Source organism: Hesperophylax consimilis, chromosome 3, assembly GCF_061612785.1.
Source record: "Hesperophylax consimilis isolate HC1 chromosome 3, BYU_Hcon_1.0, whole genome shotgun sequence".
Lineage (NCBI taxonomy): Eukaryota > Metazoa > Arthropoda > Insecta > Trichoptera > Limnephilidae > Hesperophylax > Hesperophylax consimilis.
Window position 1 is genome coordinate 33856644 of NC_142838.1, and position 72089 is coordinate 33928732.

The following is a 72089-nucleotide window of genomic DNA, read 5'->3' on the forward strand; positions in this document are numbered from 1 at the left end:
AAGCTCAGTCATGGTGGAATGGGGGTTTAACTTCCAACAAAAGAATAGGAGAAAAAATTTTCTTAAATTTTTGTGAGAGGAATAAAAAACGAAATTTTAAAAGTTCTTACCAGAATATATTTACAAAATAAATGGTGTTTAGAATATACGTAACCGATTTTTATTTATAAGGATAAGTTTTGAAATATCTCGAGTCGAGAATATTCAAATCTGGAATCCATCATTTGGAAGATGGCTACAAATAAAAAATATGGAAATATAATTTATTTATTTTAATATCAACCGTATAAAATATACCATATACAGTAAATTATAAACAGTGACATCAGAAAATATACAATTAACAGAAACTCTAGATGGATATAAAAAGTTAGAGATACAAGTAGGGGAGGGCGGGGCTGGTACTAACAAATTTTGTAATATGGTTTATATTTTCAATGATAATGAACTTTTTAGTTTTTTTTTTTTATTCATAGCATGCTTTGGTTATTCAGCTATGGTATTAGTAACAAAAATCATCAGTTAGGTAAGTCCTTTCAGAGACAGAGTCATCAAAACCAATAAAATCATTTGTTAATACATACCCCGTATCTGGGGTAAATATTAACGGAGCTGGGGTAAGTATTAACGCAAGGGGCAATTATTAACAGAAGCTAAAATTCTATGAAATAATTATATAAAAGTCATTCATATTAAAGATATATTTATTTGAAATGAAAGAGTAATTTTCATTATAAAAACTATGATAGGAACTATGTTAGGAACTTTGATAGTATATTTTTATGATAGGCAATAGTTATTCGGAATACGATCCCTCATCATCCGAGAAACAATTGAGGCATATGTATTTTCTGGTGTCACCTCTAACACAGGTGATATGAGCCCATCTTTTGCATAAAATACATTGTATCCAGTCAAGTCCAGATGTGTCTTCGTTAGAAGACTCAGCGCAAACTAAGCAGAAGCAGGCTTCTTCGTAACTGTCTTCCCGCAGAATATGTTTCTTTACCCTTTTCACTTCTGCTCTCCGGGTTTCTTTGCCTTTACCTTTCCCCTTTCCTTTGCCTTTGACATTGTTTTTTCGCTTCCGTCTGACTATTTTTTATCTTTTTGGTTAACTTTAATTTGGCATCATCCTCTAAGGCCAATTTTTCTGGAGTATCGGTGAGGATCGTTGATTTTCTTGAACGTTTGCGTTTGGAGTCAAGACGTGGTGATGCTTTTGGAAGCGGTCGTATGCTTTCAATATTAAACTTTTCTGTAGGCTTTTTATTTGATGGTCCTGGCAAATTTGAAGGTCCTGGCTCATTTGATGGTCCGGGCTTGTTATTAGTAGATGGTCTTGATTCGTTTGAAAATTCCGGCTCATTTGATGGTACGCGTGATATTTGATCAATAACCTCCGAAATACTTATGTAAATATCAGGCATGTTACTAATAATTTCATGAACGGGGTAAGTATTAACACGTTAATACTTACCCCACTCAATTTGTTAATTTTAGCCCCAAGGTCACTTTTTTTACTTCATCATTTACAGAAAACAAACTAGTTAAAATAATTACAAACAAATAATATAGTGTTACTGTCAATAAAATAGAGCTCGATCCATGATAAAACTATACTTTGATTCAGCGAATGAATAAATCTTAAATCAATTTATTGTGAAGAACAAAAAGTTCGCTTACCTGTCAATCTGAGGTCACTGCGCACAACCACTACAAGCGAAGGCTGGTTGGCATCTGACAAGTCAGGGCACGTTCGGCTGTGTATATACTGTTTCTAAACCGAGTATCATATTTTTGACACTTCACGTTTGGCGGGAATCAGCTTGTTAATTCTTACCTCCGTTAAAACCAACCCCGCCCTCCCCTACATGCAAAACTTATAGGTAGACTAGGTTAGATTAGTATTGATTGAAATATAATGTGATAGTATAGATACATGATATAATATATTACAATAGCTAAAATGTATGCATTTATTTTCAGGTTTTTGTTGAAAGTAGGTAAGTGCCAATCAAGCTGTTGGTTCACCGAATTGAATATTATTATAGACCCAAGTTTCCTCAGTTGCCCCATGCAGTTCATTTTAAATACATATTTATTTGACTTTTTACGTAAGTATGAGTATACTTACATTTTATTGGTCATGATTTAAAAGATATGATATTAAAACATTTTTGTACCTAGCTTCTGTGCAATTTAGGCAGTAATAAAAATTCTCAATTGCAATATAAGTTCGATAAAAATAATCGATTTTGATTAGGTATCGTAAGCTCAATAGGTAGAGTTCCGGTCCCGATCAGACTAAAGGATCTTTTTTTAAATTAATTTTTTTATGAAACCGCACAATAGTCCCAATTGTTTGAATCAAGTAAGACTATAGCGTCCCCAAAAGGGATATATTGTGAGGTTGAAGTTACCTGGCAATTCAGATCTGGTCACCAAACACGGCCAAAGCAATTTCAAGCAACGTTTCAATTCTGAATGGAGGTCTTACACCAGGGCGATACTGAGAGTATCTTCCACTCTTGAACGTGTTGCAAATATGCCATATATTATTTTAAATGAGTAAATTGTGTTATAAAACAAATTGATCAAATGAAACTTGTGCGCGCCGGGATTAGAACCCGCGACGTCCGGCTTGCTAGTGGAGAGCCTTACCCCTCGATCACAGAGGATCTAGGTTCGAGTCACCGTTACCTTTCTGTTTTTGATGTCTTATTTTATTTAATTTTGAATTAGCTTTTTATTATGAGTTCAATAATTTAAAATTACCCCAAAATGTTATGTTAAATTATTGAAGACAATATTAGAACGAATTATACGATAAGAAGAAAAATATGATGCAAAGCGAGGGTCCTGGGTTCAAGTCCCAGATGCGACCGTATCTTTGACCGTATTTCTCATTTTTCTTTGTTTCAAATTTTCGACGCACTACCAATTGGAATATATGACGAGCGATATGCTGAAATAGGCCAATACACTCAAATATTGCGCGCTTATAGCGTGGTTTGTCACTTTGTATTCCATAATTAAATTCTTATTATATTTTTATAGAGAGTAGTTTATTTTATTTTCAATCCTAAAATATTACAATGAGGTTACATAAATCACGTTTTTTCTCATAAAAATTGACCTCACTAGGACTAAGCCTTTATCGAGGTTAACAATTTACATTTGAGTGAAGAAAACAAAATCGCAAACACAAAGTTATACTAAATTCAAACACAAAATATTTAAAAAAGAAATAAAAAATGTATTTCATGAGTTAGTAGGTGGGTAATTTTATTTATTCCTTTAGATTTACACACAGTACAATATGATACAAGATACAATTAAAATATATTAAGTGATTATAGATTATTGTACCTTATCAGGTCGAAATTATTGGTTCCTAACTAGGCAAATTGCCCGTTCCAAGGAACCAAAAAATATGTGAAAGTAAGTGTGTGATTTGTCTATGTCTATAATATATCTCATTAATGTATTAATTTGTGATGTTTAATCGTTACAATCTTATGATAGAGTCGAACTTGAGCTGTAGTGTATGTTTCAATTGTGTATGAGCAATAATTAGAATAATGGAAGATATATAGGTATATAGTGTGTGATTAGTCTATGTCTGTACTATGTATATTTATTATGTGACGTTTTTTAACATTTTTTGACAGTATATTGAAACAATATTTGAATCATAACTACTTATAAATCATTATTTCCAAGAATAAACAAAAAGATAATAAAATCAGCTAGGGTGACATTCAGTTTTTAGCAAATGGAACTTATATAATAGTTATTTCCAATTATTTTATGTGTTCTTAGAATGTTTTGAAAATAATGTAATCCTCATTATATTTTCGCAAATAAATAAGATTAACCGGTAAAATTATTTATTGTTCCCTTTGAATATTTTGTGAGGCATTTATCAAAGCTTAGAGAGACGTATGTTGAAAGGAGGAAAATCCCATTAATGGAAACAGCAATCAGCTGTCAAATTAATATTGGATTTCTTTCGGATTGGATTTGGATTCTTGTATTATTGTAAATGACGAGCGATTTATGAATATCAGTTAACTTTATTGCTACAATCATAATTATTATTGCGAAATCGACCGATTAAATAATGCTAAAATTGAGGTTTTTGTAATTGTTCGTATAACACCATTTATTTTTATTTTGAGGAAAAAGAAATTTAATAATAAAAAATTAGATACGTTGATGAATGTGGTAATAATAAGATTCCCGAGGCGTACAGACTTAAGTACAAAGAGAAAACCTATTTTTATGAAACACTGTTAATTTATTGAAAATCTGTTTAAGTTAATCGTTTTCTTGTTACAAACGAGACTTCAGATCTTCAACAAATGAATTGACCAATTTCTTAGTAAAGTATCAGTTAAAAGCGAATGTTTTATGAGGGCGGCGGAACACGTGTTCATACAAATACTGATATTGTCGCACTCCGTCATGATATTCATTAGGAAAAGAACAAGTGTTCTAGATACATTCTGAAAGACTAATATTATATGAGGAGATTGGCATGCTATCACTTTTTTAACAGGATAATTTACTCTCGTAGATGTTGACTTTAAAGAAACATACAATGTTGTAATATTAGACAAAATGTAGTCAAAATGAGATCCCTAAGGAGTACAGACTTAAAACGGAGAAAGAAGGAGAATAATTACATTAAGTTTAAAGTCATCCGGGAACATCACGGATGACTTCAAACCAAAATAATTAACCGGATTCTGAGTCAGGGCATGAAAATAATTACTCGGATTCTGAGTCAGGGCTTGTAAATAATTTGAATAATTAATTTATCAATTGACGCCTTGCAGGCTTTTACGTGTATTCATTGTTAAAGGTAAGTTGCTAAAGAGTACATTTATTAGTGTTAATACATAACATAATAAACTGAGTATGAACGATACAAACAAGTACAATACAAATTATCATATAGAGTTTCAAAGCAAAGTAATTGAAAAGTTAGAACGCGAAATTTTGAGATGAAAGGTTACAGAATAAAGTTAAGTAAAAACATAGACATGTATATTAGTGAGACATGCATATTATTGTGTAAAGTGATAAAATAAAAAAAATATAAAGTTAAATTACAAAGTGATCATTTTCAAAGTCAAGTTTTAAAGTGAAAGGTTATTACTGTGTAACGTTATAGAATGAAAAATATTCGAGTGAAATCATGAAGTGATAATTTTCAGAGCGATGTTTAAAGTTAAAAGAGTTCTATAACTGTACATACTCGTATTAACAAGAGCATGAAATAAGTACTTATGGTTCAATGAAAATAGTTACAGAGTAATGTGAAGTAACTTTGTTGATGTTTATTACGCCAGATTGGTGTTTTACAGAACATAGCTAAGTAACTAAGATGAAAGGTGCACATGAAAAGTATGAAAGACATAAAGATACATCAAAAGTTGTACGAAGGAGTGTGTCAAGGGTTTTATAGTAATATAAAAATGAAGTTAAAGTATGTTAACATAATTATAAAAATAAACATAAATAGTTTGTTGAAAAGCACGTTTATAGTAAAAGGAGTATCAATAATCATTGTGATGTAGATGAAGTAAAGAGTGTCCTGCTCTCTAATGTGTAATCTGTCCACACAACTTAGAGATTTGAAAATTCATTTTCTACATCATTAAATTTGCAAATAAATAGTTTTGGGAAGGTTTGACCTTGGAAAAATATTGGTTTTCTATGGTAAAGGACATCGGAGGGCATAATATTCAAATCAGAAATTATTAAATGGCTAAATCCGTTTTCTCGTTTGAAGGTTGTTTAGATTCCTGAACGTTCCCGGTGATAAATCTCTTTTTTGTGTGACCTTCACCTGCTAGTCCAGCCCCTTCTCACGCCACTTTCAGGAAGTCCCTAAACACGACATCTGGGCCTAACAACGCATTACCGTAATGATCGGGGGAGCTAACCTTCGTTTTAGCTTAAAGCCAAAGACTCTATTGAGATACGGGGACAAGATACGCGATTGAGGACACAGGTGAGAGAATATCCTAACCCAGAAAGGCGACTTTTGAGATAATTGCTGTTCGGAACACATTATATATTTTGAGGCGGATAAAGAAACCATAAACCATAAACAAATCTTCTATTTATATAATGAGATCTTGAATAAACAAGACAAAAAAAGTAAAGAAAAATTTCTGTGGCAGACGACGTGAATTTGATTTGTATACAAATCTATAGTTTTATTCCGCGATTGATGAAATTTTGCATGCTTGTCCTTCAAGACGAGAGCGGTCACTATCCACATGAAATTTTAAAAAACACCCCTTTTCCCACCCTTAAAGCAGAATTTTGATGTTTCTTGATAAAATTTTGGACACTAGACGTTTAAAATTACTGTCGATTTCTAAAAACTCTGCGTGAAGCCCGGGCGACTCCGGGCACTTCATATAGCATTGAAATCGAACAAATGCCCGGATTGCGGGCATTGAAAAGAAAAAAAAAAGATTTTACAAAAATAGTTACATATTTTTTTTCATTATATAGGTATTAATTTTTGTATTAATTGCTTTTCAGTTATTACATAAAGAAATTATTTTTTTAGTTGTTTCCATATTATGGTCTTATTAATACCGCCTTTTGAATGAGTCAATGTCTTAAGTCGTTCTTCAATCCGAAGAGTAAAAATGAGTAAGGGTATGAAATTTCTTTAGCAAAACCAATGGGTTATAAAAAATTAAACCATTAATCTTCTTTTTTACTATACAACTGAATCGAAATAGTCAATTATGAGCTGTTCCCGAAATACTGATCTGACAGATGAAAGTGAGGTAAGAATAGCGATAATAGCGACAACTGTAGGAATTGTTTATAGCTGTAGCTTGAGAGGTGTTTTGATATAATACTATTCTTGCATGTTTTTACATTTTTGGGAAAAAAACTGTTTGGAACACTTGAATATACCCTTTATGGTAAAGATCATAATTATACATTATTCTTATGATCTGAATAATTTACTTATTAACTCAAAGCACTTTTTGTGAATGCATCAGAAACAGCTGAAATTTCAGTAGACGACTCATTTATGTTGACAACGTGACTATTATTTGTGTGGTTATAGCTAAGGCATGCAGTAAACTAAATGTGCATTGGCTGAAATGACATAACCTTCTTTAATTCGTTCTTCCACACTTGTAGTCAATTAATCTATTTTGTTGCTTATGACAATGATCATTCTTTAAAAGCTTTTAGAGTTTTATGGAAAACGTAATATTTTGTTGTTGTGAATACCGCACAAAAGTCTTTGCTGTTCTCGTCCGGAGTAGGTGGGATTTTGGCATTATTAATGGGGTGTGTTGTCAGGCCAAAGAAAGTGAGGATAGATAAGAAGATGGAGAAGATGATTGAGACGTACTTTGCTCTTCAGATCTCGTCATTTCAATAAACATAAAATAATAAATCTATGGTACAAATGTATTGTACTAGGTCGGTTCAAAATCAAAACTTGCGCATGAAATAGCATTAGCCGTATATGGTGACAACTCCTGAATATTCAGGTACTTCCTCATCTTCCTATTTCCATCTCCTTTCTCTCCCCACTACCATCAGCCTCACATTATAAATTATAACCCAATGGGGGTACCTTTAGTCCCACCGACTTCAGACGCAGACGGTTGGGAGCACTTGAGACTTTCATGCGGTATTCATGTAAAAAACCCACTTATAATGCAATCCTAAGCAACGTTTCGTTTTGGAATGGTGATCTTTCACTAGGCCGATGTATCAGATATCTTAATGTAAATATTATTTTTGATCGCACCTCCAGAAGTGTTCATTTCAATACTTAAAAATTTAAATATATTTCCAGAATATTTTCTTCATGCCATAGTATTTTTTTCCATGTCAATAATGTTTTGGCATTTCAGACTGACAGTAAATGGTTACAAAAAGCGATATACCTAACCAACCATAAAAATAAAGGAAAATGTTTTTTTGGAAAGTGTCTGCAAATACATTTATACTCACGAGCCCATTGAAACATACACACGACTACCCACCTACAGAAATAACGCAAGAATTAAGTCTTTACCTTTTCCATGAAAAATATTTATTTTAGCGTGTCTTAAGAATGTTTTGACGTTTCAATGGCTCATTTGGACCAAAAATAAAACAATTAATTGGGTCTTTGAAAAGAAATCCTAATTGATAATTGAATTATTTGTAAGTCTACCGCTGGATATAAAGAATTAATAACTGCATAACTAGCGCATATTTCTAATATAATTTAATTTATTAAATCAAAACCAAAATTTTCCCTGAAATCAATGAATTTGGGGCTGGAGCCCAACAATACTTGATAAACCTACTTGTTTGTGTGAAAGGTGGGCAGTCCATCTGATTGCTAATCCTTTGTTAACAGACCGATTGCCATCTCTAATGCACGGATGCGCTTTCTGAGTCTGTTCTACAGGTATTTTAATGGGACCTGCTCTAAGTAGCTAGCAACCTTGATCCCCGGCGCCTGTGCGTGAAACTCGACGGACACGAGCGGAACGCCCGTTCCCAGTTGATGTAGGCTTCATAAGAACGGGTCGTTTTGTGTGTGATCAAAAAAATTATTCATTGCCTGTTTTAAGCATGTTACAAGATTTTTGTGATTCTCGCGAATATTAAACTTATCACAATAGTCGTTGTTAAAACAATAAATGCATGGAAAAATAGATTTTCTTTGTTTTATCTTTTATTCAAATTGATAAATTATATTGAAACTCGAGCGAAGTCGGGTAAATCATCAAGTGAACTTTGATTCATTTTCACATTAAATACTATCCGGTTTTCAATTTCAATTCAATATAGAGGACTATTAAATTAATCAGACAAAAAGGAAGCGAAACTCTATCCACAAATCTCACCGACTGCAATAATTATTACATGGAAATTAGGTTGAGTGAAAACGGTTTTAATACATTAATGTATTATATTTGGTGAATTTATTACGTAGAATGCTCGTAGTAATTTTTTATGGAGGGAAATCAACAAAATGGGTTTTTGTGAGAAGAAAGTCGACAATATTATACAACTATTCTTTATTTCAAAGTTGCAGGGTGGCTTGGACAATTGGAATTGCACTCAAAATGAGCATTCGGTATAAAATACTGGCGGGATTTTCAACGGAACTATTTTCAGTTGGCTGCCTCAGACAAAGGTGATGAAAGCATCTCTCGAAACTTTGCGAGGAGAGATCGGACCTGCGATGGATTGTCGTGGCTAAATACAGTACTGGACAGGGACGCTTGGAGAAGTCTTATAGAAATATGACCGAACTATAACGAGGGGAAGAAAATGAAATATGACACAAGAAACCAGATATATGTACTTACCTTAGTCGGAGAATGTCAAGTCGATATAAAAGAAGAGCATACAGTTTTCCCGCTGCATTTTTGGGAACACCGGGAAGTGATATAAAAGTGTTAAAATTTCGATATCGATGCCATGGTGTCATGGGATTTAAAAATAACTCGTCCAATTGTTTTATTTGAATGCGCGATACAAAATTTACCGAACACACTCGGAGGAAATCAAAAATTCATAAAAATTGACTCGCCCAAGTGTGTTGGGATATCTACAAAATTTACCTAAATAATAATCCAGGGGAGGAATAGAGGATACGAGATAAAGAAGGCAAATACAAAATACGAGACCAGAGCTTTACAGATAGACATTGTCGTCAAATTAAATTTACCTAAAACATTATGTAATGATTATGTATTATGTTTATTAAATTAAATAAAAATGGTAGAACTTGCAGACAAGCTGCATTATTGTAGCTTTACATTACTCCTTTTTGTTATTATTAAAATTGTTGTAATATCAATATTTTATAATAAAAATAATATTTAATAGTGTTATGAAAATAATAATGTGTATAATTTTTTATGGATATTCCTTTATTTAAATTAAATAACTTATACTTTAATATTTAATTATTATAATAATATTTGGATGACTTGTATAGCGCCGTTTTTGAGCAAAATAACCTCAAGGTCACTGGTCATGTCAGCAAGGCATCAAAACATAATTCAAATATCCAAAACCACATAATATATTCAGAATACCTGCCTCTGTCTAGGAATAACTTAATTTTAAATCTAAAAATATTCATGAATCTAGGCTTATAATTAAAAATTACCTAAAACTTTGCATTATCAGTCCACATATGTTATTGTTTTAAAAAATCTTATTTTTCTGCCATCAATAAATCTTTAATTTGTTTTATTGTAATAAAATTACGTATTATAATTTGACTATTATTTGAGCATAAATTTTCTCACCAAAAACAAGAGCCTTGTCTTTTTATTTTGAGGAAAAGCTGTTATTATGTTTTTTTTGTCACTGTGGAACGTGTAAAATATTTTATATAATTACAGCCTTACTAAAAAAACCACTTCACACCCGCTAAACGTTGTTTTTGTTAAACATAATGTATTTTTTTAATTGCTTGCAACCCGGGCGTTTATTGAAATAACATTATCATATACAAACAAGTAAGTAACCCGCCTCACTAGAAGATTTCTGTTCTGAGTATAGCGTAAATTCGTAATTGTATAACGACTACAAAATTTCTATTTCGAATTATTACTAAAAAAAAATTTTTTTCAACTGGCTGCGAAAGAACTGGCAACTTTGCATTTTGCCAGACTTACGCATGCGCCATGCTTCCCAGTTTCCCAGCAAAAAATAGAGTTTTGATTTGTTATTCAAATCATATTTTTGTTAACAATTTCTATTATAATGATCCATTCACTATTATATTAGCATAATTCAATATATTTACAACGTATTTGTGTTAGTTTTGTATTTTTTAGTCAAGTAATTATATAATAATTGCATGTCGTAAATTTTACTTTCGTTTAGTGTCAAAAAAGTAGGTAAAACAACTATACCAATATTCAAAATTAATTTTACAGTCCAAATTATACAAAAATAATAAAAGTCACGTTTTTCCCATAAAAACAAGTTTTAAGATGTGCAAGCAATACATCCAAGATGTAAGTTTTTTTATAGTTATTTTTGGGAGTTAGAAGCAATTGCCAATTATTTAAATATTTTTTATTGTATGAACGTGATAAAAAGTGAAGTAATAGCTTTCTAGCAAATTCGTTACGTAAAAGGAGTGTTTTTTTATAATTTTAACTTTTTGATTAAAAATGTCCGTGGTAAACTTTTTTTTCAACTTTTTTATGTTTGAAATTAAAATATTGAATTTTTAAACATTAAAGTATATTTCAATTACAAACATCTAAAAGGTAATTTTATATGGTTTCTAAAATGGTATTTGTTTTGTCGATATCTTCAAAATGAAGAAATCTATAGAACATTTAAAAAACTTTGGGAAAATTCAGAATTTACATGAGAAATTATTTTTATTTAAATTTAAATTTCTTTTTTTTTAATTTTAAATTTTTTTCGAAAATCTGTTGTTTTTCTTATAAAAAATATTTTTCTATTGAAGAATATTATTTTATTTCATATAAACAATTCAGCTGTTGTTCCTGAAAACTACCTTTACCTACGTTAAAATAAAAATAAAATATATAATTATAACTTGTACTATTTTATAGAATCACATTCCAAAGTTTTTTCACTTTCCCCCGAGCACGTTCGAACAACCCTATTTGGCTGGATAAGCAACGTACTTTATGTCAGTTTGTATATTAGTAAGGTTTTCACTTGCACGGTCGTTTATCAGTTGAATAAAATTTTCACTACCTTTTTTTGGTAATGCTGTTATTGTAAAAAAAAACACAGAATAAGAAAAATATTTTATTTTATTTTTATGTGAGTTCCGCATAAGAGTTAACCATCTGTAGCATGTGAGACTATGGCGTCCCCAATTTTATGAGGGTAATTCGGTATGTAGTGAGTTTGAAGGTATTGGTGAGGCGAAAGAGATGAGGGAGAGGAATGGCGGCCTGAAGGTTACAGATTCCCTGATAATAGCCATCGTGATGTTTTGGGACTAAACCTAATGGGGTGAGGAAGGATATGAAGAACACGAAAGCGAGAAAGAGAATTGGTATAAAAATACTTTTTAAATTCTATTAACAATAGCACAATAGTCTGGAGCCAGTGAGATTATGGTATCCCCGATTTGGGCATATTGTGAAGCTGAGGGAGTTGGGAGAGGAAATAGATGGGGAAGAAAAAAGGTGGGGAAGAACCTGGCTATTAATTATATATTATTCTAAACCAGTGGTTCTTGACCTTTTTGGATGTACCGAACCCCACCAGTTACATATGCGCATTTACCGAACCCCTCCTAATTTGAAAAATAAAATTAGATTTTTACAAATTCAAAACATGGTATTTTTTTTATATATAGGTTCAAATTGAAAAAAAAAACAAAGATCAAAACATTAAATTTTAATGGTTAAATCAAAAAATGAAACATATTAATTACTATTTACATTAAATCAGTGTGACTTTTGCTGTTGCCTTTCAGAAACCAATTCAGAAATTCGCGGCTTTACCTTGGCAAGTGCCAGTCTCATGTCATTTTCACAACAAAGTTTGGTATTCCTCTTCTTCGTCTTTATATCCAGCATCTTCGAAAAGGATTGCTCGCAAAGATCTGTTGTAACAAACGGTATAAAAATCTCCAAAGCTTTCTTAGCAATAACAGGGTATGTTTCCATTTATTGACACCAAAACGTTGAGAGCGATGTTGTTCTGAAGAGTTGCTGTTAAACCTGGCTCTGCTGAATTTCAATGATTTCATCAAATATAAGTCGGGGGTCTTGACCTCCACCGAACCCCCGAGACTGACTCACCGAACCCCTGAGGTTCGATCGAACCAAGGTTAAGAACCACTGTTCTAAACCAATAAATCGTAAAATAGCACAAATAAGTCTCATTAATTATTTTTAGATTTAAAATAAACGGATTCAGTATTGAATGGTGAAGAATGTATTACAGTAGGTAAGTACCTAGCCAAATGGAATGTGAGGAGAGAATAGAAAAATGAATTCAGTGTTGAATTGAGAAGAATATATTACAGTAGGTAAGTACCTAGCTAAATGGAATGTGAGGAGAGAACGGAAAAATGAATTCAGTGTTGAATGGAGAAGAATATATTACAGTAGGTAAGTAACTAGATAAATGGAATGTGAGAAGAGAATGGAAAAATGAATTCAGTGTTGAATGGTGAAGAATGTATTACATTAGGTAAATACCTAGCCAAATGGAATATGAGGAGAGAATAGAAAAATGAATTCAGTGTTGATTGGAGAAGAATGTATTACAGTAGGTAAGTACCTAGCTAAATGGAATGTGAAGAGAGAATAGAAAAAAAATTTGTTTTCTATAAGAAAGTATTGTAATTTTATTATTTACCGACGTCAAGAAATCAAATTAAAAAGTCGAAAAAAGGAAAAATTTTATGTAGAACATAATTTAAAACGAACGGTGGGTATGTGGGAAATCCATGTTACAGGTATTTCGTAAGCTAAGAGAAATATAAACTTATGTTATTCGAGTAGTACCCGAAGTACACTCGAGCGTCGCGTTTAATTCCGAGCAGCCTTGTATTCGCCCTAAAAGGAAATTTAAACATTTCTGAAGTAATAATCTCAAAAATGTTCCTAAATCGTTGCCGCGCAATTATAAAATGCGTTGAAATTAACTCGTTAAAAAACTGTAAATTCCCAAGAGATTAAATGAGATCGATATCAAAAGTAGAGACAAACCTGAAGGAAATTACCCTAGTTTTGGAAGTAATTAGCAAACGGTTGGCATTAATGCGACTTCTCTTCTCAAATTAATAATAACTTGGAGAAATCGATTCTATACGCGCCTGTATTGAATTAGATTAATAACTACAATTGGATTCCTAGGTCCAATTGAAGAAATTCAAATGTAACATTGTCATCAAATGGCCACTCAGCGCCATGTTGTTGTTTTTTTTTTACATTAATCCCACTCAGGAGGCTCCGACATTTATGTATATCCGTCCGCCTGGGGCGCAGGACGATGGATCGAGAGACCAGGAGATGTCAAATGGTTTCCCTAAACCAGCCTCTCCTGATCTGGCACGCCACGCAGGTGGCGGGCAGGCGCATCCTGATCAAAAATCACCCGATGAACCCAGGCACCTCAGCTATATTACCAAACATAGCGAACCACTTGGGGTGACCTATGGCAGAAGTGTTGGTTATCCCATAAATGGTTCCCGGGGCGGCGGTATTCAGACCCGCAGATTTGAAAGGTTTCCATTAATTTACGATTCGTATAGGCCTTACAGACAACTTAATTTGGTTGGTTATTCTAAAATAATGTCGGTGAGGAAGCCATGAACAAAAATATGTTTTGAGCGGCTCTGGTGTATTGGACAGACCTACGGTTAAATTTGCCCTCAATCAAATTTCTAAAATAAAATGGTAATCTTAACCATATAAATGAAAAAGTCGGGAAAAATATATTCAGCGTTCGGGCCCGGCGTTATAAACGGACCTATATCGTTTTAAGCCCAGGTTTAACCATTCAGCTTATCGCTTAGAACAAACCTCCATACTGTATAACTTTACATTCAATTCAACCAGATTGATAACAACCGCTCAACCAAATCAAGTCATCTGAAGGCCCGTTAGGACGGGTTGTTTTGAAAAAAATTCCGAACGATTCAATAAATTTCGTTGTCAAAATTCGTGTTGTGTGAAATTTTTTTTCAGGTTCCGAGATTATTTCATTGTTTGTTTCACGGTACTTGAATAGTAGCAGAGCTCGAATAAGAATTTCACTGAACTTGAATATTCACTTGACGAATTGTTGAAATTCTGCGAAACAACTCGTCCTTAGTCCGTTTCAGCTTTTGAACACACTGTGATCAGCAGAAGAGGACAACTATCAAGTTGTTATTAAGCCTATCAGCGTATTAATTTGATAGAATTATGAAACGCACCTAGAATCGGCTATTCAATGAATGTTCAACCAGGACTCCTCAAATGTAAAAAAACAAGATGGCGCTGAATGGCCATTTGACAACTTTTTCACAAGTGAATTTCTGCGAAAAGCTAGGCCTGGTCATACTTTGTAACTTTAATTATTAAATAAATCAATACCACATAATTGTTACTACATGGAAAACGATGTACATTTAATAAATATCTCTTCAAATTATTGATAATACGGTTAAAAACGGGATTGCAGGCCGTTTCCTGATAATCTTTTAGTAAAATTTTAATACATCGGAACACGTGAATTACGCACCTGCCTTTGCCTTGATAGGATTATTTATATAGCGCCGTTTTCGTGAGAAAATCACCTCAAGGGCGCTTAAATTGACGAAATGCTGAAATATTAAGATTTTGATTAACATTTGTTCCTACATAATGATTCATTTTCCTAAAAATTTATTAGGAAATCTGTCAATTCATTCGTTAAGAGCCTGCAATCCAGATTATGAAATATAAGAGATTCTTAATAAACCTGCGATATTCAATTTTATTGATTTTTCTCCAATAAATAATTAACACATCTGCATTTTACATTATTTTCATGTGAAACCCACTAGGGAGTAAATATTTTTTTTTTTCAGCTCGCTCTTAGTCCAGTTTGACTTCGATGTTGTCATTGTTTTTTTTTATCATTTTGACATTGGGACAAAAAATACAATACCTATAACTGTGTTGCACTGTTTACAGAATTACTCGTAAGTAGGTACGATTAGCGATACTCATGAATATATATTCAATTGCCGAATACAATGTTGATATCATGCGGGAGTCGAGATCTCTGGGGAGGTCGAATTACCTGTCAAGTTGTCGGCTCACGGGATCTTACTTAACTTGAACTGACTTCTATTCTAAGCGCACGCTACAATTAAAGAATACTTTCACCGGGAAATGCAAAGAAAAATACATTTAAAATCAAGTAGGCTCTTTAAAACCTTCAAAAGTATGAACTATAATCACGTTCATGAAAACGTACGCATTGTTGATCCTGAACTTATGTGTATAAATATATTTTTTACATAAAATTTCGCTTGAAAAACCTTTTTTCTGTGGACGGTGTCCAAGCGAAAATGGCGAATCTAATATTATTGGTATAACTTTTTGATTTGAGCTTTCGTTTTCGAGTAAATCAAGCAGAATTTTTTAGATCAATTTTGAAAAAAAAATGGCTGCTGGTCATATATCAACTATTTCATCTTTCAAAATACATCGACTTGGTTCTAAAAGTATTTAAATAGAAAAGCTCAGATCGAAAAAAAAATATATTTTGTTCTCTGTGATGTAGATTCTCCAGTTTTCCGCTTGTACTACGAGTTTCCGGACAATGTATATCAGGAGTCACCAATTACTTTCATTAGGGGTCCGTTTTTTTAAATACATGGAAGGGAAAAAGCCTAAAAACCTCCCCCCGGGCTTTTTATGAAATAATAAACAAATGTTATGAATAAAAAGAAGTTTAATGATAAAAATTACATTTTTTGCTTTGGACTATCCCTCTGAAGTTTGTACCCAAGTGTAAAATATTTTTTATTGTTAACACAAGGTCCGCACAAAATAGGTCGGCGGTCCGGATCCGGACCGCGGTCCGCCATTTGGTGACCCCTGCTGTATATTGTCAAGTGATGGAGTTTAGTTATAAGTAGCCTCGGACTGCAATAATTCAACATTTTATTTGAAATGTATTTTACAATACGGATGACCTAACCAAATATTTTTAAAAACTTTTTCCTTCCTTACGAGCTGCAAGGTCCCAATGGGTAAATCTACAATTATCGTAAAGAAATATTTAATTTGTTCAAAACAAAAAATTTCTTTAAAAGCGGTTACGTGTAGCAGCTAGAATTGTGAAACCTAAAGCAAGATGATTTATACTGAGTTTAAACACAAATTTCTCATTGCTCCCAACTTGTTAAGGATTCGTCGAAACACGGTGGAAGAAAAAGACGAACAAAAGAAATATTTAAAGAAAAGGAAGAAGTATTTGAATACTTAACTGTAAAAAAACATTTGCAGTATTTAATTTACACAGAAGACAGATTGTTCTGCGGCTTTATTTGAGTAAAACGAACGTGAAATACGAGCAATACAACTAACTAAATACCTACAGCACAATTTTGTGGGTGGTGAACATGATGTTGGTTTGAAAATTATAGAATATAAACGGTCGGTGGCTGAGTTGAAATCGCGTTTGGGGGGTCCCACCCAGGCGTGGTGTGTTCAATTCCTCGGCTGGCTAAGTCCTCCATCATAACACAAGCAACATGTTCCGCTTACTGTGGTGATAGTAGGAGATTTTCAAATATTGTCAGGTAATTCGTATCCTGGGAATATTTGTATTTATTTCAAAAAAAATAATAAAAATATAAAATGCAATTTAGGTAACAATATTAATGAAACAAAACAGTACATTTTAAAGTAACCGCTAAATTGGTTTAATTTATTACGACTGACTGGTTTCGCTTCACATGAGCAACAGAAATACAGTGTGTGTGCTTTTTATTTGTGTATATACACGCAGAGTGAGACAAAATATATATTAGAATAAAAGAACAGTGAGATAGCTACGTTATAATTGAATTTCGTCCTATTTTACTGTTCCTATTTCATATTTTGTCTCACTCAATGTATATATACTCGTATGAACACGCTCTGTTCATACGAGTATATATACATTGTACCCTGATAATGCTGGCGTAAACGAATCAAAGTAACTGTTTTTAACAAAGTTATTGTATTATTTCAGATAATTATTATTTCGTTAGTTATTATATAAACGCTACAATTTATTATTATTATTTAACATGCAGTTTATCGACCCTTCGAAGAATTTTCGGCACTATTCCACTTTATTGTGATTCATAGTTCCAGAAGACAGATTGTTAGAGCTGTGTGGTTTAGTTTGGCTTCTTGAATATCATTGGTGGCTGGACAGTAGACAGTGAATGTGGCGACAGAATGTGGAAGAACTGTGTCAATGTTGCCTAAAGCTTAGAAGCCTTGCAACTGCCTGGGCCGGAGTTAGGCAGTGGGGAGAAAAACATCAAACCTGGCTTAGATACAAGATACTTACTTTAGGGAACCATTTATAGTACATCGCTCGATTAATCACTTCATAATGTACTTAATCCAATGAATGATGTAACTTTGAGTTGTTTTCTTTTATCTATATATTCGAATTTCACTTTTTTTTTCGGTAATGAATGAATATAAATCTTGGAAGCGGAAATTAAACCACTTCCTGAGATCTGATTGAGCTGAAACTCAGCAGATAGACTAGTTGTGGGTGACAATTATTTCTTTAAACTTTTGGTGGCAATCACATGCACACACGCGGACATATACGCTTTTCTCTGAAATAGGATGTTAAGTTAATATACGAAATAAATGTCGGTCCTATCCTATCGGAATTTGGCTAGGTTGGTAAAGTGGTTTACTCTAATTCCTCTGTAGGATGGTTTAATCCTATATAACCATAATCCAAAAATTAAATATATGCTCGTATTATATTTAAAACACAAATCACGAACACACACGGACATTTACATTCGTGGAGTTGTCGACTCCAGTTCTTGGATAGAAAGGTTCAATTCTCTGTCAAATCATTTTTTTTAGTTTTTAAAGATATTTTAAATTAGATTATTAAATTAAACGTATTTTAAGGAATGATTTTTACTCTTGTTCAATTGTATCTTGAAGTGTATGAAAAATAAATTAATGAATGCCTTATAGTGAAAGGTTTTTTTCAATTTCATGCAAGATCATCATTCAGAAACGAATTGATCTAATCTAAAGAATTTTAAGTATATTGTGGGCGTGTTCGCATGCCTCTAGTGAACCCAATTGTTTCATACTTATGGTGAAATTGATTAGTCATTTTGAAACAAAATTATTTATTGAACAAATAATTCCATTAATTGGCCTATCTGGGCTAAAGACTCGAGAGAAACTGGCTATATTGCTTTTCTTTCAAATCGGTTTATATCACACTCGGTGGGATAATCCGCTTAGAGTTCCCAACCTTCCTCTTTTTCACCACCTTTCTGTCTCCACTTCCTACAGCCTCACGACACTCCAAAATGGGGTAGCTATTGTCCAACTGGATCAGTTGGGCCGCTTACTACTGGTGGTACTAATAATACAAAAAAATCCAGTAGAAAGTGATGAGGTATCCTCGGAACAAAAGTGTATTGAACTATCAGTCTATAACAAATTTCTGAAACCAACCCTGAGTTGGTACAAGGGAGCCCTGGAATCCAAGGAGAAATAATGAACTCAGATTGAATGCATTAGAAATGTACCTAATTATGGTTAGAAGTTATTAAAGAGAGAAGAAATAACCTGATAGTAATATAAATTATCTCACAAATGCAATTGTAATAGTTCTAGCGGCATGGCACAGAAGGCTCTAATGTTAATAATTTAAAGAGTTCATAGAGTTTCTCAACAGATGTAATCAATGTAAGGTACGGGCGAGCAGACAGGATTCCAAAAACAGAGATTTCTTTTAATAAATAATACTTTTGCACCTAAAAATCTCAAATTGTATTTTTATTTGATTAATTTATGTTATTTCATATTCATTCATTCAAAATGATATGTAGTGTATTTGCGACACTTTCCAGAAAGAAAGATTCTCTCAGTATCGCCCTGGTGTTAGACCACCATTCAAAATTAAAACAAAATGCTTGAAATGGCTTTGACCAGATCTGTCCAGCCAGGTTCTTCCTCACCTTTCTCTTCCCCATCTGTTTCCTCTCCCTACTGCCTTAAGCTTCACAACATAACCGAATTGGGGATCTGACTGACTCCGGAATTTTGTGCTTTTATTATAGAATATTAAAGTATTTTCATACCAATTCTCAAGCTAGTGTATAAAACATGATGTGAAATCGCCGAAGGTTTATTTATGTTACAAATATAGCTTTACCGAATTTCAGGATAACTAATTAACTGGCCCAGCCTGCGAGAGATCACGAATTCTTGATTCTTGACAAAGCAGTTGCATTTAAAAAAAAAAAACTTATATTAAAGGTGGCTACTATGTCGCTAGTCTGAATTCTACTCACAATCATTTCCAAATTTGAAAATGACGCTAAACTCTTAAGGCCTCTATATGTATTTCCGCATTGCAATAAAATCCAAATAAATTGAAAATTTCTGAACGTATTCGATAACTAAAAGTTCTTTTGAAAGGTGGTAAAATACGCTTACAAATTGTATTTTTAAAAATAAATAAATAAATATTATAAGCAATAATTAGTCGCCTGTAATATCAAAACAAATTGATATTATCTACCGAGTAAAAATAAATGCCGCCGACGGGAATTGAACCCGCGCCTTCTGATGTCTGGTCAGACGCTCTGGACCACTGAGCCACGTCGGCTTATTTCCAACACGCCAAATAATTCAATATGTACTAGTACTTCAATTAAAAATTACTGCTTATTATATATATATTTATTTTTAATTTTTAATTTATTTATTTATTTATTTTGTAAAATATTATACATTTATATACATTATTTAAGAAAGATTTTGACTGCCCAACTAGGAGGATTCCCGTTTTAGGAAAGTCAAATTAGGATGAGTATTAACATTTTGATAAGTTGTTTGATAAGTATTGTATTAAAATAATAATGAAATAATAGGTATATGTACTATTAACTTGTGCCTTAGCCTACTAACATATTTTTTATAAATATGAATAACAAAGAGAAGAAATAGAATAAAATAAAATATCCAATTAAACATAAGATTAACTGTTGCTTGGGTAGCATTCTAATTTAAAAGTACTAGGTAGTAATTGTGTCCTAGAAATTTATATATTTTTAGGACACCAGAAAGCGCGGGTTCAATTCCCGCCGGCGGCATTTATTTTTACTCGGGAGATATTTTCAATTTGTATTGATATTACAGGCGACTAATTATTGCTTTTAATAATTTATTATCCTTTATGCTATGCATAAAAACATCGTCTTATTAACATAAGTTTATCATTAAAAAAAAATAATTTTGATATATTGAAATTTTAAATGCGAACATAATTTTTCTAAAAAGCTCACCTTAAAAACAAACTTATTTATAAAACACAAGCATTTTATTACACAAATGTATTATAAGCGTGTCATAAACTAATCACGAAGTTTCATAATATTTTTTCTAATTGCTTTCGGAACCTTTGCTTGCACATTTTATTTATACCGCGGTTAAATTCTATATTTGAAAATAAATCACAGTTCTTTCTCTTTCTAACACCATTTAGATTACCTTTCTCATCATGACAGGAAGGGAGATACAACGATTTCTATGAGATCATATGAGTTGTTCCCAGAAAAAAAAATTTGCCTAAAGGGTTTGTTCAACTAAAATTTGATTTCATTTTACCAGATTTCACACATGACTAACGCACAGACAACTGAAATTAATATGTTTTATGATAATTACAAATTTATAGTATAATTTTGTAATGGTAGCTAAATAAAATAATAATTTCAATTGGTTGTGAGGATGTTTCCGAAAAATAAATGTAAAATTTTGGTTTCTGTAATATCTCGTTTCGCCACCAGAGACCACTAGCAGACGGACATCTTTTTGGTGGCGAGGAATTTCTCACAGCAAAGCTTAATAGCGCTATGCGTAGTTCTGGAAAACTCCGCTAGATGGCAGTGTAAAATAAATTTCCCCAAAAATGATCACTATCCAAAAATACGTCGTCCAGGATTTATTTTATTGAATATAAATATTTAAATAGGTAAAGATGATTTTTGGTGCTGCAATTTACATTAATAAATTAACAAGTTTTTTTATTCTTTGCAGGTAAGCCACAAATAAACTTCAAACAATCGACATCTGAAGCTTTCTCCCGTCTTCGAAAATACTAGCAGAACTTCAAAGAAGCTTAAAGGTTTGTTCACAATAATAAATATATCCTCGAGCCCTCAATTTGAGGAATTTTATTGTATTATTTACAATAATATTTTGAATTCCTTGAAGTACTTTGATGAAAATTCATTTTTAATTCAATTTTCTTGTTATTGTTTTATTTTCTAAAAATAATTTAAACACATTTTTAAGAAGTTGTTTATTTCTTAACAAAAGTTTTATTTTTGTTAAAGTACCAATACTCGTAAGTCCATGGAATGATGCAGAACATGGCGCAACCCACAGAGGCGTAGAACGCGATAAAATAACTGTCTGTCACATCTCGAATGAAGCCTGAAACGAGATAAACATGGTGAATATTATATTATGCCCTAAAAATTAACCGGTGATTTTTTTTCTACAATACATCTTTTTCAAATTTCAACCTAGTAATCTCCATATCTTGGGCCGGCTTCAAACCAATTTCAAAGATTTTTTTTTGTTTGACCATGAATTGACCTTCCTCTCCAGGTAAGACAACTGTGAACTTTTAAAATGTATATTAAAACATAAAAGTGGAAATAAATTAGGCTTGGCTGAGGATTGTACTTTCCTTCACAAGAACTGGACTAGACAACCTCGTCAATGCCGATCGCCTAGAACCGACATTTATTTCGTACATTAACTGTGGAATATCATCCAATTTAAGAGAAATGCTTATAGTATATGTTTGCTTGTGTGTGTGTGATTGCCACAAATCAAAATTCAATCAATGTGTTTTTTTTTAAGGTTTTTTTCACGTATTTTAATTGCAAGCATAAAGATGGCGTTCGTGTATTTTTTCACGAACTATTAATACCGATAAAACATCTGGAAAATTTAAAGTTTATTTTTTATGATAATAATCAACCCACTAAAAATATGTATTTTTCATTCATAACCTTTTTAAAACGGTATAAAACAGCATATTCCGAAATGGTTCCAACTGGCTACAAAGTCATTATTTATATTATGTCTGGTAAGACGGCTGTCGCCAACGCCGACGGATTCCCGAATAAGAACGAACATGGCATATTTTAAATCGCTAAAGAAAATTTATTCTTCAACATAAAGCACCGTAATTTAAAATTATAATTTTTTTTTAATGAATAAAAAAAAACATCGAAACTCTAAGTGTATTCTGTGCTCTTTTTCGATTTCATACTGATTGACATCGTGGTTAATTTCGGTCCTTTGTGCATGGGTAAGTAATGTGAAATATTCCTTCGTAATCGTAACATTATTCGAGCTACGACCGACGCCTGGGTGGGATCCAGATGCGATGCCAACTCACATATCTCAATTTGAATCTCTGATTAATTTTAAATTTGACCACCGGTGTTCATTCGAACGGTTTTGAACCTCTCTCTAATTATTTATCAATAAAAAAATATAAACGTTTTTGAAGATAATTGACAAAAATTGTTTTAGACATTTAATGATCGTGAGGCAAATATTTAAAAAATTCTTTTAGGTCAAAAAAATCCCACAAGTTTTTTACGGGTCTGCTCCAATATATTATAATTTCACAGAATTATCTGTTTCTCAAGTCCTATAATATCCTAATCTTGAGTCTATTTAATGTTATTTTTGGCATTATATAAAAATTGCGTGTTCCTAGCAGATCTTCATGAGTCTCTTATCCTTTTCCTTTTTTTTTTGTGAATACTGCACAAGAGTCCCAACTGCTCCAAACCGTCTGGTGTCACTGAGACTAAGGCATTCCCAATTGGGGTATGTTGTGAGGAAAGAGGAAAAGGGGGGAGTACCAGAATAATCAGATCTGGTCACCAAACACGGCTACAGCCATTTAAAGCAACGTTTCAATTCTGATTCGCTTCAATTTATACACCAGAGCGATACTGAGAGTATTTACCACTCTCGAACGTGTCGCAAGTATACTATGTATTATTTTAAATGGATAAATTTTAAAATAATACAAATTCATCAAAATTAAGTTTATTTGCGAACGCCGGGATTTAAACCCGCGACCTTCATATTGCTAGTCAATTGCTTTACCCTCGACTACGGAGGCCTTCTGTTCTCTCATTTCCACTGTCACTTCAATCCTCTCTGAAAGGAGTAGATAGGTAGAGAAAACTGACCAGCGAACGACACCAACAATTGTTCATCAATTTGGTAGGTTTCAGTAAGAATGATATTTAAAATCGTTCAGGATTTTATAAAAATATTAAGCCATTCAAAAAAGAAGCTGTAAGTCATAAGACACCTATATATAGTACAGAATTTCTCACTAAAGATAACTTTATCTGAAAATTGAGTCAGTCGGCAGCTGTTGAATGTCAAACTCCATCTGCCATCAGCAAATCGAACGTTCATAGACCAACGTCCAAAAAATAAAATACTTGTGATACTAACCTAAAATGGGCAGTAGAACGGTGATGGTGATACCCATGAAGAAGATACACAGTCCGTAGGCCCCGGCGAACTTCTCGGGCCTGTACTCCGCGTAGACCAGGGGTGGCAGCAGATACGCTGGCCCGCGGAACAGGCCCATCATGAAGGTCATCACCATGAAACTCCAGTACGACCAGCACTGTGTGAACACTGCGAAGACAAGATACGGAGTTTGTTATATGGGTAGATACTGATTATACATATATATAGTATATTATGCCAAGAACAGCGGAAGCGTTTGACTAGTTGTCGAATGTCACATATAGAGATAAGTTTTTAACATGTTTCCATGTGACTGAGCGCCTTTTCTGTAGAGTGCAAAGGCAGGGGAGCTATATCCGCACCCGGTGGAGCAGCGTTATGAGGCGGGTTGAGTTAGGGGCTGAAGGAAAGAATTTATTACAATTGAGTTTCAATCAATGGTTTATCCAGTATTGTGGGGCTCCAGTCAGTTAATCAGTGTGTTGCAGATCTTAAGCGATGCGAACCACTTCAGGCTACCTGTGGCAGAGGTGTTGTTAACCTAAAGTATGGTTTCCGGGGCGGCGGTAACCGTGAACCGGCTCCCAAATTAAATTATTAAAAAAGTAGAAACTAAAGAAATATTTTTTTAACAAATGAGATTTCCTTAGGTGTACCGCAAGGTCTCTTTCCAGACCTATCATATTTGCAATGAACACGATATAGTTAAAAAAATAAGCATTTTAAATTAGGAATATAACGGAATGCAGAAGTGGTCGGTAAAAAGTTATCAAAGGAAGGTAGGCCAGCAGCCCACGATAGAGTTCTGAATCTTACAAATGAAAATGCAGTCACCCAATTAATTGTATTATTTTGAAACCTTCTTCTCTTAGTGTTTCGCGATTACACCTGTTTCAAACTGATAAGGCAATTAAAGGTCATCAAAATATCGAAACACCTGAATAAACGTTGGTGTTCGTGACTCACCACGTAGCGCAGGATCGTGAATAGTGGAGGAGCCTGTATTATCAGGGTAACTGAAGTGGTGGTTACAATCCTCAACAGACAAGTCAAGAAGAAGATATATAATGTTTTCCACTTGCGTGAAACTTCAACAGCCCTGTTAGTATCAGCATTTAAAAAGCTTTTATTGGTTCTACTATCCACCTTTGTTTGATGAGCTAATTAATACCACCATCAAATAATTATATATACAGCACGTTTAGATATGTATTTATGGCAATGAGGAATGAAATCAAATCAGTGGAGCCTCCAACTACTATTGTGTCACAACTTAAGGATTTGAAGACCTTAGGTCTTCCAGTCCCTTAAACCAATTAAAATAGGAAAACACTATCTACAAAAGTGACCTTAATTTTGAAGGGACGTCCTGTCCAGTGGGGAAATTCAGGTAGGTTACTTCACCACTGATCACCAATATATATTTTTTTTAAAGAAATCAGTAAGTACATCGGTATTAACCGAAAAGTATCGGCAAAATAGTGAATAGCAAACCCTCCACATACCAACCACAAAAGCAACAAAGGCCTTTCCAGAATCGTGTCAGGAATTATTATAAAAGTAAAACTCTTGCCAAAGTAATTTTCTGGGCAGTTGTAAAGATTTATAACGATGAACTCTTTTTAAGAGGATTGAAAATGCTTTAGTTTTACTCACAAAGTTTCGAAACCGCTGCCCCAACTATGGATATTAAGTAAATATCTCTGCTGGGAAATTGATGGAATTTACTGATCAGAGCCAGGATGGCCCGGGATAGGAGATCAGCAGCCGAAACAATAGTCAGACAGGTTGCCACTTGAGACTGAAAATAATCAATAACAAAAGATATATTAAAAAAATAATCAGGGTTATAACAAATCAGAATACATTAATTAGTAAGTTTAAAAATAACTCACGGTTGTTAGTCCTATAGAGTATAGGTAGACGGGAAATAACAAGAAGAAGCTTACGTCGCTGAACATCGACATGGCAATACCTATAGTAATGTTCAAATAAATTATATCTCCTAGCAGCGAGATGTCCATGAATTCTACTATGGCCTTCCTGAAAAATAAAATAATGTGTTTATTTATGTTAACATACAATTTTTCAACAATCACAACAATAATTATTGTCAAAATTATGATAAAAGAGAAATCACCATCTACATAAATATATTCAAGAATGGATTATTCTGATCAACACTAGCGATGGATGTGTATATATTTATATTTATCATAAAATTATACTTATACCATTCTTTGCTCATATAATTACAAAAAAATGGTATTTGGGTACACGACTGTTATGCTTATAGACGAAAATAACAAATTTATAACAGTTTCTGTTCGTTTTTCAATTCCCCTATTTAGCCGGTACCTACATTAGCTTTATCTGTTTGATTAGAAGGTAAGATAAACTTGGGTTTAGAGGGACACAATCAATTGTTTAATGCGATCGGAAGTATTTCGATACTATCACCCAAAAGCGTTTAATAAAAGCGTATATCATTTTTTTTCAATTATAATTTGAAAATCACAGAATATCATCCCAAAACAATACCATTGTCAGCCATTATTAAAAATAAATTAATAGGAATAATTTTTACCATTTTTCAACTTTGACAGCTTCCACTTCATTCTCTGAGTCTTTAACAGATATGTAACTCGTCCTTCTGGAGCAGTTTTGGTGTGATTTGGGGACTTCGAGATGGTTACGATCTTTCGCGTTTTCGTCTGTTACGATGGTCATATGTAAAGCTGATGTCTCTTTAGAGATACTCGTCGAATCGACTACAAAAAAAGAAACAGGGAGATGATTAAAAGGGGACATACCTACTTAATACCGTATTACATAACACATAAAGCCTTGAAATCGACGCTACTCCTACAACATAAACCGTGTAAACCAATAAATGTAAGTTTTATTTTCTGCAACAAAACCTATAGGTACACGGATAATAAATACACACATTAAGTGATATTGACTGTTTTTTAGATCTGCGGTTAAACCATTTACATCAAATCAAAATCGTAACACACAGACAACAGACAAACAACCTTTCAACTCAAAGGCCTATGAATATTACTTATAATCATCAAGGTGCTACATAACAGGGTGGAATTAGATTTCCTTTAACGGTGAACTCAACTACTGGCTCTTGTCTCTCGTAATTTGGTTCCAGCTAGTAGGACTTCACTAGGAGTTAATTAGGAGGTAGACTCGATGTATCTTTGTGTTCCTTCCAGCGAAGTAATTGGCATACCTATTGGAATCTCTTGATAGTGCGGGTTCCTTGTAGCATGCCACTTGACCGGCTGGAAGCAGATGTTAGCCAGGATAGTGTTGGCCATTATAGCGGACAGGATAAGCATGCAGCCTCTATAGCCATACTCCTGAAGGAGGTATTCCAGCAACAGCGGGTAGAGCATTGTTCCCAAGGCCACCAACATCTGACACGTGCTGAGCACCATCACTCGCTTCTCCACCCAGTAGGTGTTGAAAGAGCTGAAGCTGATCACCGTGAGTACGATCATACCAATACCCTGCGATAAACGAAAAAAATCATCTTTACTAATGCAGAAAATATGTTGGTAGGTTTGTAAGTTTGTATTGTTTATATGTTTACGAGTTTGCGCATTTGTGTGTTTGTGTGTTTGGTAGTGTATATTGTATTCATGTATTTTACAATAGATCCATGTTATAAGTGAAAAATATAAAGGTACTTACAGACATGATTCCAGTCGTAATTACCATTTGGTAAAGTTGTGTGACAAAAACGTTCATGAACCAAGACGCTGTGTACAATATAGCTCCAAAAATTCCAACTTGACGGGTTGTGAACTTTTTTAGTGCTATGTTAGTCAATATACCTGGAAAATATATTTTTAAACATGTTAGAAATCCTAAATTTGTAGGAAAAACATGTGATTGATTGATTTATTTATGTATATATATATATATTAAATTTATTTATTTGCGTTATAAACAGTCTTTATATATTCCTATTTTACAGTGTTAGGAATTGCGTATACCATTAACCAATACAATAACGACATTTAAGACCAAATTAAAAAAAAAGAAAAATCATAACAAAATAACGTAAGCAGTTCTGAAAAAGTGTAAAAGTACTTAAAGGTAGAAAAGATTTTTTTTTAAATATTTTCCAGGTTTACAATTCAACATGGAGTGGGTGTCAATAATAACAATGAAAGGAAGTTATGATATTCAAAATGTTTTTTTTTCTATTCAATCTGAAAGCAGAACAGGAATAATGAAATGTTGTGAAAAAAACGTCGATAAGTTTTGTCATATTCGATCGAAGGTTACGAATTTGGTAAGGTTCGTGTTAAACAAATCGATGTCTGAGCATAATCGCGAAGAATGACGCGAAGAATGCCAACCGAAAAAATAATTTATATAAAACATGTAGATGATATAAAAAATATTGTATAACAAAAGGGCACAAAAACGATTACGAAAAAAATATAAAAATGGCTGACATTATATTAACCTCGGAACCAAATGATCTATCGAATTTAAATAACAAATCTTTCAATATACTACACAAAAACATAAGAAGCATAAGAAAAAGTTTTGATGAATTGCAAATTTTATTGAAATATTTAAAAGTTAATTTTCAAATAATAATACTTACTGAATGTTGGATAAATCATAAATACATGAAATTGGAAATTGCTGGATATACAACCTACTCAAGTTTGAATAACAAAAAACAAAACGATGGTGTAATTATATACATTAAAAACGAAATAAAAGCCGAAGTTGAAGAAATTATTATCACAAATGCCAATTGTTTAAAAATTAAAATCAGTAAAGAAAAAGCTATATTAGCAATCTATCGATCGCCCTCAACAAGAAACATCGACCCATTCCTTAAATCCGTAGACGAGGAACTCTGCCTTCTTAAAGAAACGAAAAACATATTTATTATTGGAGATGTACATATAAATATTTTAGAAAATGGACACCCTAAGCGAATTCAATATCTGCAGATGCTAGCATCCCATGGACTGGAAAGCTTAATAAATGTTCCTACTCGAAAAGTGGACAACAGTGAAAGTTGCATAGACCATATAATGAGTAAAACAAAAGACATTACTCAAACTGTTGTATTTAATTCAACTATAACCGATCATTATACAACTATGCTTTCAATAAAAATAAACAAGTCAAATAAAATGAAGAAAAAACCATTAACAACAGAAAAAACAGAAATCAACTGGAATATCATCAAACATAATCTACAATGTACCGATTGGAAAAAACTGCAAAGTATGAACATACAAATGATGCATGGAATTATTTCATAGAACTTCTTCAGAATAATATACTATCTAATACCACAAAAATTACTAAGAAAATCTCACACAAAAATGTACATATTAAACCATGGATTACACAGAATGTTATAAACTGCATAAGAAAAAGAGACGAGTTACACAAGAAACTTAAAAAAATTCCATACGATATACACATGTTAAGATACTACAAAAGATACAGAAACATTTGCAAAAAAGTTATTATGTGTACAAAAGAAACCTACTATAAGAAAAAAATTGTAGATTGTAAACAAAATCCCAGGAAAATGTGGCAAATAATAAATGAAATAACCAGTTCTAAATCTGCCAACGTTACATCAATTGACGTGCTGAATATAAACAATGTTCCCAGGACATACGCTGATAATCCTGACCAAATACTTGAATACGTCAATAATTTTTTCATAAATATAGGATCAAATCTAGCAAAGCAAGTTACAAAATGTAATGAAGATGTACAAATAAACGAACCACCTGAGCAAGGAAATCAGCTCAATTTTAAACAAATTACAGCTGACGATATCAAAACACAATTTCTTCTTTAAAATCAAATATTTCTTCGGGGGAGGACACAATCTCAACCAACGCAATAAAATATCTCTGTAAAGAACTTATCGAACCACTTACATACTTAGTCAACATGTCTATAACGAATAGCATATTCCCTACAGCCCTCAAAAAAACGATTGTTATACCAATATTTAAACAAGGATGTAAAAATGACATAAACAATTACCGACCAATAAGCCTACTAAATGCATTTTCAAAAATATTGGAAAGAATACTAAAAAAACAACTCTTATCCTACTTAGAAGACAATAAAAAATTATCAAAAACTCAGTATGGATTTGGGGAGAACTTAAGTACTAGTGACGCCATAGAAAAAATTACCGATATGATCACTAAAAGTTTAGAAAGTGGAGAAAAAACTTTGGCAATCTTCATAGACATAGGCTTTTGACATAATAGATCACAAAATACTTTTTTCAAAACTTTCAAAAATTGGTATGTCATGTACAACACTAAACTTACTAAAAAGCTATATGACGGAGCGTACACAGAGCGTCCAAATTAACAAGAGAAAAAGCAAACCTCTCCTAATCAACCATGGAGTACCACAAGGAAGCGTACTAGGTCCGATATTATTTTTAATATACATTAATGATATCTGTAACCTAGAAACAAGAGGAAAAATCATTAGTTTTGCTGATGACACAGTAATTTTATTTAAAGAAAAAGATTGGATAAATACCTACAAAGAAGCTGAACACGGACTTGGTCTCCTGCAAAACTGGCTTAAAAGAAACTCCCTGACGCTTAATGTCAATAAAAAAAAATATCTGACATTTTCTAAAACAGCCAGAGGGCAGCCGTCAGACGACCTTAATCTCAAATTACATTCATGCCAAGGAATTTATCAAAAAAATCAAGGCTTATCATGCCTCTGTCCCACTATAGCACACTCCAAAAGCATCAAATATCTTGGAATTGAAATTGATGATAATCTCCGTTGGAACTCACATATAGATGTAATTACAAAAAAACTAACCAGGTACATATACTTCTTTAGAAACATTCGCAATATCCTCAATATAAACGATATTAAAAAAAGTATACTATGCTTTGTGTCAATCACAAATAGAGTACGGAATAACTGGATGGGGGTCTGCCTTGAGCACTCACACAGAGCGGCTCAATATAGCACAAAAAGGAGTATTAAAGACTATACTGAAAGTTCCGCTTAGAACTCCGACAGAAGAAATATTCAAAAACTTCAATGTTTACAATGTACAGAAACTATATTCAAAAAATATTTTATTTAAACTGAAAAAAAACATATCCGAATACTCCACTGCCCAACATAAATACACAACCAGGGCAAAAAGCGAAAATATCCTGATTACTCCCAGTTTGAACACATCCTTTGGACAGAGAAATAATAAATTCCATGCTATAAAATTGTGCAATGCTCTACCAAATGAAACCAAAAAAATAAACGAAATGAGTATATTTAAAACAAAAGTCAAAACATGGCTTAGAGATCAAAGTAATAATCAACTTACAAACATTATGAAGACAATGTAAAGACAATTCAAAACTAAATACAAAAATTTAAGAAAAACTACAGGCCGCCTCAGAACAGGAAACCCTAGTGAGGAGGACTGTGAAAAAAATACAAAAAATATACTTATATTATACTTTAAACCTACATAATGTACAAATTTTGCTATTGATATTAATAAAAAAAAATAAAAAAATCTATTAAACGGACTTCTTTTTATAAGTACATTTTCAATTTAATTAGTATTGCTCTTAGGAATATAACATATGTCTGGGGATCGAGTAACTCTTAACGGACGTCTAAAATTAATATTGTTTAAATAGGAATGGGCTTTCAATAAAATTATGATTTATCCATTACTAGGTCTTTAATATCTTGGCGTTGATCGAGAGTTTTAAGGTTAATGGATACATGGTTTTTTTTATCATTTTACATGCGATAAGAATCATATTTCAAAAACTTTTTTTGAACTCTTTCTATGTTTGATTTATATGTAAAACAAGAAGCAAATTTATTCTCACCAGAAAAAGACATGACGATGGATGTGGCTCCTTGAACTAAAGTCATGCTAGATGTGCCTTCTCCCAGATCGAGGTAGAAGTCTCGATACAGCATCCCGAAGGAGTTTGCATGGGAGAAGCAGCATACCTGTAATCACAAATACACCTCTCTTCATTGATTTATTTATTTGTTTTATGTTGTAGCTCACAAGAGCTTCCCTCTCTGTACAGTGTAAAGACAAGGGAACTATATCGCCACCCGGTTAGGCAGTGTTATGAGGCGTCCGGGGTCTGTAGGAAGGGATTTATTTATGCGGGTCCTGAAAAGACCTGGATTACATTCAGGTGGAAAAACAGTTGCCGGTAGCTCTTTCCACATACGAGCTGACTTAGATATTCTTCAAACGACAAATTCTCATAAAAACAAAATCAACATCAGAGATCTGCTCATGTCTACGGTGTTTCGCTAAAGAATAAATAATAACACGAGAAGTAACTTGTAGGCGGATGTCGTGATCCAAATAAAAAGTCCAATTAGGCCTACCTTTCAGGCAAATTTAATGTAAGAGAGTTAGACCGCGTGCCAAATGGTTTTGAACTAAAGGGTACTAAGTCAGTGACACAATTGTTTCCATTCACATTTATATGGAAGGCACTTCTAGTTTTCTTCTTTATTCTACAAATTTCGCGTAGATGCACCGGTGCACAGGAGAAAAAATGCTGCTAGTTCCTTTGAGCGGGTTCCATTGTAATACCTGTATAACTAACTCAGCATGCCTACGTTGCGTCTGTGCGTTAATTTAACAATGGATTATCAATCAGACGGAACGCCTTAATTTTCATAGAATCAAGTAAGTTTATCAAGAATTTTGAGAAAAGACTCCAGCCCAGAAGTGGGTCGATAGTCTCAACCCACTTAAACAACGTTATAAAACTTATTCTCCTTTCGGAATCCTCTGCTAAAGGAGGTCGGGTATTATCAAAGTGCTCACCCTAAATGCAACAATTTAGAAGAAGTGTCAAACAGGCTTCAAAATCATCAGATGCGGCTCCTTTGTCTTTGACGTCTTCCACCTTGGATGGATGGTCAATGGATTATCAATTAGGTAAACACCAATTAATACATCTTTCGACACCCTTGATGTGACCAGCAAATTGAGTTTTCTCTTTATGGTGACCAGATAACTAAAAATAATCTAAATGACAATTCAACACACCTTAAAAAATGAATATAAAGTCATGAAATAAAATCTTGGTTGAAAAGGTTAGGTTTAGTTAGTTTTTATTCATCGCTTTTAATGACTTTATATCACTCTTTAAAGGTTTGTTTATTTGCCATTTTGTTCGGTTATTACGGAACATTTTTTAAAGCTTTTAACTACAATTTTTTAATCGAGACGTCTACATTTTTTATTCCTAATATCCTGAGGAATCAATGGAATCAAATCCTTCGTTTACACGCTGTGACACCCTGTATATGTAGGACTTTTTAACTTCTAACTATAAACGTATTTTACAAATCCGGGGCATTTTGAGGATGCGCTGTTCACAAGGCACTAAATATATTGATAATAATCACAGATACTCACAAAGTTCACAACTAATGCAACATTTATTATATAACCCCATCCTCCTTCAGGAGCTTTAAATTCACTCTCATTTTCTGCAGGGTGAGTCATCGTGATTCAATTAAAATAAAGTCACAACACTTGAAGACGCCGAGATTTTACACTTTCTCAAATAAGTTAGCTTTTCTTCATAATATTTATGCAGCAAAAGATTTGAAACACATTTAAAAATAATTTTTGAGTGAACCGACGAAGTACGCTAGAATGCTTCTTGGTGGTTGTCGTAATGAAACCATCCATCCGTGGTATGACGTGATGAACTGTCTGGTCCGACTGAACAAATACAGTGAACAGTCTAGTGCTATCCCTTAAGCCCCAAAACGTTTATCAGTGAAACATATTTATATAGTTACTTAACAGGCCTATCTCTTTAGATCTACAAACTAATTATGGTGACGGACTTAAACGTCCCAACGCTATGGACAATCTGCTTTATACCTTTTCGAATATTCTATATCCATATTTCTTATCTCATCTGCCATGAGTCAGATATGGCATCTCCATTTAAGAAAGAGTAAAGTTTATCCGATCACTTAACATATCTAAAATTATTGCAAGCTTTGTTCGAACCGAAATAGTGGTCTATCAGTAGTAAACATTCAAAGATGGGTTGAAAAGGAGATATGTAAATACGAATGTTAGAGGGAGCGCGTTAATAAAAAAAACCGTAATAATTAAGCGATAATGGTGAAAATATTTAATAAAACACGACTCATTTGAAATAGAGCAAAAATCTCACGTCAAATGCTTTAGTTGCATTTAAAGATACACTGTGATTTTTCATTTCCATAACATATTAAAAAACAGAAAATGTCTTTTTAATAATTTTCGACCTTACTTTGCTTACTTATAACATATGGTTCCATGACAACTCAACACAGTGTCAATTCAACACACTTTTAAAAAGTGATATAAAGTCGTTAGAAACGATGAAATTTTTTTTTAACCTAACCTAACCTAACCTGCTTAACCCAGTTATTAAAGTTTTTGTTTCATCACTTTCCATGACTTTATATAACTTTTTAAAGATGTGATGATTTATCCTGTCACCATAAGATATATATTTTTGGAACTCAAAACCTTGAAGAGTTAACGAGAAACTTGTTATAAATCGGTAAAAATTGGGTATGCGGAAGCTTAGAAGTATCATATCTTTCGTATGGTGGGGGGGTGAGAGGGGGACATCTAGGTCTGCGAGCCAGTCTAGGGCCTCAGGCGTCGCCATGTGAACTTCATCAACCCCGCCGGGGAATGAATGGAGCGGGCATTTATTGACCACATGTTCGGTGGTCTGCACCGCACCACATTCACACATCGCCAACTCTTTAAGGCCCCATCTGTGCATCATGTGGGCACAGCGGCTATAGGAGCACCTTACCCCATTGATGGTGGATTAGGTTTTGCGAGGCAATGAGAACCCAGGCTGTCTCTCGGTGGGGTCCTGTATGAGGTGGGCATTTACTTTATTAAAATTTATTTAATGCGTTTGAAAAAAAAAATCTAAAAAAAACCCAAACGAAACTATACTTAGGTATTATAAATAACTTTACACATCTCAACTTCAGTAATTTATCATAAAATTGTCTCGTCGCAAAGATGCCCCTAAGTCCGTAACTGTACTCTTTTAATTATATTTTTCTGGCTTCCGTATACTATTTACCTACAACATTTTTTGTTAATGCAAAAATTTTCTTAGTGATAATGATCTGTCTTCCGTGCAGAGAAAGGTCATATTTTGAGATAAGTAAAAACTTGAGAGGAGAACAATTTATTACTTTACACACACCACACATTGCAATATCTGCTTTTCTTTTCATATATATCTGATTGTCTACCAGTTGCATTTGGCCTTTAATTGTAAAATCTAGAAGTATACCCACTTATATTTTTTCTTTACAATGTTTATAAAAATTATCAAATGTGATTCGAGATTTTCACGGCCAAAAGTATTATAGAGTTTTATTTTAGGGGATCATGCCGTGTTGCGCTACCTCATTTTACACGCCTGCCCTGGTGATGGACACTGTAATGCTAGAAGTAAAAGTATAGAAAATGTAAGAAGGAAGAAGCACAATACGGCATAATATCCTAAAAATAAATCACTGTAAAAATTATCAAGCTTGCATACACACCTATCAATAATAATCATTTAGTCTGTTGCAGCAATCTACAAAATGTTTCCAAACAAATCCAAACATGAATTTATCTATCTATTTATTTAACACAATAATAGCGTCGTAAAAATATGGCAACTTCCCAAGGGCGTCACAGTTGAAAAAAGTTTGAGAAGCCCTGGGTTAGTTAATAATCTTTTACCTTTCTTCAAATCTCAATTGTATTATTACATGTCTAATGGTCATCGTTATCAACTGCAGCATGATTACCTAAGTGTCTACGATGGTAACGGGAATAATAATTATTTTAAATAAACACTCATATTTACAAATATGATCAACAAACTAATCAATATTCTAAGAACCTTTTATTTAACTATCTTCAAGGTTGGAAAAATAACTGTGACTCTTCTATTTACTTACTTCAAGTTAATAACAACTAATAATCAAGTTAATATATACCAAATCCGTCAGCCATCAATAACTGAATAGCTGCCCAAACAATGGAACGAAGATGTCTTTTATTTAACTATCTTTAAGTTTTGGAAAATAACTGTGAGTTCTGTTTACCTATTTCGAGTTCATAATTAGTTACAATTAAGTTAATAGATGCCAAATCTAAATTCATATAAATGTTTATTTTTTTTATGTGAAAACCGCACTTCTTCTTCTTCTTCAATGGCACTACAGCCCATTTCGAGCCTTGGCCTCCTTTAACATGAGCCTCCACCGCCCTCTGTCCTCGGCCGTCGTCTTCCAATCTGCAACATGGAGTAGTCCTCTGGCATCTTTCCTGACATCGTCCTCCCATCTCAGCCTAGGTCTGCCCGCCTTTCGTTTGCCTCCCGGGTGTCCTGTTAGAACCTTCTTTGGTACACGTGTGCTTGGCACATGTCCGGCCCATCTTAGTCTTTGGAGCCGTAAATGAGTAGAGTCTGGGAGCTTGGTAGATGTCATATAGCTCCTTATTGTGCCAGATTCTCCATGCCTCTCCCTCTCGCACCGCTCCTAAGATTCTCTGAAGTACCTTTCTTTCGAAGATGTCCAGCCGTTCCGTAGACTTTGCTGTCAGTGTTCCCGCCTCACATCCATAGGCCAAGACAGTTCTAATAATTGTTTTATAAAGGGTTATTTTGGTTTTCCTATGGACGTTTTGGGATTTGAACATTGGCAGCAACGCGAAGTAAGTGTTGTTAGCGGCTGTGATGCGCTTTCTTACTTCTACTGGGTCTTCGTTGTCCTGCGTTATGATGGAGCCCAGGTAGGCAAACTCTTCGACCACTTCAAAGTTATAGGAGTTTTTAAAATTCACTTTATTTTTTATTCTGCGGTGTGAGGTTCTGGTTTGCATCATGATTTTAGTTTTGTTCTCATTGATTTGCAAGCCCACCTCTCTTGCTGCAGTCTCCAAAGGGTCAAACACCTCTCTTACAGCCTGTAAAGATCTTCCGACAATGTTAAGGTCGTCTGCATATCCAACTATTTGATTGCTTTTGTAGCAAATGTTTGAGTCGGTAGCAATCATTGTCTTCCTCACAACGTGCTCCAGAACAATATTGAAAAGAGTGGGAGCTAAGCCATCACCTTGTTTCAGCCCCTGGGAGACGTTAAAATCCTCCGTTGTTTCACCTCCTATCCTTACTCGACATCGTGAACCAAAACCGCACAAGAGTTCCAAATGCTCCCAAGCGTATAGAGCCAGTGAAATATTGGCATCCCCAATTGGGGTATATTGTAAGGCTGAAGGTATTAGGGAGATGAAGGAGATAGGGAAGATGAAGGTGGGAAGAGTGCCTGGCTATTCAGATCTGATCACCAAACACAGCTAAAGCCTTTTCAATTTTGAATGGTGGCCATACAACAGGGCGATACTGAGAGTATCATTCACTTTGGAATGTACCGCAAGTACACTATATATTATTTTAAAAGAATTCGCAGGCCTGGTTTTGAATCCGCGACTTTTGGCTTCCTAGTCGAGAGCCTAACCCCACGACCACGGAGGTCCTCGTACTCACTCCTTCTTTTGGTGCCTTCTCTTATCCTAAATTGGTTACCATCAAGACAATCTTCATAACGAAACATCCGTAGAACTGCCTCTTACCAGTCGTTTGAGATTAGGAACCATGGGTTGAGAATTCTTTCTCTACTAAGTCTAGGTACCCGTGCGCTTTCTTTAAGATATTGGATTTTCCAACATTTTATATGAAGCAGAGGACCAGGCGCCATAGGCACTCGGAGGGTCTTCTGTGTTTTCGTGGAGATATAATTATTTGGGACAGACAAAATAACAAAAATGAAATATATACCTACATGATAGTGGCGCATGGAGCATTTAAAGCGTTGATGTGGGGCAAAGCTCAAAAAAGTTTAAGAAACGCAGCTTTAATAAACCCACGTTTCTATAAATATTGAAGTGTTTTGAATATTTAAAAATAATAAAAGATAAATAGACTGTAGCGGTGAGCTACTAAAATATTCGGAAATGTTCGCCCGTGTAAAACGCATCGTAAACCTACTAAGAAAACATCGTAGGTACTGCCCATCTACCTACTCGCTGGATTATTCTCGATGTATAAGCCTATATAAGCAGCAAGCGTCAAGGTACTTACTTAGGACGGGTTGTTTCGGAGAATTTGAACAATTCATCAAATTTCAACGCTCGTTTTCAAGTTCTGTGAAAGATTTTTTCAAGTTCTGTTTTTATTTCAGTTTTGTCAAGTAACTAGCCTACAATGATATAATAACAGAACTTGAATAGGACTTTCACAAAACCCGAAAATGAATAGTGAAATTTGATGAATTGTTCAAATTCTCCGAAACAACCCGTCCTTATTAGTCAGTCAGTCAACAGTCAGTTACGAGTGAGTACCCTGCGAGCGTTCGCTGCCAACTGATCGGCCGGCCACCTGCTATTACCCCACCGAGCCGCTAAAGGCCTACTTACTACGCCCAGGGTTGCAGGAATCTTAAAGGAGAGGCTACGGATAATCATGGACTCCGCGGGATTATAATTAGCGGCTTGTCTTTGCAAATCATTCTTCGCCAGCTCTAACCATGCGCCTAGACCCTGCGACATATTCACCGATCTGCGCCTTAGCTCTGCGACATCTTCGCCGGCCTGCATCTCCAGCGCATCTGTCGACCAGGTCAATTATACCTTTAGCTATCTTGTTTCACACTAGAGCGCCAGGAAGAACCTTTTCCCCAGCACATCTACAAGTCCTGTGTCCACCAACGCGGTGTCAAGCCACCGACTTTATCGTATATGTCACATAAAAAAATTTATAGCCATAGATATGCAAGTAGATACCTACATTTTAATGTGAACATAAACATATTTCTATTTATTGCCCTTACTATTTTGTAATTGTATCTGTCGGGAATGGAGTCATAATTTATTTTTTCTTAATGTGTATCATTTTGGCACACAGCCGAGGCCTCCTCCGAGGTTGGGGCCCTCAAAAAATTAACATACCATTTTGCGAGTCCTGTGTTCTCAATGTTTACCATTTTTGCACCTAGCCAGACCCACCTCCGAGCTGGAGACCATAGGATATTTGTTGAAACATACCATTCTAAGTCAAATCTTCAATTTGGACCATATTAAAACCTTGTTGTGGCCTCCAGTTTTATTGAATATTTTCACAATTTTTGCTTAATTATTACCGTTTTTTTATATTAGTGTAATCCCTCTAACATTCGTATTAAAATATCCCCGTTTCAAACCATCCTTGAACCCTTACTACGGGGCCTTAACAAGGAACGCTAAACTTTTTTCTCGCGACAGGCAGCAGGGCCGGAAGGGATCCGTGAAGGAATATGTGTGCGCATCTAATAGTTTATACTATCGAAATGATGCTCCTTTTAAATTTGGGCAGTGAATCCGAAAATTTAACCAGATTCAGGATGGTTACATATGTGCAATAAAATGGTGTGATGTTTTCAACGGTAGATATTTAAAATAACAATTTTACAAGGTTGTGTCGGTTAAATGTAGTACTTTTTTACGTAAATTTGGTTTCTATAACAATTAGTTTCGCCACCAGAGACCACTAGCAGACATCTTTTTGGTAGCGAGCAATTTCCAGCAGAGGTTAATGGAGCTGTGCATAGTTCCTGAAAACCCCTATTCCCCTCGAGATTTTATTAAAATTAAAATTTCATCGTTAAAATTTATTGTTCTCGATGTACACGTTGGTGTATGAATTAATGCTGCAGATAATTTTAATCTCTCGGAAAAATTGGTTCGGTTTTTCGGACAAACATCTATACCCCTAGAGTCAATTTTGAGGACAGTTCATATGGTTTCATCGAAATTATCGTGTCTTCCTTACTTTCATAGTGAGAAATATGATCTTAACGGTGTTAGAAAGAGAAAACACTACGTTCCATATTCATACTTATGAGTTAACTATATAATGAAAGTGTTCCTCCATGACACTTTTTTATAAATAATTCTTATACGAAATTACAAAAAAGTGAGGTTATAGAAATGTCTTAAAAACGAAAAAAGGTGAGGAATTTTTTAAATTTTATTTTTATTTGGATTCAAAATTTCATAATCTTCATAATATTATTTCTAATCAAACAACTAAATTCAAAAATTTTCATCCAAACAGTGTTTAGTTTTCGGATTCGTTCAGAAATATTCCATTTATTTTTTCATAATAACAAAAGCGGAACACAAATTGTCCGACCTTCTGACATCGTCTCTAACAAATATTACAGTCAATATGCCAGAGAGGTTAATAAAATAGCATATTTTTCTTTCTTCTCTACAGGTAAGCCACAAATCAACTTCAAGCAATCGACAATTTGCATTCACGTTCACACACCCGCAGAACTTCAACGGAGCGTAAGGTTTCTTCTCAATTATATTTATATTCACGTATTGTATTATTTATAATAATAATTTGAATTCGTTAAGTCCTTTGATGAAATTTCATATCCCTTGATTCAGTCTTTTTTATAAAAATAATTGAAACACGTTTTTAAGAAGTGGTTTATTTCGTAACAAAAGTTTTATTTTTGTTAAAGTACCAATACTCGTAAGTCCATGGAATGATGCAGAACATGGCGCAACCCACAGAGGCGTAGAAGGTGACAAAGTAGCTGTCGGTAACATCTCGAATGTAGCCTGAAACATGATAAGGTCAAAGTCAAAATTATGTTGTGTCAATACCGTAAAAAGATAACAGTAATTTCCTTCATACTTTGACGCACAAGAGTCCCAACTTATCCCAACCATCTGGAACCAGTGATACGATGGCATCCCCAACTGGGGTACGTTGTGAGGCTGAAGATAGTGGGGAGAAAGGTGAGAAAGTACCTGGTTTTTGAGATCTGGTCACCAAATATGGCCAAAGCCATTTCAAGTTATGTTTCAATTCTGAATAGTGGTCTTACACCAGGGCGAAACTTACTTACTAAATTAAACGAATAAAATTAACTTGCGCACGCCGGAATCTGAAACCTGCGAACTCTGTCTTGCTAGTCGAGAACCTCACTCCTCAACCACAGGAGCTTTATTAATAACTTGCATGCAAAAATATGACATTAAAGTAAACATATTATGACTGCTCCACTAATCAAAGTTGGTAGTATAAACGCCTTGATCCGCCTGTGCTCGTTTACGATAATCATATTGATTTGGCCCTAGCGTGGTCATAGCGCTGTCTAGTAAAATATCACGATATAAGGATCCGGTAAAACTTTAATAAAAGTTAAATTTTTTTAATGAAAGGTCACCTTTTAACATATATAGCAGATTTTTTTTTACAAATGACGATTTAATATCGTGTACGCGTGACGTCATACGTACCTCGGTTTTGTCGTTTAACAGTAAGTTCAATCCTACTCGGGTCGGTATGAAATATGCCACAGTCTACTAATGCCGCCGACTGACCACAGGGTATTTATGTCTCTTACGGATTAAATAGTTTTTAAATTACCATTTATTATTTCTACGTATGAAATAAAACTTAAATATTCAGAATCATCGTTTGTTGATATGCACGAGTACACGTGTAGTATGTTTGATATTTGTTTAAAACTAAATGTAAACAAAACAAAATAAATTGAAATTGGCAACAAAACGCATAACACAGAGTTAAAATTGACAATTAATAATGAAAACAAATTGAAAAAGTAAATGAAATTGTACCTGGGTGTAATAATAGATTCAAAACTCACTTTCACGGCGAATTTTGAATATATAATTAAGAAAGTATCGAAAAAAGTAAATTTTCTTAAAGGATTAAGAAATAAACTAAATGGAAACACTACAGAGCTCATTAATAAAACTATAGTTGCTCTACATGTAGATTAGCTCTACTGTGTTATATTTGGCCAACGAAGGAAATTTAAACAAACTAGATGCTATATACTGGGAAAAGGCATATACGCAAGCATTAATCAAATGAGAGAGCAGCTAAATTGGATTCCAATAAAAAGGAAACTGTTATTTAATGCCAAATGCCAAAATATTTAAAGGATGAAATTGTTTTTAATAGAGATGTTCATAATTACAAAACCAGAAATGTAAATAGAATTAGATTGCCACATATGAAGAAATCGAAATCACAGAACTGCCTAATGTACAAAGGACTAAAGATGGATTATGAAATGCCTGAAAATATGAAGAATTAATGTATTTAAAAATAAATGTTATTTTAATTGTAAAAATATTTAAGGTTAAAAAATGAAATATTATTTTGATTACATTAGATTATATTCAAATGTTGTATTAACTAACTCAATAAATAATTTAAAAAAATAATTTTATATAAAACGATGATATTCGAGTATTTACCATAATATTACGACTGCTCAACTAATGAAAGTTGATAAATACCGATATAAGCGAAATGGATTATTTTCTTTGATAATTTTTCTATTATCATTCTGATTTGATCACAGCATGGGCACATAATTATAATAATATCACAGAGTTTTTTGTTTCTAAATTGCAACATTCATTCATTAGTCCAGCTTCTTATCTGTGCCCTCCGGTGAACGTCAAGGTTCTCATTTAGGCCCATTATTATTTAATGTGTCTGTATACGATATTCAACAATGTTTTTTTATGCTAATTACCTAGCATATGCAGATGATAAAAAAATATACTTAGTTATTAAATCAATCAACGACTGCATTAAACTTCAAGAGGACCTCAATCGTCTTTTTGTCTATTGCGAATTAAACAAACTTGCTATTAACATCGCAAAATGCAATAAATTAACATTTACACGTAATATAAATAAAATATCCTTTGTATACACACTAAACGGCGCACACGTCAATGAAGTAAAATATATCAGGAACCTTGGGGTAACACTGGATGTTAAATTAAACTTTATCCAAAACACTGATGACATCATTGACCAAGTTAATAAAATGCTGTGATTTATAATTCGCATAGCAAAACCCTTCCACAACATAAATTCTCTAAATTCCCTTTACACCTCATATATTCGCCCGCACCTGGAACACTGTACACCGATCTGGACTCCTTCATACCAAGCCCATATAGAAAGAATAAAAAAAAATGTAAACACATAAATTATAAACAAAATTTACACTTCTCAAATTATACCGAATCCATTAAATTTCATAATTTTAACTCCCTCCAAACACGACGTCTAATTTTTGATCAAATCTTATTGTTTAAAATCCTAAATAATGGTCTGGACTCATCAGAACTTACCAATTTAATAAATCTTCATATTCCGTCTAGATCAACCCGACAATCTGATTTATTTTATCTACCCTCTTGTAGAACAAACATTCGAAAAAAAATCCCCAATTCCTCGTATATGTGCACAATATAATACAAAATTTTACAGCATTGATATTTTTGGTAATAACCTAAAGAAATATCGATATGAAGTAATGCGTACGATCGAATATTAATATGAGAGTGTGGAATGTATCGGGAGCATTTCCTATCCTCTTTCTATTTTCCTCTTCTTCTCCCCTTCCTTTAACACCAAAATTAATTATAAGATATTAAAACTTCATTTCCAATGAACTTTAGCATAAAAAACTACTGTGGCTTGACTTCAGTTAACTTGTATAGTTATATCTATCATTGTATATTATGTAAAAGCTGTTTGTTTCTTACAAAATAAATAAACATTCGAATAATAATCTACCTTCAATTTGTCTTCTTATTTTTGTCACTACGTAAATTAAAAGATCTTTGCTATTGCTACGGCACATTCCTCGGAGAACTTAACGAGTTTCGTACCCTTTTTGACTTATCTTCTCACTTCCGTTATCACTGCAATCCTCTCTGATACTAGGGAAAGCTAATCGCTTGATTACTTGATCTGAAAATGAAGTAAATTGGCAGCTAATGAGTATCAAACTCAATCTGTTGTCCTCAAATCTAATGTAAAAAGGATCAACGTAAAAAAATTAAATGATAGTAATACTAACCAAAAACGGGCAGCAAAACAGTGTTGGTGAAACCCATGAAGAGGATGCATAGCCCGTAGGCCCCGGCGAACTTCTCGGGCCTGTACTCTGCATAGACCAAGGGCGCCGTCAGCTGCGCTGGCCCGCGGAACAAGCCCATCACGAAGGTCATCACCATGAAACTCATGTACGACCAGCACTGCATGAACACTGCAAATATGAGGTACAGTGTTAGTTCTCTAGTTACTGATTATGTACTTATTTGACTAGTTGTTAAAAAAAAACCTTATCATAAAAGGCGGTTAGATAGTTTCTGAACCAATGGAGATTTCTTTGGGCTTACCGCAAGGGTCTCTTTCCAGACCTATCACATTTATAATGTACACGATAACGTTAAAATAAATTAAGCCTTCTAAATTAGCTATAGAACCGAATGCAATTTGATTGGTAAAAGTTTATCAAAGGAGGGTAGGCTTGCAGTTCGTGAATGAGTTCTAAATCCAACAGCTGAAAATGCCGTAACCCACTTGATTGTATTAATTTGAAACCTTCTTCTCTTTGAGTTTTGCAACTTACACCGTTCAAACGGATAAGTCATAAAAACATCTAAAAATTCTGAAGAAAAAAATGGTGTTCGGGGCTCTCTACCCTTCGCAGGACCATGAGAAGTGGAGCAGCATGGATTATCAGGGCAACTGGAGTGAAAGTCACGACCCTTAACGGACAACTGAAGAAAAAGATATAATGATTTCCACTTGTGCAGTTATTAGGGCTCGATTAGTGGCAGCATTTTAATGTCCACTGTTGGTTGTACTATCCACTTGTGTTCGATGAACAAATTTATTATTCATGTATTACTTATTTAAAATTGTAGGTACATCACGTTTGGGTATGTATGTAATGAGTGAAAAAAAATCCAACTGGTAGAGTATCCAACTACTACAATGCCAAATTTCAAGGGTCCGAAGACTCGTAGTTCTCATAGCCCCTTAAACCAATTAAAATAGGGAACTAAATAGTTCCCTACATACAAATGTTTACTTAATTTTGAGGGTTCATCCTGTCTAATGAGGTACGTCGGTTAGTTAACGAAGAGTATCAACAAAAGTGTAAATTCTAAACCCTCCGCATATCCTCCCAAGGGTGACAAAGGTCTTTCTAGACAAATTCCTGGCAAAGTGTTTCTCCGTGCAGTGGTGGCGATATTTTTACAATTAAAAATATAAAAAGGAACAAAAATGCCTTCGTTTTACTTACATAGTTTCGAAACCGCTGCTCCAACGATGGATATGAAGAAAATATTTCTGCTGGGAAATTGATAGAATTTACTGATCAGAGCCAGGATGGCCCGGGATAGGAGATCAGCAGCCGAAACTATAGTCAGACAGGTAGCCACTTGAGACTGAAAATAAACAATTTAAAAATAATTATTAAAAAAATAATCAGGGTTATAAAAAATACGAATACATTTATTTATTTTTTACATTAGATACATTTAAAGCAGACATAACAGTAATAATATAGCATAATGAGAGCATATATTTAAAATGAGTAGGTACAAGTGTTATTACGTTTTGTTAGGTTGAATTTAGTTCCTAGCTAGGCAGATTGCCTGTTCTAAGGAACCAAATGTTTGTGAAATGCATTAATTAGTAAGTTTAAAAATAACTCACGGTTGTAAGTCCTATGGAGTACAGGTAGACGGGAAACATCAAGAAGAAGCTTATGTCGCTGAACATCGACATGGCAATACCTATAGTAATGTTCAAATAAATTATATCTCCTAGCAGCGAGATGTCCATGAATTCTACTATGGCCTTCCTGAAAAAAAAATATCTGTTCATTTATGTTAACATACAATTTTTAATCACAATCACAATAATAATTATTATCAAAATTATGATAAAACAGAAATCACTATCTACACAAGTGTCTATAAGAATGGATTCTTTTTAGAATGGATATATTTATTAACGATAAAATTTGAAAAATATAATTCTTTTAAATACTAATACGGAAACATATTCGTGTTTCCTTTGCTCATATAATTTTATGAAGTTACGTTTGTGTTAGTTTTTCAATGCCCCATTTGGCCGACACCTGCATGAGCTTTATCTATTGGATTAGAGAGTAAGGTTAGCTTGGGTTTAGAGGGAAACGAACAGTTGCTTAATGCGATCGGAAGTATTTACATTTTTTATCGTATTTTGATTGTATTTTGAAAAGCACAGAATACCACCCCAAAACAATACTAATGTCAGCCAATATTAAAAATAAATTAATGCGAATAATTTTTACCATTTCCCAATTTTGACAGCTTCCACTTCTTTCTCTGTGTCCTTGACAGATACATAGCTCGTCCTTCTGGAACAGTTTTGGTGTGATTTGGGGATTTCGAGCTGGTTACGATCTTTCGCGGATTCGTCGTCGATGGTCAAACGTAAAGCTGATGTCTCTTTAGAGATGGTCTTTGAATACTCTGAAAATATTTAGAAGGGTATTAAACCAATTATAAAAACATGAAGGTGTGTGTGAACATTCATTTAAAAAAAAGTTATAACAATTATAGCGCCACAAAATGCATTCAACGGTAATTAAATGCTAATTATTTAAAAAGCTTTGGAGTTGGAGTCAAGTGCGAGCTTCGAAAGTGAAGATATATGAATGGGGAAATACTTAAATACGTTTATTTCATCATATTTACAACTAGCGACTTATGACGTAACCCACTAAGCCTCGAAATTGAGGCTTTCACTGTAATACGTTCCGCTCCTGTTTAAATTAACAAATTAAAATTTTGTTTTCTGCTAAAAACCCTATACACGAATGGTAAATACATTCAATAAATGATATTTACAGTATGTTTAAAAGCTGCTGACAAATTTGAATCAAATCAAAATCTTAACACCAAGATGACATAGAAGCAAGCTTTCAACTCAAAGGCGTATGAATATTGCTCACGATCATAGAGTTGCTATATCTTAGAGTGGGATTTGAACTCCTCTACCGATGATCTCAACTGGCCTACGTCTCTCGTTATTCGTTTTTAATTAAATCAAAATCTTAAGACCTAAACGACATAGAAGAAATCTTTCAACTTAAAGGCGTATGTTCAAGTTATGTTCTAATCCTATACCACGTAGTTCGTCCAAGAGGTGGACTCGGTCTGTCTCTGTGCTCCTTCTACCAGGGTAATTGGTTTACCTATTGGAATCTCTTGATAATGTGGGTTCCTTGTAGCATGCCACTTGACCGGCTGGAAGCAGACGGTAGCCAGGATAGTGTTAGCCATGATGGCGGACAGGATAAGCATGCAGCCTCTGTAGCCATACTCCTGAAGGAGGTATTCCAGCAACAGAGGGTAGAGCATTGTTCCCAAGGCCACCAACATCTGACACGTGCTGAGAATCATCACTCGCTTTTCCACCCAGTAGGTATTGAAAGAGCTGAAGCTGATCACCGTGAGTACTATCACACCAATACCCTGCAATTAACGGAAAAAAAAAACATATTAACTAATGCAGAAAATCTGTTGGTAGGTTTGTAAGTTTGTATTGTTTATATATTTACGAGTTTGCACATTTGTGTGGTTGTGTGTTTGTATATTGTGTTTATCCGTAATATAAGTGAGATATAAAAGTACTTACAGACATGATTCCAGCCGTAAATACCATTTGATAAAGTTGTGTGACAAAGACGTTCAGGAACCAAGACGCTGTGTACAATACGGCTCCAAAAATTCCAACTTGACGCGTTGTGAACTTCTTCAATGCTATGTTAGTCAATATACCTGGAAAACAAATTTTCTGATGTGTGGAAACCTTAATTTAGAGACAAAATTTATTTATATGGAAGATTAATCTCACCAGAAATAGACATGAAGATGGAAGTCGTTCCTTGAACTAAAGTCATGCTCGCTGTGCCTTCTCCCAGATCGATATAGAAGTCTCGGTACAGCATTCCAAAAGAGTTCATATGTGAGAAGGTGCATATCTGTAATCACAAATACATATTTATTTATTATTTTTCAATAAACCCACAATAAAACAACGTTTTAACCTTTTTATTTTTCTGGTGTCAAAGGGGGTTGATAATCATCAAAGTGCACTTCTGCCAAAAGGTAACCATTTAGAAAAACTGTTAATTAAGCTTTAAGGCTATGAGGTGCTGCGCCTTTCTCTACCATGTCTCAATCAATCTTTCCCTGGAAGATTGATTTTTTTTGTACATTTATTTTTATTGGAATAACTATAATTAGTTCATACTCATCTTTGAAATACGATCTCAATACAAGATCGGCAAAAATGACGTTAAATAATTAGGTCCCAATGGCCGAGTTAGTTGAGGCGTTGTCCCGGTAAGACTGAGATTATAGGTTATATTCCCAGTTGAAACCGCTACCTTTTTATTAATTATGTCTTCTTCTCTTTCATGTTTCGTTTAGATTTATTAGTATTATCTTCTTCTTTAATGATATAATACAAACGTCGCTACTTTTGATGTGACCAACCAAAGATATTAGAAGAACGAGATGTGCTATGCGCAGTTCGTACTGAGTGGAATTGTTTTGCCGAGTGTCGCCGGTTTTGTTCACCAATACTACTGCACACCTTCGCTTGCGCTAAGGTATCCGCACTAATACATAGAACAGATTTCTGTGCGTACACGTCCCGATACCGTTCAAAGTACCCTAATTAGGTAGTACTCCGGCTACGGTCCGGCGGCCAACATAGCATATCTCGTTCTTCTAATATCTTTGTGACCAACTGTTGTTTTCTTTTCTATCTTTTAACTTCACTTGTTTTAACGATACATTATCATTTTTACACTAAATATGCACAGGAAAAAATCCTTCGGGTACGCGCTGTTACAACCTGTATATGTAGAACTTATGAACTATCTACCCATTCTACAAAGCCAGGGTGTTTTGAGGACTGCCCCGTTCACAAGCACTAAATATATTTATAGAAATCACAAATACTCACAAAGTTCACAACTAAAGCAACACTTATTACATAACCCCATCCTCCTTCAGGAGCTTTCAATTCACTCTCATTTTCACCAGGGTGGGTCATCGTGATTTAATTAAAATAAGCTTGTCACAACACCTGAAGGCACCGAGATTTTATAGTTGCTTACATAAATTAGCTTTTTCTTTGTGATATTTATACTGCAACGAGATTTGAAACAAATTTGAAAATGATTTTTGAGTCAACCGACGAAGTACGCTAGAATGCTTCTTGGTAGTTGTCGTAATGAAACCATGCATCCGTGGTATGACGTGATGAACTGTCTTGTCCGACTGTACAAATACAGTGAGCAGTCTAGCGCTATCCTCTAAGATGCTTATCAGTGAACTATATTTATATTGTTGCTCAACATGCCTATCTCTTCAGATTAACAAACTAATTATAGTGGCGGACTTAAACTTTCCAACGCTAGGGAAAATCTGTTTTATACCTTAATACCTTATCAAATATCCTAAAACCATATTTCTTACCTATCAGCCATGAGTCCGTGTACACAATGCACATCAGGGCGGAGTGAATTATATATACATATACCTACTACATGAGCAAAAACACAATATATTATTGACCTGCGATGACATCTTCAGGCGGTGCGTTTAATCTTGTTTTTTTTTTTACGTTTTACCAGAGCTCCGTATACAAAGCGCAATTTATTTAACTTTTTAAAAAATTATTTATGGTGACATGGTATGGACTAAGTTCCTTGCTCTTGCAACTCTTTCTAGCGACTTTCGTTAAAACAAACAGTCATGTTATCAACTACCATTTGTGGGTGAAAAACGATTTCTTTTTCGTGAAAACGGAAAAATGGTTTTTCGATTAGAGAGGTTTTAGTTTTAAATGCTAAAAATAAATAAAAATCACTTCTGCCTAATACGCGTGGCGTCTTCATTTGATAATTGTTATGAGATGAAAGAAGTTGGCTAAGGAAAAATGAATGGAAAGATTAAAATGATCACTAAGCTTGTCTAATGCCATTGCGAGCTTCGTTTCGATCCAGAAGAGCGGCCACACACCTCATACCGGCGATGTTAAAATAATCTGGAGCGAGTACCAAACAATTTTTTAAAATTTGTTTTCTACGTTTGAAAAAAAAAAAAAAAAATCATTTTCCACTTCCCTCACAAAAATAATATCAAATCGAAAAGAATATTTGAAATAAATTATATATACTTATTTTAAATAATTTTACACATTTTAACGTCAGTAATTTATCAAAAATACAAAAAACTCACAAGTCCGCAACTGCAAACATTATATTGAGGTAGAACCTGGAGACAAGCAGCCATGTGGCAGCTTCGTGGGACTACCTATATATTGTATAAATATATGTATTATGCCAAATGTGTTTTGTTAGAAATAAATAAATAATAAATAAAAAAAAAATTAAAAATTAAAATTAAAAAAATATATATCTGTTTTTGTTGTTTGTTTTTGGGGTGTTATGCCGTGTTGCGCTAACTCCTTCTTTAGCCGACGTTTCGGACAGCGTTGCAGTGTCCATCATCAGGGCAGATCCGGTAGATCCGAAGATGTGATAGGGGATCTTCGGATCTACCGGATCTGCCCTGATGATGGACACTGCAACGCTGTCCGAAACGTCGGCTAAAGAAGGAGTTAGCGCAACACGGCATAACACCCCAAATACAAACAATAAAAATGCTTTTGGCCGTGAGAATCTAAAAACTTACCTATATATCTGTTATTTATTTATTAAAGACATTTTGTAATACAACACCAATAAACATTTACCTTCGTTTTATTCTCCTTTTTACTACTGAACATTACATTTAATACTATTTGTGACAACTTAACTGTCACATTTATCAACTGCAGCATGATTAACTAAGTACCTACTATGCGATAGTACCTAATGGTAGTGATTATAATTGTAAATAAACAGCCATATTTACAAATATGGCTGTTATAAAACAAACTAAGCAATATTCTAAGAACCTTTTATTTAACTATCTTCAAGGCTTTGAAAATACCAGTGACTCTTCTATTTACTTATTTAAAGTTAATAAATAGTGATAATGAAATTAATATCTACCAAATCCGTCAGCCATCGATAATTGGATAGCAGCCCAAATAATGTATCGAAAATATCGTATAGTTATCGTTCTTGTTGTTGTTGTTCTTGTTGATGTTTTTGCTATTGTTAGGAGGCCCTTAGGAAATAATTATAATAATAAAGTAGTTCAGGAATGGAAAGAGGTATGAGGTTGGGTTTGAATCTGGTAATCAGTGTGTATGGGAGTGACGGACGTATGAATCCATCCTTGCAACTGCTGTCCAAGGCTATGGGTCGAAAGATTCCTTCTGAAAAGGTCTAATGGTCTCCCTCGACCAGTCTCTACCGATTCGGTTCACCACTCAGTAAGACCTAGAAAAAACTTACCCCATGAACCCGGGCACACCCTGCTAAGTCATCAAACATAACGTTTTTTTTATTTAGTTATAAAAGTACATTTTTGTATCTAGTATAAACCTTTTAACTTATTTCTATTGCATTATTCTACATTTTTCTGTGTCAATTTTAAAACCAACTATGAAGCTCATACACCTATAAATAGACTACATCATTTTGGCAATAAATTTGGGAATATTGTAGACATGCTTAAAGATTCCGTATTAGTTATAAAACGAAATCTTTTTTATCATTTTACTGAGATGTATGAATTCACAACTCCGTAGTGAATACACTTTTGTTTTTATATGTACCTATATGTTTCTTAATACATATTTAGCTTTCCGTAATCCATACTATTAATTTGAATTTACCTTAATTTAATCAAAAATCATAATTTATTGTTAACTATGTAACACAACTGTATTAATTGTTAACTACTTTTGTAAAAGCCCATTAGGGCGTAAATAAATAAATAAATTAAGGACACTTTACAATACATCTAAAACTTATTCTTTATCGTATTTAGGCATAACCCACAGACACAAGTTCTTATGGCAGAAGTGTTGGGTATCCAATAAATGGTTCTCGGTGCTACTCCTACCCGCCTCCCAAATTTAAAATTATCTTTAGTTTTACTGTGCATTATTGTCATTATTCGCCTAGTTTGGTGGGTTTGTTTTTAATAAATAAATACTAAATTAGTAGCCACTACGAGATAACATCGAAATGCGCCTATCTCGATACAGAAATTTCGCAGTGAGACAGGAATTGAAAAATCATTTTATGTGTTAAAAAACTTTATTTTATCGAGACAATAAATTTAAATAAAAAAATCGATCTAATTCTCAACTAATATTAATTAAGACCAGAATAAGACTCTAACACTACATCTCTTTTTGCCCTCTTCTATCCTAGCATGGCAACCATCAAGACAATCTTTATCTAGGAACATCTCTTCTTTATGACGGAACACCGGTAGAACTGTCTTTTGTTCACTATGCTACACCGGTATAACTGCCTCTTCTTCATGACTGAACACCGGTATAACTGCCTCTTCTTTGTGAGGGAACACCGGTAGAACTGTCTTTTTTTCACTATGGAACACCAGTATAACTACCTCTTCTTCATAACGGAACACCTGCCTCTTCTTCATGACGGAACACTGGTATAACTGCCTCTACTTTGTGACGGAACACCGGTACAACTGCCTCTTCTTCATAACGGAACACCGGTACAACTGCCTCTTCTTCATTACGGAACACCGGTACAACTGCCTCTTCTTCATGACGGAACACAGGTTTAACTGCCTCTTCTTTGTGACGGAGCACTGGTACATCTGCCTCTCCCAGATTCCGGAACAAAGGTATAACTGCCTCTTACCAGTCCCTTGAGATGAGAAACCATGATATTTTACGCATTTACATTTCAAAATTGATGGACTCTTTCTCTACTCTAACTACTCATTTCCTCAGAATGATCAGCTTAATATTAATAATCTCATGTCGTATATTTGTTGCTCCCGATGAAGTGAATAAGATATTTGACTTTCCTTCATTTTATATTAAATTTAATACATAATTACGATAAAAAAAACTCTAGATAAGTATCCAGCACAAGGTATTTTGAGTATGCTCCAATAAATCTACTTCAAAAGCTAAAATAATAATTTCGCGTAAATACATGGTTATATATACATAGTGTCCATGGTTTTATTTACAAACTAAGCAAATTCCCGTATTATGGCGGTAACATAATGCAAATAATAATAATTTAATAACAATAATAAAATTACATATAAAAACTAAAAAATATATATTATAACAGATATTCTTATTTTCCGTAATTATCATCATGTCTGTAACGGACGCAGTTGGCCACATTATTTAATTTCATAAAAATATGTTTTACATTTATAAAATGTGCCTACCCCACGTCAATGGCGAAATCACCACTCCCCGCCACTGGTCATTTTGTTCCCATTTTCGGCCAAGGCGGCCTGAAAACTTTGTCTCCGAACGGCTTCGATACCGCATCGCGCGTCTATCTCTGCCGAGCGGATCGATGTTCAACATTTTACTATGTCAAATTTACTAGGAAAAATCAATTTTTAAATGTTGCAAATGTCTATATTTTACTTGCACATCTCCTCGGCGGTAGTTAAATAAACACTATTTGCTATGTGCTACCACTGAGGAGATATTAAAAATGCTGTTTTTCACATATATGTATAACCATTTTTGTACAATAATTTTTACCTTTTTTGCGTGTACAAAAATCCAGGATCCTCGTAGCATAGTGAATCTTATTTTTTTCTGAGCGCTATGTTACGGGAAACCTGAGAAAAATACTAACTTAACGATATTTTACAAATTTGATTGCTTCAAGATCATTTTTACACTTTTATCTACAAACTTTTCTCATTTTTTGTCGTATCTTGGCAAACTAAAAATCTAGTTGTCAAGATACACATTCTTATAACTACTATGCATTTAAACTATGCAATTGTTATTCATGTAAGACTTCAAAATCTTTTCAAACTCGCAAATTCAAGCGTCTACCTTCGGCTATGCTACCGGCAAAATGAATATGCGACATTTTGCCGGGGCATATAAACACATTACTGGCGCGGATAGAATCACCCACCACTTTTTGACTCACAGCCCAATGTCGGGTGCGAGTCATGCTTATTGCATATAAGCAGCCACACAAAAAAATAAAAATTAGTTCATCTTTACCACCGAAACCAAGCGTTTTATTATCTACAAGTGACTCCTGCCCACCATCTGCCTCACCTCGCCAAGTCTTCTGCTCCAAACCTTCTGGCGTTACCTCCTCAAGATCAGCCGGCCCTACTCTGGAAAACCGCCAACGCCAGAAGCGAGCAGAGACGAAAGCACACCCAGTACCCAACATTCACCAAGCACTGGGTGCGGGAGGCAGATTTTTCATCAATTTACACTACTATCATCATCATCGGCCGTAAAGGAGCATTTTCATCGGTTGAAGACACGGTTTGGAACCGGCGCCCAAATCTACAGTCTTGTGCGGACTCCCGTCCAGTACAATATCATTATTTGGGCAGCTGTCCATTTATTGCTGGATGACAGATTTGGGTGCCTTGCTTCTCCAAGCCAGACCTCTTTACATGCTCATTTCTTCATGTTCTCAACTATCAGAGTTGTCTGAAAGACATCGTTGAACGATAATAGAGATAAATACGGTATGAAAGGCCATTTTTTCCCCGATTTCCACAGCGATTGAAAATTAAATTTTGCGCCCTTGTGGTGATTTTCTCACAAAAACAATTTCTCACAATCATTATTAAATTATAATGTATTAAATGATTACCATTCGTCATGGATTTGCGCTGAGTAATAGTTTTTTTTAATAAATTATCCACTCAGGATCAAACCCTCAATAAGGTCGAACCCCCATGTAAATGCCACAGCTACGCCTCTGGTTAGTTTGTTACTTACGGTTATTTACGTCATATTTTAATAGATTAATTCGTGTTATGATCTGTTTCTTAAAACATTAATTTGCTGTCGAATAATAAATTTGTTTCATTTTATACTATGCTCGGTTTCGTTACAGATGCCACGTTTTGTTAAAACTCATCTTATTCAGATTTCTTTATTCTAAGATCATAGCCAAATCTCAGCTATTGACTTTAATGTTATTTATAATTAATCGTAATGACTAATGACCTACATATTTTACTGGCATCATGGGATTGTTAGAAAACTTATTTTCCTTTTAAAATTTAAGTTTTTAAGCCCTTAAAAAATACATGTTTTAAGATGATATCGATACATTTGTTGAGCCGAAACGGTAAATATATTAAATTCTTTCGATAGAAAAAAAATTGCAGAGTGTGCTTCGAATATTATTAAAAACACGCTGTGTTCATTAACAATGCTCATTTAAATATTTTTCGAGAGGTTTTTGCTCTATTTTAAATAATTATTGTTTAATTATAACTTTTTTGTACTAGCGCACTCCCACTAAATTCGAATTTATATATGTCTATTTCTTCTTTTTGAACGCTTACTACTTCCTGAAAGTCCCCGCATCCTCAATTTCTACCGAATTATAACAAGTTTCTCTTTAAATCCTTAAGTTTTTAAGTTCTAAAAGAAATATATGTTATTTTTAAGATGATATGTACATATTTGCTATGCCGAAACGTTCATTATTTGAAATTCCCTCGGTAGAATAAAATCGCAAAGTAAGCTCAGAAAATTATTAAAAACATGGTTTGTTCTGTTATTTAATATGTTATACCTAGACGTAAAAAAATTACACTCAAATACTACAGCATTTGTGTAGAGATTTTTTCTCTATTTCAAACGTTCGTGTTTTGTTAAATATTTTCACCATTTTCGCTCAATTTTTAACGTTTTTTTTAATACCTATTAGCGCTCTTCCTCAAACATTCGCATTTAAATATCTCCCTCTCAATCCATCTTTGAACACTTACTACGGGGCTTTAAATAAAATAATTTATTTGTGTCTCAATTTGTACTCCATATCAAATGGTATAACATGCTAAATGTCACAAAGCAATCTGCGTTTAGTAATCCGGCGCGTGTAATTATGATAGTATTTCTAATATTTGTTAATGAAAGTTGGCCTAATAAACATATTAGTTATTTTCAGGCAAAAAAGATTGAAGGTCAAGCACTGAATTGCTATCTGAAATATAATTTGGGCTGTTGCCATGCGTATGCAGGGTTATTCAAAATTTAATTTGGTAACTCTATATTTCAGATTGCGAACTACTGACAAATATGAAGTAATTAACATTATATAATACAAACAACGAAGTTGACAAATATACAGTTTATAAATGGTAAATATTAACTCCTTTGTCTGCACGGAAAACATCTAATCAGTAGCTGAATTTGTTCCACACTTGAAGGTATTACTGAAATATACGGTGACTCGGCCAGAGTTGTTGGTAGAGTTGGTACATAAACTATTTCGTTTATGAGCCCTCACAAGGCGTGGTGAGATCTGGAGATCTCGGGGTCCAGAACTGAAGAGCCAGCTCTTCATTCTAAATACAATCTTTCAATACATTTCAATACAATACAACCTTTTGACATGTGCACCGATTCATTGTTACGCGGATGACAGTACAGTTCATGATAGCTTTTTGTTTGACAAGCCCCCAAAGGGCACACAAACTCCAACGGCTCGGAGGGCTTTGAAGCAGAGAATGGACGGTTATCTCGAGAGTATTTCCTCCTGGGGTAAAAATAATCTCGTCGAATTTAATGTTTCAAAGACCCAATCCTGTCTGATTACGTCTAAAAGGGATCTAAATGATAACCTAGTCTCCTTCAACGGAAGCAATCTTCCGAACAGGCCTTCCATTGATATGCTTGGTGTAACTATAAGTGACCAGCTCAGATATGGGGGCTCCATCGAAGCCATAGTAAAGCTGGCCTCTCAGAAGCTGGGCGTACTATACAGGGCCCGCAGATACTTTAATAGTACACAACTGCTGAACCTGTACAAATCGCAAGTGCGCCCTACTGTCGAATTTGGCAGCCATCTCTGGTCCGGAGCCCCTAAATACCTGATTAAAACCCTTGACTCTGTGCAGAAACGGGCGGTCCGTTTGATAGATTCCCCAATCTTAACAGACGGACTGCAATCTTTAGAGCACAGGCGTCAGGTAGGTATGCTGTCCTTGTTCTATCGGTATTACAATGGAAGATGCTCTGAGAAACTAGCGTCATTGATCCCTTTGGCACCGGTGCGTAGTCGGGATACACGCCAAACGCGCGCCCAACATTTGTACACGGTTGACATTTGTCACATGAGAACGGGTCGCTTCTACGATTCGTTCTTAAGTTCAACAGCTCGGCTGTGGAACGAACTGCCGGCCTCTGTGTTTCCTCCCTCCTACAACATGGGACTCTTCAAGACCCATGTTCACTCCTTCCTCTCCACAAAAAGACCCTCCACACAGCATCCCCAAAGATGACATAGGTCCTGAGGGAAATTATTTTCTTCAGGGCCTCCTGTGTGGAGTTAATATAAAAAAAAAATTAAAAAAAACAATCGATCCATCACTAAGCCCCCACATACCCAATTTCTACCGATTTATAACAAGTTCCAAAAAAAAAAAGTTAATATCTATTCATTTGTTATTCTGAAACGTTAATTATATGAAATTCCCTCGATAGGAAAAAATCGCAAATAAAGCTCCGAAATAATTTAAAACACGTTCTTTCTGCTATTTAAAATATTATAAGAATGAAAAAAATCACAGTGAAACATTTAATAGAGAGATTTTTGCTCTATTATCGTTTTTTAATATTAGAGCGCTCCCTCTAACATTCGTATTTTCATATCTTCCTTTCAAACCATCGAGCGCTTACTACGGGGCCAGAGGAAGCTACAAGCCAAAAATGTGTATATTCTTAGTAATTGTAGGTAATAGTCGACTCGCTTGACAAACGGAGTCTAGAATCGTTCGATTTCAAGCACAAAACTGGTTTTGATTTATTTCGTAAATAATTTTATAAGAAAGCAAAAAAGTTAATCAAGTGAAACTGTCACAGATAATCTTAGCTATAATACTGTATTTTTAAGTTTTAAATTTTTTCCGTTATGCGTTCATACATTTCTACTGAAAAAAAATATTTTTTTTGTAGCTGTAATTAAGGAATTATACAATTTGTCGAAAAGAGCGTCATCACCACAATGACAATTCTCTTTTCAAACTAACTTCAGATGGGTAAGTACCTATACATATACATAATATCTAGTCAAAATAAATAATTCAAACAATTAAACATTTTTATAATCATTTTTACCAGCGTAAGCGAGTGACCTTCAATTAAAAAAGCAAGCATGACAATTCGTTTGTTTTCGTATAATAACAAATCTCTTAACAAAGTAAATACAAGTAGGCAATGTTGATATTGTGATATGAAAAATAAACATTGTTTTAGGGTGTGTATTGTGTAAGGAATATTATTTGCTATAGTTGCGTCTAATTTCTTGTTATCGATTTTGAGATGTCAATGCGTAAAATGTTAAAAAAAATTTTACTCATGAAAATGACATAACTAATATAGTATATTTTTCAATATATATTTGAATTTCATAGTTTTTTTTTCAATATATATTTTCCCTTAATTTATTAATTTTGCAACAAAAAATTATTATTAATAGTTATTTTATAATAAAATTATTTTACGATAAAAAAATGTCATTTTCAAATATTCAATGCAAAAAAATATTTATACTCAAACTTGAAAAACACACACCACTGTAGAAAAGTTGGGAACTTCTTGTCATTATTTGCCTAGATTATGGGAAATAATTTTCTTGGGAAAAACAAAAATTTACAAACTATAAAAGAGAGAAAAATAGTTTTAAATCATCAAATAAGTTGGTAACTCTATGTGAAAGTATTGAAACTACCACCGCGCTGTAAAATGAATGTTGTCGGTAATCTTCCTAAAAATTTTCACTGGTTCGAGTCTTAGCTGAAATACCCTTCGACGTTACAAAAGCTTTGGAAAACATCCGATAGGTGGTAACTTACCTCAACCACGTTTTGGCGTTTTTACCCTCTACCAGTGATTTAAATTCTTATTTCAAATTCGCCAAAAAAGATATTGAGTTTATTTTGCGGATACGTAACGAAAGATTACAAATTATTTTATAAATTTTAATTTTTGATAAATGAAACTATGTTGTATAGATTTGTTTGAAAAAATTAAATATCTATATGGGTGTATTAAAAATATACTTTACAATATCTTGGATCATTCACATTTGCATCAAATATTTTCCTTACACTCCTTCATTGTAATAACACATATCAACTTTCTACCGTTTAAAAGAAAATGACTTTCATTTTTACAATATTATGGGACGTTACAATATTATAGCAAACATAAATCAAGATTTTCGATATTAAACTATAAAAATACATAGGTACAACATAATTTCTAAAATAAAATAATTATTGTTAATTTCATTGTAGTCTAAAATCAACATTGAGTTGCAAATGGGTATTTGAAAATCACATTAATAAAAATTGAACTAAGAAAATACTTGCTAAATGTGCTCAGGTCTTTTTGCTATAAAAAAGAGCTATAGGTTCTTCAAGTGGGAGTGTCTTCAGCATTAATACCCATCTCTCTTTAATCCTTTCAGAACGTGATGACCGTATAAAGATAAAGGAAAAAACCGAAGCTAAAACAGCATACGGCACTCTGTAAAAAATACACAAATACTACAGTGCAGTTCAAAAGTTAATCAGTCCCTTTTTATACAGTCACTTAAGTATGTCTTTATTTTTCAACAGTCGCGAAATTTTAACCCGTTTAGCGTCGCTATTGATTCTGCGTTAAGCTATTCGGTAATCTTATACATTTATTTTAGCAAGAGAAAAACTAATGATAAAAGAAGGTATTTGTGTTTAAGCAATAAGCATAATATATTTTTTTAGTAATGTTATTCACGTAACTTAAAGCTGTTGTTTTTAATTGCTTACACAACATATTCACGAATAAGAATCATGTTTTCAATTGCTTAAACAGCATATTCATGAATAAGAATCATGTTTTAAATTGCTTACACAGCATATTCACGAATGAGAATCATGTTTTTAATTGCTTGCACAGCATATTCATGAATGAGAATCATGTTTTTAATTGCTTACACAGCATATTCACGAAAAAGAATAATGTTTTTAATTGCTACCACAGCATATTCATGAATAAGAATCATGCTTTTCTCTCACATGTATGAGAATTATATTAGAATTTTGAATTACTATGTATTTAAAAAAAATGAGGCATTCTAACCGGTGCTCTTTTTAGCATGCACTCATCATTTTCGTTATTCTTCCTTCTTTTCGAAACCATCACTCTATAACAACAAATTACCATTCCCTCCCCCCTCCCAAGATGTATACAGATAGGAAGGTGATGCGAAAACCTCCTTTACAATACAAACACTCCTCGCCATTTGAAAATAATAGAAATCAATCGTCACAAGTACAAGGAAATCATAATTTGATAGCAGGTGAGCGCTGAGTATCACTCGGGGTACCATAAAGGTAAAGGACGTTTTGTGACGTAGTGCGGCCGAGGGCGGTGGATGGGGGGCGGTCGGGAATAGGGGGCGTGGCAAAACCCGAGCATGCCGGGGGGGCGGTGGGGGGAGGGCGGGTCGATACGGCCTTGCTACCCCCCTACCCGCCAACGCCCCCCAGCATTGCCTCCACCAACTATACGGATAGCAACCTATTCATGTATCGAGAATGATAAACATGAAATATAAATGTCATCGTTTAATTTGTGTAATATCTTGTTATTGTTCTCACATGTTAACATTATTTATTCTAATTTAAGACTAGTCAATTTAGATAACAACGTTACGAAGATAAATACGAAACATAGCTGAAAGGAAAGAATTTTATGATATATATAGAATGTGTAAAACTTGAAAATTCTTTCAAAGGTTACATATAGTTCCTATACTTCTTAATGTTATATAAGGTGTCTGGGTGTAAAGTTCACTAACTTCGGAAGGTAATTCTACACGATAATATTAAAAAAGATTAACTTTTTTCAAATTCCAACGTTTTTTGTTTCCTTTAAGAACGTTTAATTATATCTTCTACAGAAAAAATATAATGTTCGGGAAAAATACAAAGGTGTTTCGAAAAAGATATTTATGTTTTTATTTGTACCATCATGTAGAATCACCTCCCAAATTTTATGCACTTTACCTCCATATATATAATTTATAACAATATGAGGTAAGAACATGTTTGTAGTTCTTATTCGAAAATATGATACAGTTAAATATGACCGAAGGAAGTAGGGTCGGACTAGCTTAGTGGGCAGAGCAGCACCCCGCTAAGGCATAGGTCCTGGGTTGAAGTCCTAAATGGGACCGTAACTTTTTCTGTTTCAAATTTTCGTTTGAGAATCGCTAATATTGTTGTCAATAATTATTTATAATTTACTAGCTGATAACCCGGCATTGCTGGTGGTTATCCTTAGGATATATAGACATATACCATTCCAGAATTTTTCGTAGGCCTTTTTAAGATATGCAATTCCGTTCCTGAATTGGCAAAAAAAATTTCCTCTTGATTAAAATAAATCGACTTTTCTCTATTTTCTATAAATAAAATATGTATATGTTATATGTATAAACCTTCCGGAAAAAAATCTCTAAATGATAATGAAAACCCAATCAAAATCCGTTGCTTAGTTTAGAAGAACTAAGCACACAAGCAGACAGATGCGGATAGCAACTTTGTTTAAAACTATTTAGAGATTGATTTTCAGCTTTCATATGATGTAGGTCAGTATAGGTAGTTTCTTAGATGTAATGGGTAGGTTAGTTATATTTCTAAATGTCATGTTATTAAAATAATTTTAATACTCTCTTACGTGCCCTTTGACTTCCGTGATATGATCAACATCCGTAAATATTTTTAATGTTTCAGGTGTAGTTCAGCTTAGTTGTTTAACCGAACCAAGTTCCTTTAATCCCGCGGGAAATTGAAAAATAAAATTCCGGTCATAAATTTTTATTCTTGGGAGGCAGCCGACCGTGTTAACTGGTAGAAAGAAAATTTAAAGAACTTTTTTATTGAGAATATCGACTACAGAACGAATTTTGTATGAACATAAAGTGTAATTTTCTCTATTGTGGTATACGTGGCTATACAAATATACATATAAGGAAATAAGAAACGCTAACGGACGCATTACAGTTTCTTTTAAGTTTCTTATTTGATTATAAAGTTTTTTTGTTTACTTCTTAGTACTCTAACATAATGGATTTTTAGATTTAAAAAATACTTTTTAATAATATTAATTTGAAAAAGATTACTGCCAACAAAAGGTAGGTACTCTCAATGTTATGATTTATTGTAATCGTTTCAGAATGGTATTTATTGATCTGCTAAAAGACTGCCATTAAGAATCGAAATGTTGTGTTGTTTAAAATGGCTTAAAGTGCGTTTAGTGACCGGATCTGAATAGCCAGAAGTTAACATCCCTATCTAATTCACGTGCCTGCTCGCATCGGCCACACACCACAAACCCCACGCAGTAGATAGTCATTTTATTCTTATTTTGAAAGTTAAGTGTCCAAAATTTCAACAACAAGTATCAAAATTCTGCTTTAAAGGGCGGGAAAAGGGATTAAGTTGTTTTCGAAAACTCATAAGACCTTCCTCTTATTTTGATGGTCAAATGTGCAAAATTTCATCAAACTTGAAATAAAACAACAGATTTGTATTTAAAAAAAAAACAAACTGTCAAATACACTCTCCTTTGTGAATATACACACATTATAACATAATATATATAAATAAAGATAGTCAAAGTAAGCTATTTAGCAAAGTAAGTGGCTTAAATTTATACATTTAAATAGGCTTAAGTCATTAGTTGTGTGTCACTTTGTAAGTTATTAGTTGTTGTAGATGGCAGATTGTAAAATATTTAACTTTACGCTTCAATTTCTTCATCTAAGGTTTCTTCGGGTCATTTGACTAATGTTTAAGATCCACTGAGGCGAATTTTCACTAAAAGCCATGCTCCAAAAACGTTTAATAGTGTTTTTGTTGCTTAATAGTAATAAATTTAAAAAAAATGAAGTCAAGATTGTATTGAATAAAATAAGATCAATATAATATGTATTCAAGGTGTAATAAAGTAGGTGATATTATATTCAGAGAGTTGGTATACCTATTTATAAGGACTCGATTTAGATATCGTGGAGCGTACGGGGAATTCCTTCCGGAATCCGCTTCCCCAAATCATACATAAATTAGGTTAATGACCGTACGACGGAATTTTCATTCCATAGCTGGGTTTGATTAATATTATATTAATCTCGAGGGAAACCGAATTGGGCACAATATTATTGTTCCGAAATTATGACGAATTTCGAGCAGGCAGGTATAACCGAACATTATATTATAATATAAGCACAGTATAATTACATTTCCTTGAAAAATATATTCGATTCGATTCGTTTCTAATTATTATTCTACCTAGATACTCTCAGTATCTACCACTCTGGTGAAAGAAATGGTTATAATAATAATAATTATTATTATTTTTATTCCAGGATGTGGGGAGGTTAGTGCAATCCCATATAGATATTTTTTGTTCAATAAGTATGTGAAAAATGAAAAAATATATGAAGAAGAATAAATTAACAACATAGTAATTAACAACTATGCAGGGCGTGGTCTTGAGTGAGCTTGGGCCCAATGCTCACTCAGGAGTGGCGCTTGGTACTGGTAGGCTGCGGTCACCAACGTGTGGGCGGAGGCCATTAGCCGCATCCTGGCTCCAGTGACCCGGTGTCTCATCAGGCCGTCAAACCCATTTAGTCCTAATTCCGTGAACATTGCCGATGCGCTGCTGTATCTTCGGTATCCAAATATGATTCTACAGGCGTCATTATATTGAATTCGGAGTCATTCCATCGAGCAAGTTCGGTAGTGACACCATTTCTCACACGTATACAGGCCAGTACAGAATGAGTTGAACAGTATTTTTAACGGTATTGCTGCATTTTGGCAATTATTGGCAGTCATTGCCATGGTTGGTGACTAGATCTTAATATCCAAGTATTTACTCACCTTCGGATCACACATCTCCTTCCCCCTTTTAACTATCTTTAACCTTATGACGTACCCCAATTGGAGGTGTCATAGTCCAACTGGTTGACGGTAAATCGACCTGTAAAAAACAATTTTTTTTCTATTTTACATCCATTTTAAAATGTCTTTTAAAACTTAAAAATTGGTTTGACTGAGTATTGAACCTTCTTACCGAAAAAGTGAATCTACAACTCTACCAAGATCGTCAAATGCCATTCGGCATGACCAACATTCATATCTCATATTAATTGTTGTAATATCCTTCGATATCAGAGAAATTTCAGTTGATAGAATGCATTGTCATCGACAACGAGTATATCTGCAGAGTTTAAACTCGATCAGATGTCGGGAAGTGGTTTAATTTCCGTTTACAAGATTTGAATTAATTAATTCAATCATTCATTTCCGAAAACAGAAGTGAAATTCAAATAGATTATTTAACAAGAGATTTAATCAACTCAAAAATATGGACTCCAGATCTGGCTGTATTTTAATACTAAATTCGTAGAATTCTGATGATTCAAAGAAAATCTCTTCCAGACTTCATTTTTATTCTGTATTATCTCTCATGCCTTGCATGATAACAAGTTGAAAGACGTTTCTATGTGTACAAACTTTCATATTTCTACTCTTTCGCCAAAGTATAAAGTTTAGTTATTTTATTATTTCAGAAAACTTTATGATCAGCATTATGCTCCGAATGGAACAATGCATAAGAAAACTTTATTTTTCTTGGATAGATATTGTAAAATCAGCTCAAAGACGCTGTACAAATATATAACATATTTATGTAATGATCTACATATCTTATTACTTTCTGTAGACTAGTCAAACCTATAGCAGATTGAATCCAATTATATATACAGATTACTAATACAAATCTATGTGTTCAATGCATTTGACCAATGAACGTGATGCTGGATTACAATGTATATGTATAAATATTTATTTATATTCTGTACTGGCAGATAATATACTTACTTGGGAGGTCACTAGAGATTGACAGTGAGTGATACAGTTCGAATGCAGATGACATAATTTATAACACATGTTATTGGAATTGCTATTATTTAATCTTGTTATTTATTTTAATAATTTATATTATGTTGTTTTGAACGTGCTTAGGAAAGGAGAAGCCAATTTTAGATCGGCGGTACTGTAGGTATATTTGATGAGAATCTCTAAATGTTATTTGTCCATCGGTAGGAGACATATTGAGGTGTATGAGTAATATTTATGTAGATCTAATAAAAACAGTGTGATTAAGTAACATTTTAAGCAATGCACGAATGATACTGTTATATATCTATATTTAATTTAAGAATATGAGAGCCTAAAAAGGTCATTTTTTAGTTGGTTGCTAAATTTTGTCGGGGTTGTTATGCATCATAGTTCCAGAGGAAGTCCATTCCTAGCCTTAAGCCCAGACACTCCGAAAGCACGATTTCCAAACTTAGGACGGGTTGTTTCACAGAATTTGAACAATTCATCAAATTTCAAAGCTCGTTTTCAAGTTCTGTGAAGTTCTATTCAAGTGCTGTTGTTACATCAGTTCTGTGAAGAAACTGGCCAATAATGATTGGTGAATTTTTGTTTCTTTGAAATTTGATGAATTGTTCAAATTCAGCATATAATAATATTTCAGCAATATATTGACATAGGTCACCCCAAGTGGTTCACTACATTTGGTGACATAGCAGGGGTGCTCTCTGCCCACTACCTACGTGGTTGGTGAGACAGGGAGAGAACAGAGACAGGTTAAAGATGACCTTTTCATCTCTCCTAAACCGCAATGGGGGAGATGAATTCATTCTGTCACTCCTGGACACACTGAACCACAGATTCTTATCCATCCTTCATACCTCCCTTCCTTCCCAGTACCCCCTCCTTCATTTCTTTAAAATACAAGTATTACCGAGTATCTTACGTGTACCTTGGTCGCCAGCGATCAGAAGCATTTTAACAGCTCGATAGGGTGGCCTTCCCCAGTATTTACTCTTTGTTTCGTTGTACTAAATAAATAATATTTAACATTGGAACGACGTGTATAATTGATACCAATTGAACGATTCACGATTGAAGACAACACCTCACACAAATAATAAAGGAATAACATTATAAATACTCTCCACACAGCATCCCAAAAAATAGCATACGCGCTGAGGGAAATTATTTCCCTCTGGGTACTGTGTGGAGCTAAAGTAGTAGTTAAGTGAGCAATTCCGTAGGTTTCACACCAATGCATCATGGGTTCTCAATTGTTATTATCAAGGTTCTCTCTCTTTTGATTTTTTTAACTAGATTGTTTGGAACGTAGAATCAAAATCATCATAGCGTGCAAATGAAACCAGTCGTTATTTTTGCACGAAGATCAAATGAAAAGAAAAATAATTTAAAAATTCTGATCAAAACTTGTTATTCTATAAAATCGTGAGAATTGGTATCAATTGCACGACAAACGCCCCGCTAATGGCGTGAAATATGTTTATGAACTCGTAGTTTCAGATCGAATAAGTTTTATTTATTTGGTTCTTTCATACTTTATAGAAAATTTTGCTGTTGACGCCCACTTTCTGATAAGTATCTATAATATGGGTTTAAATTCAGCAGAAGTCACAAACTCTAGGTCAGGGCCGAATTTAGATAGTCAGATGCCCTTCATATAATATAATATAATTACTGATTTAAAAGATATTATATTATGTACCGCCAAATAATTTTTTTATAAGATAGAAAATGTTCAATTTTATTACGTGAGATAATAGAAAATGATGGTTATTTTATTATTTAAGAAGGAAAATTATGTTCATTTTACTATGTAAGATTGAAAACGATGTATATTTTATTATGTGAGGTGGAAAAAGATGTATATTTTATTATGTTAGATGGAAAATTATGTTTCATGAAAAAAAAATTGTTCATTCGTTGGGAATCGGATAAGGCAGAAGAGTGATAAAACAGAACACCATAAAATAATAGATTATTGTAGGTAGTAGTTAGGCAGGCATTTGGGTAAGAATGGATTAGATTTGTTAAAATATTTTGTTATTTTTCTTCACTTTTTCTGCGTTCTGTTTCACCATGAAACCATTTAAATAGTTTTTAAATCCCCTTTTTTCCTTTTTATTACTAGACAGGCACTTTTAAACTTATTCTTATTGAATAATGAAAACAAAAATTAAAGCAATATTTTTGAATTTTGTCTTGTTGTTTGTCATTTAAAAATATGTTATAAGTCCTAAAAGGCTTAGTGAAATTATATTGCAAGCATAAACAGTCGCGTTTACTTAGAAACTTACAAACTCAAACAGAAAAGTCTATAAAAATTTTCACGCAAATACGAGTGTGATTTTTATATACTATGTGAGATCATTTTCGTTAGACCTGGTTCAGCTGCACGACTTGCAGTTTGGTAACATGGTAAATTCGGCATAGAAAATTTGTGTCGTTGTCCCTTATTCACTGAAACTCTAGGCCCGTGCTTATATTGATAAATATTTAGTACAGCCCTGCATCGGGCGTATTTATTAGATTTGAAACGCGAAACACGATGCTCATAAATCACCACCCTACAAAAGAAACTTACTCCAAAAGACTTGTTCATGAATATTTTATTTACTCCTGCTTTTTATTTATTTTATAAACTTCTTAATTATGAAACAAGCAATTGGCATTCCTTACAGATTAAAATCCACAATCCTAAATAGACTACCATTAATATTTACATGTCTTAATATTCGATCGAAATCAGCATGGGTGAGAAGATTAAGAAAGGGACGCTTAGATGGTTTGGGCATGAGCCAATAAAGGAGTGTAAGGAGAATATATGACGCAAATGGGAATGGTAGCAGAAGTCGGGGACGCCCGAGGAAGACATGGCATGATCAAGTGAATCAGATACTGGAATCGGGCCGTGTCAATAGTCAGAATTATAGAAGAGTATGTGTGAGACGGTGTATGAATGTGAATGAGGCAAGGAGTATGTGCCAAAAACGTGATGTTTGGCGATCCGTCCTCTCTGCCTACCCCTGCGTGGAATCGGCGTGATGGTTAGTTAGTTAGTTAATATTCGGCCTTGCATAAGATACGCATTGTTCAAAATCTTGTTCATGTTTTAACAACACATTGAAAAATATTAATTTACATCATTTTCTTACCTTTCGACAATTATTTCAAATCTCTATAGCTCGCGATAGAAATGAAAGTGCAAGCTATGACGATTTACGTTGATCTAGTAATTATTACAGTGAGCATGTCACTAGCTCAGCAATCGTTTTTTTTGCTTAATTATAGAGATTTTCTGCTTTATCTAATAGTAAAGACTACGTCGAATCATACACCAATTGTTCTGTTATTTTTACGTTTTTTGTAGTTGTTGGTCTCCCTAGTAAATTATAATGTTAGATTCAGAATAATTTAAGACCGCATAACTTCAAAATTAGCATTTAACCATATTTGTTTCGATTTCTCGTATTTCTCTACGCATTACTTTTTCAGAGGACATAATCATAAAAAATGTATTCTTTAATCATTTTATTGCATGAGTGATGTGTCGTGCCTGTTTTCTTAGGAACTTCTAGAGCAGGCTCAGTGTATAACATAACTTATAATAGTTTATAGTAAAAATTCAAATAATAACACAGAATTAAGTTTAAGTAAAAAAATCAGAATCGTATCTTCGGAAATGCATATTTCATAACATATTTCAAATTGACAAACTTCAATGCAGCAGCAAAGCTCATAACCGGGGTTTCAAAATATTCGCACATTCGTAACCTTCACTGGCTCAAGTGCCCTGAAAGAATCCAGTACAAACTGTGCTGGATGGTGTATCCATCAATGAAATGGCCCCACCCTACATCTCTGAACTATGCGTCCCGGAAAACACTCGTCTGAGGCAGTCAACTCTTAGATCAGCAACATCATCAGCTGTAGGCAGACTGATGGAACCTATGCGCAAGCCAAATACTAAGTTTGGTGATCGCGCTTTCGGAGTATCTGGGCCGAAGGCTTGGAATAAACTTCCTCCGGAACTAAGATCCATAACAAGTCCAACAGAATTCAGGTCTAAACTAAAAACTTACCTTTTTAAGCTGTCGTACCCTTAAATTAAATATACAATTCCTAAGAAAAAGTCCAGTTATATTCAATTTTCCAATTATGTCCTAAATCCTGTATCTAAATTTCGCTAACAAACAATTATATAATGTTAAGTAAGTGTTAATCTCAAGTGACCTACCAGGTAAGTATTGTACTGTATATTATTTCCATAAATAGTTAAATAATAACATAGATCACTGTAGAGATGTATTATAAGTTTGTACAGCGCCCTTGAGGTAATTTTGCACAAAAACGGCGCTATACAAGTCATCCAATTATTATTATTATTAATGTATCTATATATCCAGTAGCTCAAATCTAGCTTAACCAACCCAACCTCACCTAACCTAATCTTAATTTTAGACTCGAAACATACCTCAAATGAAGATGTCATGGTGGTACTGGCTCCGCGCAGTTGGGTTCTTGTGCGGTTTCACATAAAAAACGCCTTCTTGAAAAACGAACCCCTTGAAAAACACACAACAATAAATCTATTTATTAGTTTCTTCTGTCTATTAGCAGCGTGATATTATCAGACTTGGTGTAAATCTGTCGAGAGTGTTCGGAGTGCCTGTTACGGACTACAACAGATCCTCCCCTATTGCTGTTCTCCCAGTCCCAGGAGTAATCAGGTAATGGAAGAGAGTGAGCCCCCGTGATACGTCCTCCCCGCACAACACGCCACCGACGCCCACACAGTGAATCCCTTACTACCCCGCGCTTATGTTCGCCTGGTAGTTCCACGGCATTCAGACATAAGTTACAGGTGAAATTAAATATCATTAATCTAGTATTTTTTTTGAAGGGAGGATTCTTCGTTCTGGGTGATTTTAAGTGATTGGATAGCAATTAAAAGAATTAATAAACTTTTTTCATAAGAAAAGCGCAACCTTGCGATATACGATATCCCTATATTGATATACAATCTTTAGAAGTTGAGCCTACCTATCCAATATTGTTAATTTATCAATTTGATCCTGCTAGACCCTCTGAGAATAATGTAATTCTAGCATGTGTGGCACTTGATATATCATAAGTAAGGAAATATAGCCGCATCTACATAAACATTCCGGCATCTTTTTTTCTCCTTCATATAATCCGGACCCCTTCATACATGCATTAAAAAAAATCTTCCTACAGTCCCTCACTTAACCCGTCTCACGATTCTGCCCAACCGGATGGCGAAATAGCTCCCCTGCCTTTCGTTTCAGACAGGGGCAATAGCGCCCCAGGTGTAACGTAAAAGCTATTCAGTTACGTTATCATATATTATATGTTTTCGTTTTTGAGTTGTGAATTCCTATACACGTTCCGTTTACAATTCAAGGTGGTGACCGTTTTAATGATATAGTAAACAATTTTTTTTAATGTAAATGTTTATTTAAGTTACTAGATATTAGGTAGCTATTTACAAATATTATAATTTTAAAGGTAATTTTGGTTTTGATTTATTTTAAGAGAAAAATGCTTTTTGAAGACAAGGTCAACTAATAAACCCAACAGAATCGCTAGTATATATGTATATTAGTTAAAATACACAACTAACCAGGCACAAACTAAGCAAAACACAGGTAACTGGATAAATATATACTTTTTTTCTTATTTATTAATTAAATTTTCATTGATGATATGCTGTGCCTGTCTTACTAGGAACTCCTGAGTTGAGAGTAGGCTCGGTTTACAACATAGGCAGTTTTTAATAATTTACAGTAGTTTATAAAATAATAAAACGATGTTATGTTTAATTTTAAAGAAAAATCACTATCGTACCAAGTAAGTTCTGTCTAATGCCCAGTGGAAGAGCATTTTATAGCTTTGTCGCAAAGTATTTAAAATTTCTTTGGCCAAAAGATGTTTTAAAGAAAGGGATAGGTAAAATTTCTTTGGCCAAAAGATGTTTTAAAGAAAGGGATAAGTAAAAGATTATGCCCTTTCGTTCTAGTATTACGAGCAGTTTAGTTTTATGAATTATCATTGTGACGAATCATCACAATGATAATTCATCACATCTTTAAAAAGTTATATAAAGTCATGGAATGTGATGAAACAAAAACTTTGTTAACTGGGTTAAGTAGGTTAGGTTAGGTTAGGTTAAAAAAAATTTTCATCGTTTCTAATGACTTTATATCACTTTTTAAAAGTGCGTAAATTGTCACTGTGTTGAGTTATCATGGAACCGTCAACAGCGGTTCTGTGTTTGAATTCATATGTTAGTATGTTTTTGGCATAGAGTTGGGATATTATGAACAATTAAACGATATCGTTTTTACCGAGACGGTAAAACAATATATAGAATATAATAACTAGGTGTAAACTAAGCTTGGCTAACTAGAATTTCTGTTTTAGAGCAACATTATTTCATTTACCACAAATTATTGCTCTTCACGTTAGTTCGCTAGGAATTTCATCCACAGTGAATTGGCACAATTTAATTACAAACTGTACAAACAAAAAAACTCATTTTTATCTGCCACTAGAAAGCCAGATTCGACAGATTTTCACGAGTTTTCGGAACAATTGGTTTTCACCGACTA

The 72089-nt window shown here is 33.9% G+C and overlaps 2 protein-coding genes and 1 non-coding gene across 3 annotated transcripts; all 3 read right to left on the reverse strand.

The window, feature by feature from the left end:
- Positions 1–20309: 20309 nt before the first annotated feature.
- TRNAS-AGA (transfer RNA serine (anticodon AGA)) lies at positions 20310–20382 on the reverse strand. The gene has a single exon. It is a non-coding gene; the product is annotated as a tRNA-Ser (tRNA).
- A 1698-nt stretch (positions 20383–22080) lies between these two features.
- LOC149425323 (monocarboxylate transporter 9-like) lies at positions 22081–34078 on the reverse strand. The gene is made up of 9 exons (XM_089650765.1): positions 33772–34078; positions 32204–32330; positions 28008–28150; positions 27544–27823; positions 26887–27070; positions 26195–26342; positions 25956–26100; positions 24279–24467; positions 22081–22214 (listed from the first exon to the last, which is right to left on the reverse strand). Exons 1-9 carry the CDS (start codon positions 33859–33861, stop codon positions 22081–22083), a joined length of 1440 nt encoding a protein of 479 aa, XP_089506891.1. The 5' UTR covers positions 33862–34078.
- A 6849-nt stretch (positions 34079–40927) lies between these two features.
- LOC149425324 (monocarboxylate transporter 9-like) lies at positions 40928–49612 on the reverse strand. Its single transcript, XM_089650766.1, has 9 exons — positions 49328–49612; positions 48209–48335; positions 47990–48132; positions 47547–47826; positions 46641–46821; positions 46016–46163; positions 45600–45744; positions 44364–44552; positions 40928–41061 (listed from the first exon to the last, which is right to left on the reverse strand). Exons 1-9 carry the CDS (start codon positions 49415–49417, stop codon positions 40928–40930), a joined length of 1437 nt encoding a protein of 478 aa, XP_089506892.1. The 5' UTR covers positions 49418–49612.
- Between the last annotated feature and the right edge of the window lie 22477 nt (positions 49613–72089).

Coding starts and splice junctions, on each gene's coding strand:
- LOC149425324 (XM_089650766.1), bottom strand. CDS start 49,417: ATGACCCACCCTGGTGAAAATGAGAGTGAATTGAAAGCTCCTGAAGGA. Junction 46,164..46,640: donor GCTGTCAAAATTGGGAAATG/GTAAAAATTATT, acceptor TTTTTTTTTCAG/GAAGGCCATAGTAGAATTCA. Junction 41,062..44,363: donor TGTTTTGCTGCCCGTTTTTG/GTTAGTATTACT, acceptor ATCATGTTTCAG/GCTACATTCGAGATGTTACC.
- LOC149425323 (XM_089650765.1), bottom strand. CDS start 33,861: ATGACTCACCCTGCAGAAAATGAGAGTGAATTTAAAGCTCCTGAAGGA. Junction 27,071..27,543: donor CTATCAAGAGATTCCAATAG/GTATGCCAATTA, acceptor CTTTTTTTGTAG/TCGATTCGACGAGTATCTCT. Junction 26,101..26,194: donor ACTCTATAGGACTAACAACC/GTGAGTTATTTT, acceptor GATTATTTTCAG/TCTCAAGTGGCAACCTGTCT.